The following is a 68332-nucleotide window of genomic DNA, read 5'->3' on the forward strand; positions in this document are numbered from 1 at the left end:
ATTTCTGCTCAGTTTTGTTCAAAATCTGCAGGTCAGCCACGGGCATTTCTAAGTCCCCGGGACCTTCGGAGAGGAGCCGCTGTCTTGCGCCATCAACCTCCAACACGAGATGAGAGGATGGAGATATTTGCACCTCCCTTGCCTTTGGTTTCTGTCCCCCATCCCCATGCGGGGCAGACCCTTTTATATTCATTTCTTTATGACCACTTCTTCAGAGGTTTGTCCGTGCTACCTAAAAACGCCGTCAGAAAAGGCCCAAGCAGCAAAATTAAAGATTTTCTTCAATAAAAGAATCCAGGCTGGCATCCTGAGAGATTCCTAGAGCCATTTGTGTTGCCTGAGAGTATGTGAGACACACGAAGGGTGCTGGCAGGACGGCCACGGGACTTACTGGAGACCAACACCCTTCTGGAGCAGCAGCTGGAGGCCGGGCAGATTACACCACCGCACCTGTAAGGGAACTGCACGCCAATATTTGGGCAACCACACCGATCCACGGCTGAGCGAGTGGCGATCGCATCCCCGCACCAAGCCGAACAGCGCCAGGATGGATAAAAAATTCTGAACAAACGTGGTACTACCAAGCCTTGCAGGCTCCCTGCCTTCCCTGCCAAACCCAACGCGGCTCCTGCAGCAGCGCAGAGTCGAGCTGCTTGTCAGTGCTGCGACAAAAGCGTTTCCTCCCCGCTCGGGCTGGCCATCTGTTCGCTCCTCGCCTTGAAACGATTTTTCCTCCGCCGCTCTGTAACCCGATGATCAATAGCTGTGCCGTTTCTGGCAGCTGCTGCGCTGCGTTAAAACCCTTCCCAAGCGCTTCTCTTACAGGGGTGGGGTGGAAGGGGCCTGGAAATCTTCACGGTGGTGTTGGCCGCTGGTTTGCTCCTTCTGGGCCTCGGTTACGTGATGCTGCTCGAGGTTGCGGTGAGCTCTGTCACCGTCACAGGGCCAAGGCCACCATGCACTGCTTGTATCTGATGGGAATGACTCGAGGCCGTGGTCCTGTGGGGCTCCCCAAATCGAGGAGGGTGCTGTGGGTGCCTGGGTGAGGGCTGATGTACATAGGTGTGATGTGGAGGGCGTGCTGGGGGGTGACGGGAGTGCAGTGGGGCCAGGACCCCCATCGCATCCCCTCACGACAGGGGAGGAGAGGCTCCCCGGGGAACAAGGGAGCATTGAGCCCGCCGTATCTCTCCGGGGCTCGGGAAGCGGAAAGGCGATAAGAGCCCTCTCGGAGGAGGAATTCCTTCTCACTTTCCCCTTTCTGTTTGCTTTATGTCGGAGATAAGGCCAGGCTCAGGCAGGTGGCTTACCTGGAGGCCGGCGCGAGAAGGGGCAGCCCCAGTCACCCCATGCCCACCCCTAGCAGCCCCCCCGTCTGCTGTGGGCTCTGTGAGGGGAGCACCCTGGCCACAGCTCCCTCTCCTTGTCCCCAAGGCTGTCCCTTGTCCCCGTGTCCTCCTGTCCCCGCTCGTGGTGCCCTGCCGGTCACCACCAGGAGCCGTAACCCAAGGAGCAGCTCGGAAAAGGAATGAGATTAGGGGTGGTACGGCCAAGGCCGATAACGATGGAAGAATATTTGGGTAGCATTTCACCGTGGGCCTGTTGGGGAGGGAGCTGTCTCTGGCCTGGGCTGGAGATGTGGTAATGAAGTCGATCCCCCTCCCAGCCCGCTGTCAGGGCACTGTGAGGCTGTCAGACCCCATCCCATAACGGTGACGGGCCCTAGTCAAGGTGAGGGACACAGGAGAGCAGCAGGACCGACACTGGTGGTGGCCATGGCTCACTGGAGGACCCCAGCACAGCTCGGAGCCCATCTTTCCGTGGCTGTGATGTCCCCAGGGACTGACCGAGCGACGTGAGGCAGTGAGGGACAAGCACACCGCCTGGGCCAGCTCCTCGACCACGGGAAGGAGATGGAGGAGGTGCAAGCAGCCGGACCCAGCGGGGCTCATCCTGGTGCCAATTTTCCCCGGAGAGGCTGAGCTCGGGAATCCCGGAGTGTGACGGGGCTTGCGGGTTGCCTCCCCAGCAGACGTGGCTGATGAACAGGAGCATTATTTTGGCTGGAGACGGGGGCTGCGGTGGTGCCCCAGCCACACAGCTCCCCAATTCTGCTGGCGTCCACTTGCCAGCATCAGAAATGATGTGCAGGCTCTTCAAGGTGGGCACAAAAATCCAGATTTTCCCATGATTTCTTGGTGTGACGGAGCCAAGGAGAGGGAAAAACAGAAGATGGAACAAGGAGAGCACAGCATGGAGCTGGTGTTTTATCCGTGGCTGGAGCAGGGTGTGAGCACAAAACTCAATGAGATTGACTTTTTGGAATGGGATTTTTGCTTTGGGAATGGCCTTTTAGAGCTGGGAAAGACCAAATTCAGTCCTTTTAGGAAGGGATTTGTGGTCACAGCTTCCAGTGGGGTGACCCAGACATCTCCTCGTCCCCTGAAACTTGCGCCGCGTGGCGATAAGCGGTGCCCAGCCCCCCAGTCCCCTGCGGGGCTGAGGCTGGGACGCACGTGCCAGGACATCTGGAGGTGGTCCCGGTGCCTTGGCCATCCCCTGCTCTGATTCATTCCTGCTGTTTGTCATCCCTCCTTGCCAAAGGCAGAGCTGGGGGAAGAGAAGGTGACTCAGGCTCGAAGCCCAGGTGGCCGTCCTAGCCCAGGGACACCTGAGGGCATCTGGCGTGGCAGGAAGGCGGTGGGGAAGGCGAAGGTTCCCAGCGGGGCCGTGAGGAATAGCTGCCGAATAACAAGGGTTTCCCTGCCTCATTGTGTGCCTCGGCATCTGGGAAGCTCATCAAGCCCACGCGGCGGCGGGGTGAGCTCATAGCCAGGCGGGAAGGCAAACCCGTGGGCTTTGTCTGCTCTGAAGCTGCCTCCAGCCCTTGGCTCCCCCGTGGTGCTGCCATGGCCCCTAGCACCTCAATATCACCCCAATATCACCCCAATATGACCAATATCATCATGGTGGGATGAGGAGGTAGGGTGGTCCTCGGCAAGCGTACCCGCCATGGCATTGCACCCACTGCCAGGGCCACCACGGCCTGGTACCAACACCTCCAGAGCCCAAATGCTCCGGGGAAAAGGGGACAGAGAGCACTCAGAGGGCAGAAAGCAGGGAGAGGAAGGTGAGGAAGAGGAGGACGACCGCAGAGGAGGTGGCGCTCCAGGCATGGGGAGCTAGGGCAAGCAGCTGGGTTTTGGAGAAGGAGGTGGAGGTGGAGGTGGAACCGCTGTTAATGAATACTGTATGCAACCTAGCCATTGAAATAGATGGTGCAGCGAGATTAGAGGTCATGGAAAGTGTATTACGAGCCTCGCATTGCTTTTATTCACTGGAGACCGCTGGAAAAACAAGCAGGAAGACGGCACAATGGGTCCCCCCCAGCCACATCTCGGCATACATTTGGAAGACAATGGAGAAAACGATTAACTCCAAGAGTCCTCTATCCTGTCTCCAGCAAGATGCATGCCTTGTTTTGCCTGGCGAGGAACTAGGGATCAAACAGACAATGCCAATTACAAAAAAAAAAAAAAAAAAAATCTCTTCGAAATTTCTTCAAGGGGAAAAAGGGGGAGGGGAGAGGGGAAGGGTGACGCAGCCAGCGGGGCTGAGCACGGCCTGAGCGAGCTGGGCCTTCTTCTGCCACGGCACCTGGCCTCCAGCCTGTCACCTATCTTAATTAGATAGATTATCTAATTAAATTGCTCTTCCATTGGTGTTCCTCTCCCTCCTGGCAGATGCTGGCTTTCTTTCCCAGGAACCAGGGAAGCTGTGCAGCTCTCCTCTGGTTCTGCTGTGCCCCCTCACCTTCCCTTTTCGGGTAACCATCACTGAGAAGCTCACATGGTTTCATTGAGTATTTTACAGTTCTTCCCTCTCTACCTTGCTCTGCTCCCCGCTGGTTCCTGCACCATGTGTATCCTCTTTGCGTGGGCCTGGAAGCTCTCCACCACTGGTTCTCCTTTCAAAATGAAGCAGGGAGGTGGTGGGAAACAAGCAGTACGGGCGCAGGAAGGCTCGGAGGAGAGGAGGAGGTGGGCAGAGGCGTGGGGCAGCCCCTCCTGGGAGCACCTGCTGCTGCGAGCCGCCCCCTCGCCACTGCTCCCTGTGGAGCCCCAGGGAGGTACCGTCACGTCTTGGCTCTGGAGGAGAGGGGATATCCTTAACATCACTCCTCCAGGTATTTTGGCTGAGCATCCGGTCCCCTCTTCCTCTGCCCGAGTTCCTGTCCTCCGGGTTGAGCGGTGACCTCAGCCCGTTGTTGATTTCAGAGATGCAAGACCTCCCCGCGGATCCTCCCGGGCCAGTGGGCTACTTGCTTCATTTCCTAAGCCTGGAAATGACCCGTTCTTTCGGAAGAGCCTTCCCAACCCTGAAATCAGCCTCCTCAAGCGAGGGTGCTGTGTTTGCTGCTTTGCCTTGTTCGCCTCATTCCTCCTCCTCCCCCAGCCTGGAGGGGTCCCGGCCCCTAATTTAACCAGGGGCTGGTGGGGTGCCAGGAGGTTGTAGGGAATGGGTTCAGCCCCCAGTTGGACGGGTCCTTCCCAGAGCAGGCAGGTTGTGCCCCAGGAGCTGCAGTTCTGTGAGAGCATCCAGCTTCCCGCACGTTCATCTCACGCTGGGCCCCGTCCCGCAGCATCCAGCTCACATCCTCAAACCCTTTGTGTTCTGTATAAACATCTCTGCTCAGCCCTCCTGAAGGGCGTCAGAGGAAGCCGTGGCCTACAAAGAGCACCGAATCTTTGTGTCATGGTCTGGCCCGTTTGTCCTTCATGGACACGTTCAGCCGTGTCCGAGGCAGGGAGCAGGCCGAGATGTGTAGGGGCTGAACGTCTTGCTGAAGCTAACGTGTGGTAGTCGTAGGGGCAGACCCCCAAATTCCTTCTTCAAATTTCCAAGCTGGGTTTATGACAAGCCCCCGGAGCATCCCACAACCACCCCACAGCTTCAGCACCCTCCCCACAACTGGAAGCCCGCGGTGTGTTGACCACCGCATCGCCACGGGTGGCCTGGGCCATCAGACGCTCCTGCATCCACACATGGGGACTGAATGTGGTTCTTCCAGGAAGGAGGGCAGGTGCAGGTCAATTTGGAGTTTAAGGAGCCAGAGGAGGACTTGCAGCTGGGTGGAAAGCAGCTGCAGGTGGCGGGGCAGCTCACAAGAGGGGCAGCCACGGCGCAGGGGTGCTGGAGCTGGGGGTGAGGGGGGATGGAGAGCATCCGGAGTTGTAAGTGAGGTCAGGTAATGCCTCATATAGCAGTTCCTGTGGCGCTCTGGGAACAGACAAACAAGGCCTTCCTTCCTCCCGGCTTCCTCCTCCTCGCCAGGGCTCCTTTTCGGGAGAAGCAGCGGGACGGATCGCTCCTCCTGCATCACCACCAGCATCCCCCCGGGGAGGCTCACCTGGCCCCAGCAGTGTGGGACCCACGCGTGGGGTGATCAGTGAGGGTGTCCTGGGGTGTCCTGGGGCTTCCCGAGCTGCTGTGGGCACAGGCAGGGCAGCACCTGCTCGCCTCCGAGGTGCTGGTGCTATTTTGGGGTGGGGGAACCCAGGGAAACAGCTCTGCCACCCCCTCGCAGAGCCAAGATGGGCACTCGACCAGGTGTGGGGTTGAATGGCAGCGCTATTTTAGGGATGTTTCCTTTCCCTCTGCCGGGGCTATTTCTGGAGGCTGAGTGGGTACCGAAAGGGCCAGGATACGGTGTAGATAAGGGGACGATGACATTTCGGCACTCGTGCTGCAACCACAAAAGCCACGCAGGAAGGAAGGCCGGCCCTGGGAACAGCAGCGCTCCCTGCAGAAGCCTCCAGGCTCCTGGCCCTTGCTGGAGGCAGTGGGGTAGAGGTGCTGTGAGCTTCCCCCAGCAGTGCCACCCTATAGGGTACCCTCACAGCTCTGCAATCCATGGTGCTCTCTCTGCTGGGACACCCCACAGCAGAGCCACGGGGACAGACATCCCATCGAGGATGGTTTTCCTCAGGGATCCCTCGGGATGCAGCACTGCTGGGCAGCACCTGCAGGAGAGGCAGCGTGCGAGGGCGCTGGGACCCGCCGGGGACGGGCCGGGGTTGGCTCGTGACGCTCCAAGGCAGCGCCTCGCACGCTCCCGCTGGCCTTTTCGCTCAAAGTTTCCTTTTGTGCACGGGGGACAGAGGGCCCGTTGTGCAGGCAGGGGCATTTCGGGGTGGAGGGGCCAAGCTCCGAGGCAGCGGCGAGACCCGCGCCCACGCCAATGTGGCGCGCTGCCCGAGATCCCGGTGAGGGCCTCCGGAGAAATCCCGGTTTATTTAACCACAGGGCGGCCGTGCCATCCACGAGGGCAGCGTTTCACCCTGCTGGGTGTCCTTGAGCCCGTCCCGGTGCAAAGGGCGACAGAGGGGAGCTGTGGGCTCCACGAGCCCCTCTGAATCCCCTTCTTTGTTCCCTCGGCGGCGTCAGGCGCTCCTTGCTCTCTCCAGGAGATGATTCTGCTTCCGCCGCGGCCGTTTCCTGTGTTTCTCTCTCCTGGAGAGCCGGGCAGCATCAGCACAAAAACAGGATCCGAGCTGCTTGAGAATTGCCCCGATAACAATGGCCGAGGAGACAGCACTGGATGGGGCGAACGCCAGCTGCTGGCTCACCCATCCCGGACAGCCTTGGAGCCGCTCGCGTGGTGGGGATTTAGGGCAGGGAACGAGCAGCCAGAAAGGGGAAATGTGGGGTGGCCCCATGCCCAGCAGTGGGTCTGTCCATCCCCACACCCTGCTCACGGTGACGAGGCAAAGGGACCTTGCAGGTGGAGATCTAAAATTTGGGGGAAGCTTCACCCTGTGGCTCAAAATCCCCACCTGGGTCTAGCTGTGGGTCTGGAGGAGCTCCCAGCCCCACTGTCCCCACCACAGGGCACCCAACACAACCCTGGAGATGGAGGACCTCAACGCCACCCTGCCCTGCTCCAGCGGGTGCTGGTCCCCACCCCGGGGTGCCCAGCAGGTGCTCAGCACCTTGGAGCAACCTTGGGATGGGGCCCGCTGGCTGGTGGTGCCGCCGAGCCATGAATTCATGGCAAGGGAGGAAAAAAAAAAGCTGACTTTTGGCCAACGGAGGAGGTCCCTGACCAACAGAGGCAGGAAATAGCAACGGTGAGCTAACAAATAAAAGGCGCAACCGTGCCTCTGCCTTACATGGTCTTCGTGGGGAGTTTCCTTTGTTTTTCAGGTTGGCTATTTATACCTTGGAGTGTGAAGATGATGTCAGCCATCAGAAAACAAGCCCCAGGGCTTTTGGGAGGGCTGAGCTGTCCTCCAGCAGCAAGGCACAGAGGCTGCCTACAGGGGCGAGTGGAGACAGCGGGGTGTGCAGTCCCCAAAAAGTCCCCTTGCACCTTTTTTCCCCCTTTTTTTTTTCTCTGCCTCACTGGGGAGCAGCCTGCGAGGGGCCGGCCCCATCACCCTGGCGGTGCCGGCGGGGGGACGCGGGGATGGGGTCCCCCATCTCACGGGGTTTGGTGCTGGGATGCTGGCAGCGGGGGCGGGCAGGGAGAAGCCGTCGGGAGTTCAAGGCTTGGCAGTGAACTTGAGACAAGCCAAGCTCTTGCTGGTGACACATGCATCAGGTGTTCGGAGACGATAACAAAACCCGCCTGAGGTCATCGATATTTAATTAGCAATAGGCTCGGTTAAACATTAGCCCCGGGGCCAGGAGGGAGGGGGAAAGGGCTGCTGTGAGCAGGGAGGTTTAACCCTTCGTGGAAGGGCAGGGGAAGAAGAGGGACGGCTGCCCACACGGAGAGAGGCTCCTTGGCCAAAGCTCTTTGTTATTTTTGTTATTCCCATCACCATCAAAGCTGGCATGGGGCAAAACGCCCTACTCCCCACGGCGTGTCACCAAGGCACCCTCCCCTCCAAAATCCCCTCCTGGCTGCCCCGAACCTGACACCCATCGCTCGCCCCAGAGCTCGCAGGCTCTGCTGACAGCCGAGGCTGGGCGGGGGACATGAAAAGGAGCCGCGGCCCCCGGCACCGGGGACACCTGGGGAAGGCTCCTGCTGGGAGAGGGGAGAGGGAATTGCTTGGGAGACGGCAGCACCGGGGCAGGGACCCTCCCCAGGGACCCTCCGTCCCCTTACCCTGCTCTGCAGCAGGCCCATGGAGAGGAGGGAGGCGTGGGGCAGGGCTGGAAGACTTCCAGCCTCCCCAAAACAAGGGCAGGGCGATGCCTGCTCATGTTCTCCCTTCTGCCCCAGGGGCCGGTGGTGACACTCGATTTCTTCCCCATGAGCAATCCCACTTCCCCTCACCCACAGGTCCCGAAAAACAGAGGTGTGGGCGGGTGGGAAATGAGGAAACCCCGCGTTTTGGGGCAGCGAGAGCAGTGACAAGAAATCCCCTGCAGCCTTTGAAAGCAGGTCCTGGCTGATGGAGCTGGGAAGCTGGGAAATGACGTGGAAATCGGAGGAGCCCTGGGCTGTGGGACTGCTGCCCCTGCACCCGGCAAAGCCAGCGGGGAGCAGGGGGTGCAGCAGAGCAGCAGATGCAGGGATTTCATCCACAGGGAGTGAGGAAACATCCCGGAGCCGTTTGATCCCATTGTGTGTAGGGAAGCGGAGTGGGCGTCCAGGCTCTCTGTAACTAAACAAAGATTATAAACACCTCCCGCCACCAGCATCCCAGGGCCCCGGCTGCTGGCCGAGTCCCAAGGGGACAAAACGGGCTTTGGGTCCAGTCCAGACCCTGGCTATGGTGGTAAGATAAGAGCAATGAGCACGGCGGACATGTCCTGCCATCACCAGCAGCAGCAGCAACATTTTGGGGGGGATTTCTCCCTGTAGAGCTTGGCAGGAGCCCTGCCTCCCAAATGGCACCGGGTGTCCCTGGGGACCCCAGCCCAGCCCCCGCACCCACCTTTTGGGGAAGTCGGGAGGTGGCAGGAGATAAATTTAGCCCTCCCCACTTTGCCCAGCGCCTGCCACAAAACCACACGATTCCCCAGCACCACGCTGGTTCGGAGGGGGAGAACAACAAAGGGCTTCCCAAAAGCCACGTGGCCTCCCGCAAGCCTCGCGCTGCCCCGGCGAGCGGTGCCGAAGCCAGGACCGCAGGGAACCGCTCAGAGGTCCCGCAAATCAAACGAAAGCTTGAAAAGGGCCGGCGAGCTGCTCCTGCAGCACCGGGACCGGGGAAGCAGCAGCCTCCAACCTGCCCGGAGTGCGCGGGGAGACCTCCTGGGTTCGGTGCGCGCTGCGTGCACCCGGCCGCGCGTCCCCCCGGGGCGCCTTCATAAGCTCCTCTTCCATGTCAGGCGGGCTTGAAGCTCGCCGCCCGTCACTCAGATCAAAGGCGAGGGGCCGGGGCGCGAGGCGGCGGTGTCAGCTGGGCCGCTTGTGAAGCTAATTGCAAGAGCCAAGCCCCCCGACTTGAACTCTTCGCCTTTCCCTCCCGGGCAGCCTCGCGCGCTTTCTCTCTCATGTCTCCGCTCCAGCGTCGCAGCTGCGCCTCTGTTTCATCTCTGGTGAGGGAAGGAGCTGGGAAGAGCCAGCTCCGGAGCCAGATGTGCTGGGGGAAGGCTGTGAAAGCAGCCCCCGAGCCCCCCGGGGGGCCGCTCCCAGCCCCTGCAGCTGGGGAGTGCCGGGTTTGGGGCCGGGGTTCCCAGGTGCCGGGGGTGAAGGCCGGCCCCAGCTGGAACGGGGAGAGTTCCCACAACGCTGCTTGAGCCAAAAAGCGGGGTCAGGGCCATGTCTGGTGGGAAAAGGGGTCTGCTCCCAGCACCACCGGGCTGTGGGACCCTTCCCCAGCCGCCTGGGTGGATGGAGGCTCTGCAGAAGGAAGGCTCAGGTCAACAGGGCCGACGGCCAGACCCATGCGTCCCCTCAGCTCCAGCTTGGCCTCCCACGGCTTCTCCTGCCCCATGGATCTGGGTGGCTTCGCCCCAAAGCCCAACGCTCAGCTCCCCAGGTATTATCAGAATATTTCAAGGAGCCCTGGGTGCCCAAAGCTTCAGCCGAGCCGGGATTTTCTCCAGGCTGGCCCCACAGGCCTTGGGGACAAGTGTCCTGCACACCTTCTGCCGCCACCATCCACAGAGGGAGGAGCGCCACCTCCTGACACTGGTGTCCTCTTACCCCTAGGTTTTGAGGAGGAGAAAAGATTAAAAAAAAAAAAAAGTATTTTTAGGGTTCCTCCCACCCCCCATCAGCAAACAATTATCCCTTCAGGAGCAAACCCATAAAAACCTGGCACTACGTCCCCAGCTGATGGGCACCGAGCACCTCCAACACCAAGAGCACTTCTTCAGGATCGCTTCCTTTTTAATTAGGCGCTAATTCGACTAAAACCCCCCACCGCTGCCATTACTGCTTGGAAATAAATTCACCAGCTCTCCAGCCACCGCTGGAGATTGCGCCACAAGGTGCCGTTTGGTAAAACAAGGAGGTTTGAAAGATTTTCTGGCAGGGTGGGATCACTTGTCATGGGTTTTCATCCCCGACACCTCACCGCTCCGTCCGATAATCCCAGTTCCCACTGACACCCAACTGGTGGGATCAAAGCAGCAGGAAAACCTCCAGCCCCCAAAGCCAGTGCCTCAAGATGGCTAAAGGTTGGGAATTCTGCTTTTCCTGTATTGGGGAATGTTAATTTAGGGCTCTGCTCTACCTACCTGCCAATCTGAGGGAGATTTGAGGGAAAAAAAGTAAAGATAAATGGTGGTCGAGACCTCTCTTGTTACAGTTGGCTGCGACCAGCCAACAGGTTCATGTGTTAAATGAGGCTGACAGGGAGCCAGCCAGATCCTGCAGTCATGGAGTCTGGTTTCTAGGGCAACAAGGTAAATGTTTTCCCTCCTTCTGGCCACCTTTTAACTCTTAGAAGGTTCTTACACATCACCCCCAAAAAAGCATTTTCCCGCATCTGCTCGCTCGATCCGATCAGAGCAAATAGCGTCACGCCGGGCTCGTCTGGGAGCAGCCCCGCGTGTCAACTCATTTGGCACGTAAATCGGCGGGGTTCTCGCCTTAATCGCTGCCTCCTCTCCAATTATGGGCAGCAAAGGCAACACCAGCGCAGTTATCTAAATTTACATGAGCCTCCAGTCAGGCTATGGCCCGCGGCACGGGTGATCTCACTATTGTGGCTGGAGGCACCCGAGCGCTTGGGACTGCGCTGCCTTTCTTGGTATAACACCACGGCTCCCATAAATGCAGGACTCACGCTGCTCAGCTCCGGTCCTGTCCTGCACCGGGACACTCGGCTGGGAGCAGCAGCCAGACGGCCTCCTCAGCACAGGGGGAGGATTTTCAGCCAGGCAGTAATGCGACACCAGCAGCCGCCGCAGCTCTCCCTCCTCACATTGCATTGAAATGCTCGGTGTCGGGATGAAAATGTCACCCTGCTCACCAGCAAGCCCATTCCCTATCACCAGGCAATGACCCCACACCTGCAAGGACAGGGAAGATTCAGGGGGATTTGGGGCAGATGAAATGCCTCAGTAAATGCAAATGCTATTTCACACAGCCGCGTATAAACGCCTTGCTCTGCCCCAACACCTTTGCTCTCTGAGAAGTGTAGGGAACGAAGCTGTCATTGTAGGAACCCTGTTAGTATTTGGGTGTTGACAAATGAGATTTGCTCCTTTGGTTTGGCTGATCCCATGCATAAGGCCTGCAGGCAGAGTACCAGACTTGACGCGGCTATATATAAACCCAGTGACAAAGTGAAATTCTTTAAAATCTTTATTTTTTGGTCTGAGAGCACGCAGGCTGCAGAGCACGAGACGGTTCCACACATTAAGCTGCCTCCTCTTTTGCAATGCGATCTTTCTTGAGTGGTCCCTGGAGGAGAGAGAATAAATTATGTTAACAGCAGTCTATTGCACACTGATGACCACATCACATCCCAATTACAATGCTGCAATTTTTACTTAATTTCTCTCCTCTTGCTACAAGTAAGTCTTCAATGACACCATCTGTTCCAAATCCCAAATCCCAACCCCACAGCTTCAGTGGAAAGCTGAACTTGGCACAGCCGGGGCTGCGCCGAATTAAGACTTCAATTTTAGTGGAGAATTGTTGGTGCCACCTAGCGGGGAAGCTCCTCTGCATCCACAGAGTACGGGATGACACAGAAAGGACACAAGTGACACAGGAAGGACACAAGGACTGCAGATTTGCCTTCCCAAGTGACAAATAGAGCACAGCACAGCTCGGCCTTGGGGCAGCCCAAAGGCTGAGCTATAAACTGCCATTAACCAAAAAAAATAGTGTAAAGTGCAACACCGAAATGTGCCAGATTTCCGAAGTGTCCTTACCATGAAAGACTTCTTTTCCTCGGCTGTCTGGAAGCGGCCGTGACCGAATTTGGAGGTTGTGTCAATGAACTTCAGGTCGATCTTCTCCAGGGCCCGACGCTTGGTCTGCACAAGCAGGGACTACGAGAGAGATGGCAGGTGAGCACAGCAGCAGCACCCTTTCTGCTCATCACCCTCATGGGTAACACCTCAAGTCACTCCAAACTCACACTTCAGCTGCTAGGCACAAGGCCCATTTGCTAATAATAAACACATGTTCACAAACAGTCTTTCAGGCCAGCTACACGAATCCCCACAGCCCAGACACCTGGCTCAGGGGCAGCGCAGCTGCTCCAAGCTGTTCCAGCCCACCTGACAGGTGTCTGCACGACTCACCTTGCGCAGGGTTAGGACCCTCTTCTTGGTCCCAACAACACAGCCCTTCAGCATGATGAAGTCGTTGGTCACCTCGCCGTAGTGGACGAAGCCTCCCTGAGCAGGGAAAGGACAGTCAGTGCTCGCTAAGAGGTGAGATCATGATCCCCAGCTTGCTTACTGCCCGATTTTCTGTGCTGCTTCTGCGTCTTGGCCATTCCTACATTCACTCAAGCCCCCACTTCTTCTGTTACCTTTCAGTGAGCCAAGTTTCTCGCTGCTGTGTGACTTCTGCTGAGAGCAGCAGCAACACCAAGAGGCTGACGAAACAGCAGAGACTGCTTCCCTGGCTAAACGATTCCTTATTTACATGAGCATCGTTCCTAGGTTTGTAACATCCCTCTAGACTGCTGCCAAATACTAGATGCAGTAAGCACAAGTTGCACAAGTCAGTACCAAGAATGACTCAGCAGCAGCAGCACCACCTCCCACAGCAGCTTTTTTCCTCAAGAACTCTTCATTGAATCATTTCATATCTCATACCACGCCCATTTGCCTCCCAAAACTGCCACTCTCTCCACACAGCTGCAAGGACTCACCAGAGGGTTGATGCTCTTGTCAGACAAGTCATAATCAGTCGATGCATTGTTTTTGATCAGCTTTCCATCCTTGATTTGGTAACCCTGACCAATCTTGTAGATCTAAAACGACAAGGACAGTAGGAACAAGGGTCAGGAATCAGTCAGAACACAAACAATTCTAGTTTGGGATGGAGAAGAGTATCTGTTGTACTTGATAACGTGGCCATACAAGGATTTTATGGCTATCTATTGTATACGGCTACGGTTACAGCCCCCAAAATGGCATTCAAGCCAACAGAGCTAAGCCACCAAAGCACAACTCTCCATTTATTCCCACTCCTGCAGTAAGTGAGCCTGGCCAGCTCCTGTTCCTTCCCAGCAGCTCGGAGGCACACACCTTACCTTCTTATTGATTTCAGTTCGATGGTGATAGCCCTTCTGACCAGCACGGGCCACGGAGAAGGCCACGCGAGCAGGATGCCATGCACCGATACAGGCCACCTTGCGCAGCCCCCTATGAGTCTTGCGGGGCAGCTTCTTGGTGTGCCAGCGGCTGGTGACACCTGGAAGAGGAAACCAGAACACCGTTGCTAACCCTTCTCAAGCTGTAATGCTGTTAAAACGTTCAACTGGAGCTTGAGACACCTTTTGAGCTGCTGTCCCTGGGCAACAGAAGGGACACCCAGACCCAGCACCCAAGGAACTACCTGCTTTGCTTGACAAACCCACCCACAGCTCCCCACAGCCCTCCCCGGCTGTCCCCGGATTGTGTTCTCAGAAGGAAGGCAGCATGGAATGACTCCTCACGGATGTCAGGCGCTGTGCCCAGCGCTTATTCCATGGTCTCATCACCGAACTGTGACAGCAGCACCTCCTCAGCTCTGGGCCCACGCATTTGTGGCAACTAAAGGCCAGCATTTCATTAACAATTGAGCCCTGATGACAAAAAACCTCCATGTGGTTACCTTTGTACCCCTTGCCCTTGGTGACTCCGATGACATCAATCATCTCATCCTGGCCAAAGACAGTTGACACAGGCACCTGCTGCTCCAGCTTCTCCCGGGCCCAGTCCACTTTCTCAGCAACGGTGCCACCGTTCACCTGGATCTCCATCAGGTGAGACTTCTTCTGTCTCAGGGGAAGCAGGCGCATCTAGGACAGAAAGGATGAAATTTAGTTCCTCTTCAAGACAAACCTTGTATCAATTATCCAGGATCATTCTAATCCTGGCCTTATCTTTTTTTTTTTTTTTTGGAACCGAACGTACCCTTTTTGTCTAGGCACTGGAAGTTAGTTGTATTTAATAGTCAAGTCTTAACTAGCCACCTTACATCACTTATAGCCAACTCAAAGATGGAATTACACCCCCAAAAAGGCCTGGCAGAGCACTGACGGCTAGGGACACGCTATTGCTGCCTCCTGCAGTGGCCCACAGCTGCCCTCAAGGCTACTCACCCACACTGTGAGCACACACTGTGTGCAGAATGAGGACTACTGGCACTTTTCACGTGCTCAAGTCATCACCAGACTGCCAGGTGGGCAGAAGTCTCCCTACTGAAGTGAAGCAAGCCTTGTGCTTGCAACCTTCCTTGTTTCTATAGTGTACCTGAGTGCTGCAGACACTTACCTGAGTGTGAGCCATGACTCTAATAACCTGGCAGTATTTCTTCATGCTATTGAAATCTTTCTCCAACTGCTTTTTGCCCTCCTCATCTTGCCATTTCTTGCAGTATTTGGTGAAGGCCTTCTTCTTGGACTTGTGCCTTCAGGAGCAGAGCAGAGACAAGGTTTGGCTAAGCCCTTCATCGATCCCCCCCGGAGGGGGGATGAGCGGAAGGAGCTGCCACCTTCGCCGCTTTGGGCTCATTGCCAGCTTCTAAGGAATCTTTTCCACTGGCAAGCGGAGCCTGGAGCTCATCAGGCAGAGGCAAGATTGCCAACGCTGAGCGGAGCTGCCATGAATCCCAAAGCACATTAATATTCACAGTACAGAAGACAAAAGACTGTAGAGAGATGTTGAACAATTAACAGAGTAACAGATCTGTAAAGGCATTGTGTCAGATGCTATCAGCTATCAGCTGCACAACACCCTTGGAAGCCTGAGCTACGCCTGACAGGTCGTCACTGCAACACCCGCGAGAATTATTGCGCTGCTCTGACGTCTTCTCGGCCTGCCAAGCTCATAAACAGGCTGCAGGCTCGAGACACGCTGGAGCCGTGCTCAGGCAAACGTGCATGTTTGGACCACAACAACAGTGCCTGGAACGGCAATCAGAACTAACACTCGTCTTCCCCTTTCCTGAGCAAACAAGGCCACAGTCAGGACTCGACACTCATCAACGAGCGCCAGAGGCGATTTCCTTATGTCCGCCCGTCGAAGTTATCATCACGTGTAGCCTGCTGGGGAGAGCTCAGGCAGAAGCCAACGCTGTCACCCCAAGAATGACACGAACACTAAGCTGTCATCTTCCCAGAAACACTGCTCTAGCGTGGCATGCTTTTAGGCCAGGTCATGGAGGCCAAACTTTAACTGCAGAAAAGCTGCACTAAAGTAACTTCCAACCCAGATTAAAAAAAAAAAAAAAAAAAAAAGTTAAGTCGTGAGGCAAAAGTCCTGCTCTCTTACCAGTTCTTGTAGAAGCGCCGCTTACACTCATCGCTGATGTGCTCCGCAAAGATGGTCTTGAAGCTGCGGAGACCACGGGGGGTCTCCACGTAGCCCACGACGCCTACGATGACCATGGGAGGAGTCTCTACTATAGTGACTGCCTCAACCACCTCCTTCTTGTTCACCTCTGGAAGAAGACAAATACAACACGTCAAAACCAGCATCAGCTGTTAAGCACCTTCTGCTCCTCCTCACTCTCAAATCCTTCAGGTGAAAGGTTACATGCCTCAAATTCTTTTCACAAAGGCAAAGATGATGCATGGCAAAACGACCTGCTGGAAGTGGTAATTTAGAGCCTCGAAAAAACTAGAGGCAGGCTCAGCGGGCTGCAGACAAAGCCTGAGAAGCAAAATGGACAGCAGCCAGTAACAGAACTGAATCAGGACTTGACAATCAGCAAGGGAACACCAAAGGAGATTTACTCATGTCTACCCATAGAGAAGAGGTCATCACACGTATTCTGAGTACAGATAAAGCAAGACATCATGCTCCTGTGCAAGTCACTGCACATGTCAAGAGGACCATTAATAAGACTTCCACTCCCAAAGTCTTGCTGCTGGGACATCATTCATGCTGTATATGGTAACAGGAGGATTTTGGGGTGCTTTATAGCCTGACTGCCCACTCAAGAAACACTTTGAATTGACTGAAGTCTATCTAGAACTAAAATCCACAGCTACCTATGACCTAAAAGGCCATCTTTCATCATTCTTAAGAAAACATCTTGCTCCACGAGAGGAACATCAATACGTACTGGATCCAGGTCTGTCAACTTCGCGGACAATGTGGGTCATCCCAGCTTTGTACCCCAGGAAGGCAGTGAGGTGGACAGGCTTGCTGGGGTCATCTTTGGGGAAGCTCTTCACCTTGCCCCTGTGCCTGCTACTGCGCTTGCGGGGCAGGAAGCCCAGAGACCCATGCCTGGGAGCTGAGAACTTGCGGTGAGACTGGAAAAAAAAGAAAGTAAATATTTAATGCCTGCTTCAAGGATTCACTTAACCCCATCTGAGGGCCAGCTGCCAGCTCTTATCTTTAGTAAAAACTATATATAGTGAAAGACTTTTTACATTCTTAAAATTCTTCTCAGTATCAACTACTTGGCTTCTGAAATCCATTATAATATTAGAATATAGTTCTTATTCCTTAACTACGCTTTTCCTAGTTTCCTCAATGTCCTGTTTCAGGCTCGTTTTAAGAAACCACCGACTCGTTACGGAGACACACGTGCTGCAACGTGGTCACAGGGCACCACAAGGATTTCAGTACACCCTATAAATCTAGGGATAAAGAAGCACAAATAACCTTACAATATTTCAATAGAAACCCCACAAAGACTAAAGAATTCCCCGTGGGTAACACGCAGCCCCCCTCCCACCTCAGTTTAAGCAGAAGCCCCCCGTTAAAAGCAGCGCGACAAGCAGCAATGGAGGAGGCCCTTTCAGAAGGAATCCCCACAGAAGCCGCGCTAAGCAGAGCGGGTCTGGAGCCATCCCAAACCATTTCCCCCCTCAGCGCCCCTCGCCGCCCCCCGGCCCCAAAATGAGCCCGGCGCCGCCTCGCCGAGGAGCAGAGGCGCAGCGGGATGGCGGCCGGGAGGCTGCCGGGGCCGGGATGGCGCCGATGGGCGGCGGATGGTGCAGCCAGGCCGCTGCGGGCCGCCATCGGCACCCACCATCTTGTCTCCGCGCCGCGCCGGAAGGGCCGGGCCGCCCCGCGCCAGCCCTACTTGTAGGCGGCCCGCCCCCCGCCATGGGGCCGGGCTCTCGCGAGTGCGGGAGCAAAATGGCGGCGGGGGAGGGGCCGGCGGCCATTTTGGGCATGGTAGCCCGGGGGGATGGGGATGGGGGCTTCGTTATGTCGCCCCTCTGAGGGGGTATCTGAGCTCGGTCACCTGTCCCTGTAGGGTTTGGAGTGGGGACAGCGCTGTCGTGAGTCCTCTGCTCCTCTCCTGGCATTGAGGGTGGCAGCTACAGGTGGTACAAAAATCTGAGGCAGTGGGGGCAGCGCTGTTTGCAGTCTCCTCAAGCACAATCAGCATCTTCCCCTTGTCATACAATAAAGATTTTTTCAAAAAAGCCAAACAAAATTAAAAAAACATCACTATAGCCAACACCAAAACGTGCTTATAGCTGAAGGAAAAGACAAGGGAGGTATCAGTGGGTGCCTCACTACATTCCTGTTCTTTAAGTTGTCCGCCAACCTAAACTAGAGTGGAAGGACCAAGGCAGAGGCGGGCTCGGCTCTGCTTACAGAAAGCTGCCCACAGTTGTCACAACGTCGTCAAGTTTGGCTAGCCAGATCAGAAATCTGAATTGGCTGAATTTTGTGAATTAGTTTAGGATGCATTCGGTTGTCTTCTGAAGTGCCATGCGCTGAATATGCTGGGCAGCCAATACTGAAGGCCTTAGATATGAAAAAGTGCATTGAAGCAATTAAATCTTTCCTAGAACGAAGCTTCTGAGATGGAACCAGGAAAATATTACCTATTTAATACCTTTCTTGAAAGTGTAAGCGAAACTTGTAAGTACACTTACAAGTAATAACAGGCAATGTTATCCTTTAGTCTTAAGAAAACAAAATTAATGGGGGGTACATAATAAAACACATGCAACTTCTTAAATAATTCTTTGGCTGTGTCATTTATTATGTTGTCCAATACAATATCCCAGTGTCATCTTTCAGATGTACATAGTGCTAGAGAGTGTGTAGCACTGCAGTCAACCTTCTCTTTTTTTTTTCTTTCTACAAAAAAAAACACAATATTGTTACTCAAAGCTGTGAGCGAATGCATGCCTCAGCAGAAAATCCTGACATAATATGTAGCTGTTTTTATTAAAAAGCTCCATAGTCATAGGGAACTGTAATGACTCAAAACACGCTTGACAAATCTTCACTTTAAAAAAGATATTAGACAACGTGAAAAAACACAGTAACAACAAAGAAATGAAAACACACTCTTTAAAAATTAATAAGCTAAAATAGGTTTTACTGCTAACATTGGCATCTGTTTTGCTTATATGCATATCTCAAAACATCAAAAGACATCAAATGAATTATTTCTTGCAGGGACATGTTCTCAAGTGGATTGTGTGTTCTTCAGGGACTGTGTCCCACTGTCTCTTTCCACGGTGCTTGGTACAACACAGCTCCAAATTCAATTAGGGCCCCTCTGGGTTACTGCTGAATTAATAATAAACAATAACAACAATGTAAGTGATAAAGTTATGCTGTGACAAGGGAACCAAAAATAAGACTTATTGTGGAACCTGTCGGAGATCTTGTCAGTTATGCTATTCACGTGTTATTTCTCTTGCTCCACGTACAACTGCTCTCGGCATAGCAATAAGCACCACGAAGACAAGCTCTGTCACGGGGTGATGCTGGATCTGCTCATGTCCGTGGCTTGCTTATGCAGGAGCTTGCACAGAAGCATCTCTTTAGCATAGGGGCGAAGCAGAGATGAAACCTGAACAGGGGGGGAGCTGAAGGACGGCAGATAAATTATTCACTCTCCTTCCTTTGGCACAAGGAAATTGGATAGGACCAGACCACAGAAACTCTCTCAGACTTCTCTAGACCTGAAATTGCGTGAGTGCCATTGCAGGATAACTGATTTGACACTCGACTCCAGCTGAGACATGCCCTGAAGCGTCTCTGAGCCCTGCTGTGGGGCTGTAGCGCTTTCCCTCGGTGTCAGCAAGCAGAGCCCTGGCATCCAATGGAGTTTCCTTTTTTAATCCTGAGGGATACACAGACAGCAGGAACCAGTCACTAATTAAAGTAATAAAAGCCAGTTTGTTTGTGGTTTTCACACTTTTTACATATTTAAGAGATGCAGGACACCTAGCCAGGTGGACGATAAACCAGCACAGCTGGGAGCATCCAGGAGGCCCCTGGCACTGTGGGGACATCAGGGCAAAACCCTGTGCTGGCGGTGTCCCCAGGGCCGGACACCTCCTCCCTACAGCACACGAAGCCATCTGAATTCCCACCGCTGGGATCGGTTGATCAGTGTGGTGGAAGGGCTGCATGTTATGATTGTATCAAGTTACTGCAAACATTAATGAAATAGTTGAAGCAAACACCTTCCAACAGAGCCAAATCCCGCTGCCAGCTGTGCAGGTGTAGCTGAGAGCTAAGGTGTTCAGTGCGGGAAGGCAACTTACCCATCTAGTGTGAAAGAAAAAAATGATGCTCTGTTTGGAGGCCCCTTACGGATGCTTTGTGAGGAGGATATTTCATTGCCTGCCTGAATGTGGGGCAGGAGGGCTGAGGGTCTGGCCATGCAGCTCGTCTTCCCAAATATGTGAAGTGGGATGTGAAGTGGGACTGTCCATCCCCTGTCTGTCCCCAACCTGCCCCACGAGAAGGAGCAATAGCTGCTCACAGCTATTGCTATTGGGCAACCAAAGGCCGGGCTTTAATTGCTCATTTATCTCCCCTAGGCTTGCCTCTAGCTCCTACAGCTGGCTCTGGCGTTGCAGGGCTGCGTCACAGGCTGCCAATAAAACAAATTCAAGCTTGGGCAGGACGAAGAGGTGCCGGAGCGAGCTGAGCACGTTCCCCACGGAACCGGTCTGCAACCTGCTGGTTGTGTTGCTTCGTCAGCCTTTGAGCTGAGTTTTTTAGCAATAAGGAGCCGGAGACATCCCGTGGTTTGCCTGGTGGTGTGGAGCAAAGCTGGGCTTCGGCCGTGCCCAGGCTGGCCTCAACACCAGGCAGCCACAAGACAGGATGCTGCGCAGCCTCACCCACGCGCCTTGCACCACCTCCCACGGCTAGACCTGAAAAAAACATAATAATAAAGAAAAATACAAAAAAAAAATAAAAAAAAAAATAGATGGAGGGGGAGGAGGGGAGGGAAGGGGGAGCGCTCCCGCGCGGCGCGCCCCCGCGGCGGCGGCGTGAGCGCGCCCGGCTCGTGCCCGCGGGCGCGGGGCTGGCAGGCGCGGCGCTGCCCGGCTCGGCGCGGCTCGGCGCGGCTCGGCACGGCCCCGCCATGGACGGGGGCGCCTTCGGAGCGGGGAAAGCCGGCGGCGCCTTCGACCCGCAGGCCTTCCTCCGGCAGCCGCACACCCTGCTGCGGCTCCTCTCCTGGGTGAGCCCGGGATGGGGACCGGGGATGGGAACGGGGCTGGGAACGGGTTGGGAACGGGACGGGCTCGGGGGAGACCCCCCCCCCCCCCCCCCGGCTGCAGGGCTGGCAGGCGGCACGGTCCTCGCCCCCCCCTGCACATGCACACCTATATATATACATATATATAGGTTATATATATACATACACCCTTATTCTCTCGCTATACAATACCCTTCCCATATGCTAGACCTCCTAAATCGCTGCCTGTGCTGTACATTGCGTAATATACCCCATTATTCCCACTAGGACGGTTCTATATGGAGTGCTGTAATATACCCATTAGCTATCCACTGCGTGCACCTATGGGGGTACGCACCGCTGCGCCTCCCCGCACACCTCCCCGTGCGCACACATCCAGGGCTATGCGTGTTTGGCTATCTCCTGTGGCCGTATTTCCCTATGTAACACATCCACGCGCATATATCGCATAGGTGCGTGCATGCAGCCCTCCATACACCCCAGATATAGCGGGGAGAGCTTTGGGGTTTCACCCCTGGGGTGATGCCGCAGGGTGTGCGGGGCTTGGCGGTGCCTGGGCGAGCTGCTGGGGGGGCTCTGCGCTTCCCTGGCTTGCTTTCAACCCACCCCAGACTCTTTTGCCTGCAATGTTTGCCCCCCATCCTGCCCTACACCAGCGCGTCCCCGCAAGAAGGTCATTGGGATTAAGGGAGCGAGCTGCGGCGGGCAGCCGGCGCGGGAGAGATTGAGGTCTGGGCCGGGAGCAGAGGAGGGAGAGGGCAGGGAGAGGGAGCCGGGGGACACATGCGCACCGGAGGGGGAGGCGCGAGCCGCCTGAAATGGGAAAATAAAATAAAATAAAATAAAATGCAGCGAGCGGCGCGGGGGGAACAGGGGATTGAAGGGAAGGTGGCCGCGGGGGGTGCCGTCCGTCTGTCCGTCCGCCCGTCCGTCCGTCCGCGGGGGTCGTGACTCGAGGGTGGCTGGAGAGCTGCTAGATGGCTGGGGATGGGATTAACATTTCGGGGGTGGCCTGTCCATCTGTCCATCCGTCCGTCTGTCTGTCCGGGCTTGTTTACAGGGGGACGCGTGACCCCCTTCCCCGAGCGGGCAGAGCGAGGGTGATGGACGCGGGGTGACCTACAAAGGCTCGCCTGCCTCTGATCTCTGGGACAGAATTTCCTCTTTCTCCCTCTCTGCCTTCTTCTTTTTCCTTTCTTCTTTTTTTTTTTTTTTTTTTATTCCCCTCCTCTGTGACTTCATTCGAGCACTGCAGGGTTCTGGCTTCCCAAAGGTGAGGCAGAGAGAGAGCAGGAAATAAGGATTTTTTATTTTTTTTTTGGGGGGGGGGCACCTGCTCTGCTCCAGAGTGTCTCAGGTGCTGTCGGGTCACCCTCTGAGCTCAGCCCCGTGCTCCCCAGGTCCCCCCAGCAAGGAGCACGTCCCGGGGACCAGCCTGTCCCTGCCACCCCACGGTGTTTCCCCATCTCTGAGGGTCTGACCTTGACAGAGGACAGGCTGGGCTTTACCCCAGGTGCTGTGGGATGGACCTGTGGGAACTCGTGTCCTGATGTAGGAGCTGGAACTGCTGCAGGTCAGCAAGGGACCCGGCATTCACCTTTTTTCTCCCCAACAACAGGTTCCTCCCTGTGCTTTTTCACTGGTTTTGTCTGGTCTCTCCTGCTGAGCACCTCTCCCTCCCCATAGCCAGGGGAGGCAGTCCCCAAATGTTTAGTTATGATTATTTTTTTTCCCCAAAACTTGAGTCCCAGAAAGGTCCTGATGGGTGTTGAAGTCCCGTCTCAGGCTGTCACAAGGGGCCCTTTTGGCCCCTTCCATAAATCAGCTGAACTTTGCTCAAAAAAAATAATGGTTCGTGGTTGTTTCGCCCTTCTCACTCCCTCTGGGAGAGATTTCAGATGCTGAGATGCTCGGGGCCATCAGGGCAAATCTATTCACGGCTGTTTGTTTTTTTTACCCATTTCTTTCCATGCTCTTATGCCCTTCGGTTTAAATGGTGCTGCTCCCTCCCTGCTCCTCTCCCCCGGGTGCATTTACAGGCGGCGAGCGCATCCGCACTTAGCCCGCGTATTGCCGGGCCCCGTGAGCTGAACCCTTCTGTCGACGAAGGGCTCGTCCTCGCCGTGCTGTCCCAGGAGCCTTCCCTTCCCACCCCAGGACCTGATGGAAATGCTTCGATGCCTCCTCACATCTCACGTGCCTTTCGCCTCGCCGTGGCTAGCCGGAGACTCCTTTTGGCCGGCTGCACGTGACGAGCTTTCATTAAGAGCAGAATATCTTTACGGTGGCTTCCCGAGGCAATGACCTTGTGCTGGGGCCACGCCGTGTTTTAGAAGACAGTCCCGACACCCAAGTGTGTATGGCATTTTACCAGCGGGCAGCAAAGCTGGCTCGTGCCCACGGGGCTTGCAGCCCGATGCAGGCAGTGCTTTGGTGCTTCGGAGGGCCTGGGGCTGTCCCTGCCGCTGAAATTCCCGGCTTTGAGGGTCCGCAGCAGCTCGTGCCCTCTGCCTCCTCTCCTTCACGTGCTTTTTGGTCAGTGGCTGCGTGGTGTTGGCAAGCGATAAAAGGAAAGCGGCCTCTGCTCTGAGCCAAGCTCCAGGCATGGCTCCTCACGAGGTCCCCTTCGCGTGGGACCCCTTTTTAAGCTCCACTGGGGCTTTTTGGGGTCGGTGCTGGTGGGAGAGGACAGGCAGTGGATGCGCACAGCCCCGGTGTGCTTCGGGGCTGGGCACAGCAGGTTGTGCTGTGCCCAGCCTGACATTTCCAGGAAAGACCTTGGAGCAGGGACAAATCACCCGCTAATGGCATCTGCAGATAAAAATCTGAGAAGCAGCACAGAGGGACAGAAGGCAATGCTGAAATACGAGCAAAAAAAAAATATATGCTCTGAATAGAAGGGAACTCTTCCTGGTGGACAAAGGTGCGATTTGGGGGCACTTCGCTCAGCAGCCACTTGGCGATGTGGGGGCAGTCTGGAAATCACAGGAGGACCTGGGTGGCAGCGTGGAGAAGGCAGGGTATGGCCCAAGGGAGCTGTCGCTAGGAGCAGTGGGGCAGAAGCTGCTGTTTGACCATGGGAAGAGCATAAAACGGGACGGAGCTTCCCACAGTGCCCCCAGGAAACCTCTTCCTCCCTCACTGTCTGCTGCCCCATCTTTCCCAGCAGCCATGGGCTCCCAAACGTGGGCAGCAGAAGGGTTAATTGCTGCCAAGCCGGGCGTGAAAAAGAGCTGGCTGGGGAGGAGAGCCTGCTGGGGATCCCAGGGCAGGAATTAAGGATGCAGGAATTAGGGATGTGGAGCCTCTCCCCCTCCCCGCATCACCTGCTCCAGCTCAGCCCCGGGGAAGCCGGTGCCATGTGGCTGGCGGCCAGGGAAAGGGGCTGGGGGTTAACGCCACCCGTTTTGGGGGAATTTAGGGCTGTGTCCCCCCTGCCAACACAGGGGGGAAGCCCCAGGGTCAGGGCTCGTCAGGACACCACTGTGCGTGCAGTGCCAGCAGTGGGGGACAAACAGAGGCCTTCTGCTTCCGAGCTGCTGGTCCCACGCTACCAAAAGCTGTGTGTTTTCTTCAAAATGAGCTAAAAACACGAAGATTTAACGATGATGATGATGATAATAACAATCCGTGGCTGTGCAGGGCTCTCCAAAGCTTTCCAGAAACCGCGGCTGAACGCAAATGAAAACCCCCTCATCTCTGCCAGGCCGGCATTTGATATCTCCCTCGTCCTCGCATTTTTAAATAGATTTATTCCTGGTTGCTGCCAGATCAGGCACAGGAGAGGTTATTGCCTCCTTCTGCCCGAGATGGATTTGATTTGAAGTCCTGCAAGCCATATTATGTCCCCAAACTGTTTCCTTTCCCTAATGGAATAAACCGGGGGGCTGGGGAGGGGGAGAGGAAGCAGGCAGGGCAGCAGAGCCCGTGGCTGGAGGGCACTGCCGCAAGCCAAAGCAGCCTCATCCCTGATAAAAGGCCCTGGTGGGGATTTTAGGGAAGGAGTTATGGCAAATTCCTGGGAGGAGGTGCAGGAAAATCCTAGCACGGCACCCGGAGGCCCATCACATGATGCCTGGGGCTGGGGATGGGCAGCGCGCTGGGGACCTCACATGATGCTCAGGAGTTTGTGCCTGGCCGGAGCAGATTTCTGGGGCCAGAAAAAAGAGGTCTTTCATGGGGGGGATGTGGCTTTCTGTCCACTCGGCACGTTGTAAGCCTTCACACCCCTGTAACAGCCCCTGGGAAAGCGGGGCAGGAAAACTCTCAGCCTCCCCCCGCCTCGTCCCGCAGTGCCCTAGCATTAAATTCATTATTTTTTTTCGGTGTCTTTCAGCGAGTTCCTCTGGCTGTGTCAGCTCTGCAAAGGGCCCTGCTCTGGGCTTCTCCAGGTGCCTCAGAGCCCTTTGGTTAAAACAAGCCTAGGGAAATGCCTGCAGCAGCCTGTGATGATGTGCTGTCAAAGGAGCAGTGAAAACAGGGTCCCAACAGCAGGCGGCTTGCCCAGATCCCCTCTAAGTGCTCTTTTCTGTCCCTTTTTCTAGTCAGCAGCTGAATACATTACTGCTTGTGTGCCACGAACGGGCACCTCCAAAGAGATGTTACACCTGCTCGGCTGGTGTTGCTCCCGGAGGCCTAAGGAAACCTGCCCAACCTAAAAATCCGGTTACTTTAAGCCCCGTCGAGTTTCTTCAACAGCCTCGCCGAAGAAATGAGGCCACTCCAAAAGCAAAACGCCTGCCTGGTTGTCACGACCACGCGCAGGGAAGGAGCAGGGGAGAGGTCCCCAACAAGAGCGCTGTGCTGCTGTGGGGGATATCGGGGTGCAGGGCTTTGCACCGGCCTCCTGCACGTCACTTCCCAGCTGTAGGTGTATTTTGGGGCGTTTTCTTACTCTCTGTACACAAAGCTTTGTGCACTGGGGACTCGTTGTGCGAAATGGGGCCACAGCGTTCCCAGGTGCCGCGCTAGGTCAGCGGGCTTCTGCCCACCACCTATGCCAAGACGTTGCTGCTGTGGGTTAAATATTCAGCAGTTCAGCCTCCTACTGGGAAATTTCGGGGGGTGGGGATGTCCCTCTGGTCTTGGGCACTCAACTGTTCCTTTAGGAAGTGCTGATGCAGGCAGGTCTGAAGGGACAGAGGCGAAAAGGAATTATTCTGCTGCTTGTGCTCGGTGAGAGCCCTTCCAGGTCAGCGGCAAACCAGGAGATAAGAGCCCAGAGAGGACGTGTATCATGGTAGGAACAGAGTAACCAGAGGCGTCTCTGGGGAGAGGCTGTTGCAGAAGTTCACTCATCCCAAAATGAGCAAGCAGAGACTCAATACAGAGTGTTGCAAGGCTTGACCTGACTCAGGGAGTCGACACTTTACCATTATTGAGCCCTGAAACAAAAATGAACAGCAGGCTAAGCCTCTTTTGAGGCTATTTCTCGTCTTCCAAGTGAAGCTCTGCACTCGCTTTGTAACCTCAGTATCAGGAGGGTGTTTCAGGTGGCAGTGTCAGCCCTGGCAGCACCTGGACTTCACTTCGAGCAGTCTCTTGGCCCTCCGGTAGGTCAGAGGAATACAGCACGTACAGCCCAGCCTGCCATTAACTGCGGGAGACCTCCTGCTGAAAGACCCCGCGTGTAACTGTCTGCGACTTGCTGCCTTTCTAAACCACTCGGACTGAAATCTCGAGGACCAGACCTTTGCTTTGGGCGTAAGAGGTTTTTATTGGCTTGTGTTTTTCATGGGCAATTTGAGCAAAGTGTGATCAATTTTGATTTTCAAGGAGGAGGAAGAGGAGGAGAAATCAGCTGTTTAATCTCCTGTCTTGGAAATCTCTTTCTGACTTTCAGAGAACCCATACAGCCCCGATGCTTAGAGGCACCACCTCCCAGCTCTGTTGGGTTGCAGCGGTGTGTCAAAAACACGCTCGACATCAGCAACACACGCGGGACCAAATTATGAGCTTTTGAGTGAAAAAATTATACTGGTGTTAGTAGATACGTGTTAGAGCTTGGCAGCTGAAACGTGGGCACCGTTGAGGGCTGTCAGGGTTGTTCTTGATGCTCTTGGTCAAACAGCAGAGCTCTGGGCTGTGGGACTGGGGCATCCTCCAAGGGTCTTGAGATGCCCTGCAAAGAAAAACCTGCAAGTGCCACCTTCATCTTCCTCTCCTCCTCCTGCGGCTGCTGTTTGGTTGAGATGAAGGAGTGGGGCTGCCGTAAATACCTCTCTGCCACGGTGAGCCTGCCGTGTCAGAGAGGGCTGGCCCTGCGGCAGGTGACAAAGGCTAAGTCGGTGAGCGAAGATTAAACTGGCAGCTGCGGATTAGGGCCTTCCTACCTGGCCTCATCCTTAATTCTGCCTGGTTTAAAATAACACACGGCAGGTAGGGAGTGCTGATGGGGGCCCTTCTCCTGCAGCTGTGATCAGATTTTGGCGTTAGCCACGGTGACGGCGAGTGCAAGAGGCAGAAATCTTGCAAAAGCTGATCCCGGCAGTAAATGGGCAGGGGAGCAAGAGATGTGGTGAGCTGGGAAGAGGGGAGAAGGAGGGAAGCTACCCATCCTGTTAGATCTTCTAAATGGCTGTAAGAGGTGATAAAATGCTTTTAAAAAGAAGTAAAAAAAGCCCAAGCAGAGGGGCAGAAGATGTGCAAGGGGGTGGGGAGAGTGAGAGCCCAGCGGGTCAGCAGGAGGAGCTGGGGCTGTGGGAGGGCGAACGGGGAAAAGAGCTCGGTAGCTTCATGGATAAAATTGGAGAACAAATGTGTGGTGGAAACAATGACTTCCTAGAAGGGAAAGGAGTGGGTAGGAGGAAAAGTGCAAAGTAAGCAGATTGCTGCTGCTGGTAGCTCTTGCATGCAGGCGCCTGCGCCAAAGCCTTATCCGAATTCACACTCCACGTCACCTCCCCATGTGTCCACGGGAAGCCGCCCTTCCTCCGGGCTGAGGCTGCTTTACATCTGTTTGGATCAAATGGATAAAAAAAAAAAAAGCATCCAGAAGTGCCCTATTTTAAGCTAATCCTCTGAAATAAAATACAACTCCCCGGGGCCACAGTCCAGGCGAGGCTGTGGGACAGGAGTGATGCTGGTGGAGAGCGGCCACGCTTGCAGGAGCAGGTCCAGAGGGGGCTTGCCCTGATGTGCCTCCCACCTCTTTCCCCCTCTAGGTGTTCTCCATCGTGGTGTTTGGCTCCATCGTCAATGAAGGCTACGTGAACCGCGTGGACGACTCGCAGGAGCACTGCATTTTCAACCGCAACCGCAACGCCTGCAACTATGGCATCACCGTGGGCGTCCTCGCCTTCCTCAGCTGCCTTCTCTACCTGGCTCTGGATGCCTACTTCCCGCAGATCAGCAGCGTCAAGGACCGCAAGAAGGCAGTGCTCTCCGACATCGGTGTCTCGGGTGAGCTTCCTGGCACAGCGCTGCTCTTCAGTGCTGGCCGCTGCCTCTGCTCTTCTCCCCACCGGGTGCCAACCTGGACGCCCAGCTCCCTGCTACCGAGCCCCTTTCCCATCCCCCGTCCCCAGGGGATGTAGGATATTGAGGATATCTCAGCAGCTTTCGTCAGGATAAGGGCTTTCATCGCTGCTGAGCTAAGCAGAGGCCAGTTGTGCGCCTGCGGGCTGGCTGCTCCTGCTGCGGCTCCCTTGGAAGGAGCTGCTCTTCGCTCGTCCTTGCAGGACAGGGGCGTGAAGCTGTGGTGATTGCTCTTGTACTGAGAGCCAAATGCAAGTCCTGTGATCAATCCAAGCACAAGCAAACAAAACCTCCTCCCGCTGACTCTCCTGAGGTACCTTCTGCAGGCACCTATCATTCTGCAGTCACCTTGATGGTTTAGCTGTCCGTGAACCTACTCACTGAGCTTAGAAAGCCTGCACAGGCAGAATTTGGCCCAGCCTGCAGTGCACTGGCGGGTCTCATCGGGTTGCAGTTTCCAGAGAAACGCGATGTGTTTGTGATTTGCCCTTACGTGCCTTCTTGATCTCTCTCCCCTTCCCCTTTGGCGTGCTGCTGGTGGCCCATCCCAGCCTTTTGGGCATTCCTGTGGTTCGTTGGCTTCTGCTTTCTGACCAACCAGTGGCAAGCTTCCAAAGAAGAGGACAACCCGATGAACGAGGGAGGGGATGCAGCCCGAGCAGCCATCACGTTCTCCTTCTTCTCCATCTTCACCTGGGTGAGTAGAGAAGCCGTGACATCGGATCAAGCGTCCTCTGCAGCGTGTTAGCCTGTGGGGAATGGGAGGTGGGTGGCTCTGGGATCCCAGTTCACATGGCTTTGGAGAAGGAAGAGCAGGAGGAGAGGTTGCTGAAAGGGAAACCTGGTGTGGTGGTTTCACACTGATGGCTCTGCCATGCTGCTCTATCACTCCCCGTCCCAAAAAGAACAGGGGCAGAAAATATGACAGTAAACGCCTCGTGGGTTGAGATAAGGACAGGGAGATCACTCACCAAGAGCTGTCGTGGGCAAGACAGACTCAGCATGGGAAAATTAATATAATTTATTACCTATTGCTAGTAGGTTAGAGCAGAGAACTAGTACCACGGGGTCCATCCATCCATCCCCCAGGAGCAAACTGCTCCAGCACGGGTCCCCCATGGGCAGCAGCTCCCCCCAGACCCCTGCTCCTGCGTGGGCTCCTCTCCACAGGCTGCAGCTCCGGCCCAGGGCCTGCTCCTGCAGGGGCTCTCCATGGGCCTCAGCCTCCTCTAGGCCACATCCACCTGCTCCACCGGGGGCTCCTCCACCCACGGGGGGGCTGCAGCATGGAGATCTGCTCCGTGTGGGACCCATGGGCTGCAGGGGGACAGCCTGCTCCACCAGGGGCCTCTCCACAGGCCACAGGGGAACTGCTGCTGCGTGTCTGGAGCACCTCCTGCCCTCCTGCTGCACTCACCTGGGGGGCTGCAGGGATGGGTCTCTCACATTTCTCACTCCTCTCTCCCAGCTGCTGTCTCACAGCAGATTTGTTTCCCCCTTCCTTAAATCTGCTCTCTCAGAGGCCCAACCAGCGTCTCTCTCTGGCTTGGCTCTGGCCAGCAGTGGGTGCTTTGTGGAGCCACCTAAAGCTGGCTCTGCCCTGACATGGGGCAGCTGCTGGGCTCTGCTCACAGAGGCCACCCCTGCAGCCCCCCACTACCAAACCCTTGCCACGTAAACCCAATACACCTGGGAAGCAAGGACACCAGAACGTATGTGGAAGGAGACCTCACAGAGACTCCAGTCAAGAGTGTCCTTGACAAACCTCCGGGATGACCTTGTGCAAGCCAGCCTCCCCGGGCATCATTTCCCTGCACGTGAAAGGATTTTAACAGCCCTTTCAGCTCATCGATGCTAAGCAGAGAAGGGAGCTCCAGAACAGGGGTTCAGCGCTGTCACTTCTTCATCCCATTGCATGAAAATGCTTGGTGGCCACAGGAGGCTGCAGCCACATCCCTCCCAGGCTGTACCCATGACTGCAGCTCCACTCAGGAATGGCTTTTTCAGAAGATGACTGCAGGCTTTTTAGACTTCCCTTTCCCGGCAATCCCTTGTTCCCCATTCAATACAAATCCCCCCTGCAATTCTCATCCCATCTCTGAAAGCACCGAGTCCTCGTAGCTTTATCTCCTGTGTTGGGCAAGGGCTGGTAGGAAGGGTGCCGAAAGGCAATGAAGCTGTCAGAGAGGGAGGGGGGCTGCCAAATGCTGAGCACCAGCCAAAGTGGCAGCGGGGACCAGGGGCAGCACCGTGACCCCCCCACAAGCCAAGCCCCTTGCTCGAGTGCTGCCAAGGGCAAGCAGCGGTGTCCCTTGAGCTCCAGCACAATGTGTTTTTTGTTTTTGTTTTTTTTTTTCTTAATTTCAGTCAAATGCTCTGGTTTGTTCTTTCTTACTGATTCTCCTCCCCACACCTCTCTCTCTCTCCTCACAGGGCTTCCTCACCTTTCTGGGTTTCCGGCGACTCAGGGACATTACTTTTCAGGAGGAATACAACACGCTGTTCCCCAACTCCCCGTCCTTGCTGCCATAGTGCCCCTCGCTGGTGGCGAGCCTGGGGGCAGGGACAAGGGGTGCAGATGAAGGAGGCTGTCGAGCAGTCGGCTCCAACGCTCTGACCACGGGCGTTTGTTCGTGTGTTCCTCCTCTGCCCCTTCTCTCCCTCACCCGAACTAATGCTGTGTAACACTTGTGCCTTTCTTTTGATGACTGCTCAGACCTAATATTTCAGCCAGGAGATGCCTTCTGCCCCCACCACTGTATCTTCTCCATTCCTCCCAGCCCTCATTCCCCAAACTCTTCCCCGTGGGGCAGTTCGTGACCTGCCAAACCGCTCAACGCTGTCGGGGATGCTCTGGGAAGACGAGACGTGCCTTTTGGGGTCTGCGATGCTGAACCCCATGCCCAGGCTCCCTGCTGGCCACCCCATTGCAGCTTGTCCCTCTTCTCCTTGCCACGGAGCTGGTGCCTTACGCAGGGCAGCCTGAACCTGGACAGGCGTCGCGCACTAACCCGTAACCACTACTAACCCTCCTTTTGTTTGTTTCTCTCTCTCGGTACGTTCCCCTCTCTCTTTCTCCCGTCCCCTCTCTGCTTCCCGTCTCTCCCCGTCCCCCCTTGAAGGTGGGCCAGGCGTTCCTGGCGTATCAGCGCTTCCGGCTGGGCGCCGACTCGGCCCTCTTCTCCCAGGACTACATGGACCCCAGCCAGGACTCCGGCATGCCTTACGCTCCCTACACGAACGAGGAGGATGCTACGGACGCGGTGGGGACGTACCAGCAGCCTCCTCCGGCAGATGCTTTCGACACCGAGACACAGGGGTACCAAACGCAGAACTACTGAGCCGCCGATGCCCCTTCCCCGGCCCCTTTCCCTTCTGCCCCCTTTCCCACTGCCGGCAGCAAGCCGAGGCACAAACCAGACACGTGCGTAGCGGCACAAGAGGTGGCTCTCAGCTATGCTCCAGCCTTCTGGGTCATCTGTTTTTATTTATTGTATTTTTTTTTTAACAAAGAAAAAGGGTTCCCCATCGCCTCTTCCCTCTCCTCCCACCAGAACTACCGGCCAGCACCAACATGTCCCAAAATCTGTCACCGAGGGAGGTCCCCCCCCTTCGCTCCTCTCCCTCCTTCAGTGGGGCAGGGGGGAAGGATGCTGGGGGTGGAAGGGAAGAGGTGTTCCTAGGCGAGGCGATGCTGCTCCATGCTGCAGGAGATGCGGGAGCGTCCGAATTGGGCCCGAGGGCCTGTTGGCTCAGGGAGGGGAGGGTGGAAGGGGGGCAGGCTGAGAGCTGGCATGCAGGCGTGCGAGGGTGGAGGGGGGGCTGCATGGAGGGGCGAGGGTGCCCTTCCACTTGAGTGGGGAAATGCTTTATTTTCAGAGGGTTTTGGGGGGGAGCGGGAGAGGGGAGGGAGCACGAAGAGAGAAAACGGGAAGGGCAAGAGGAATATTTGCAGGTACAATCAAAAACAAATGCAGCTTTTTGTAGATTTTGCTGTAGATGAAAGCAAGGCTTGAGAGAGCAGAGCAGAGGGGCAGTGCCGTGAGAGCTGCTCCTTCCCTTTGGGTTAAGGCGGAGGTGTGTTTCCCCTCATCTGTTTGCCGTTTCACCTGGGCAGGAGGAGGAGAAGGAAGCCAGTTTCACTCCTCGGGTGCTGCTGCAGCCTCCTCCCTTCCTCTGGTAGCATGGCACCACCTCGAGCACAGGGGAATGGAGCAGGACCCCTAGAAAGAAACGTGGCTGCCGTCACACTGGGGGGCCGCCGAGCAGTGAGGGTCCGTAGGTGGGCTTCGTCTCCCATTCGGATGGGGCGGTCAGCACAGCAAGGGGAGAACTTCCTCCGTCCTTGCGAAGTTGGTTTGTGCCAGACCGGGCTCTCTGAAGGCTGGTCCTGCTGTATTTTGCATTTATTATACCTTCGTGCTCCTTCTGCAGCATCTGGTAAGTCTTTAAAGCCTCACCTAGGTGGCAGTAGTGCCTCTCGGATAGAGCTCGGAAGGACAGTACTCCACACTCCTCGTGATTTTGCTTCAAGTCAAGACACAGCTCCGGAAGCAGGCTGCTAATTCCAGGATAAAATTAATGTCTGTGCCTAAAGGGAAATAACCGAGCAATAGCCAGACGTGCGATTTTCTGCACAGCCCTCTTAGAGCACAAGCAGTGGGGTATGTCCTGAGGAGCTCTATCCCCTGAGCAGCCACCGTGGTCCATGCAACGTTGACCCACGTAGCAGAGATCAGGAGCAGCTCTAGCATCCGCAGGTGCTTCACCTGAGCGTTTGGCCCATTCCCTGTAGCATCCCTTGGAGACAAGAGGATGGGACGCGGGCACGGCCTGTGGTTGTGCAAACATCTCATCTGGAGGACGCTGAGCCTTCCTTCACCCACATCACCAGTCTTCCTAGCACTACTCCAGCTGCCCCACAGCGGTAGAGAAGGGGGAGACAATGTTGAGTTGCAGACCCCAAGAGGGAAGGGGGCACGGTTTCTACCTGCTCCTAGCAGCTTTCAGGAGCTGCTAGACCTCCGCAGGGGTGAGAGGCAAGCCTGTCACTTGCAGACCTGTGCTGCTGGCTGCTATCCCCATGGCTTGCCCTCCCTTGCTGGTGGTTGCTGATGAAAGGGGAACCAACGAACCCTGTAGACATGCAAGGAGGGCCTGGGCAAACGTCCTGTGCTCCGTGGCTGCGAGCGAAAGCAATACTGTACATAGGAGGGGTATTTTTCAGAGGGAAGCCCCTCGGGCTTCTTTTATTTTCTGTGGGATCAGCCTAATATTTAGGCTTGGGAGGGGGTTACTTTATTGAGAGAGATTCATTATGACTGTGGCTGTGGGGGGGAGCTCCCTCCAGTCCATCTCTCCTAAGGGGGGAGTGGAATGAGAGAATAACGAGGTGGAGGAGGAGAAAAACTCGTTGTACTCACCCAGACTCATCCGTGTCACCCTTCACGCTTTCATTTTGGGTGTTTGGGGGAAGCCAAAGGGGAGAGGAGGCAGCGGCTATAAATAATCAACCCTTGGCATAAAATACGTTGTCCGTTCTGGGAGGAATCGCTCATTACCTGCCCCATCTCGTCAGGGAGGGGGCGAGGGACCAGCTGCATGAGGTACAGGCCATGCATCGGGGCGGTCTACCTGGGGACCTGTTTTAGGGTGTAGCATGGCCCTACCCCCATCAGAGCTACATAGATGGCTAAACATCATGCGGGGGTGACTCACGAGAAAGCCTTCCTTTATCGTCTTTGGCTCGCCTCCCTCGTAACCATCTGATGGCCTCCAGTGGGTTTGAGGTGGGACAAGCCTCCCCCTCAAAATGCAACTTCCAGTGGCATATGGCCATCTCTGGAGATGGCCCTACCCAAGGGGTTGTTTATCTTATCTCAGGCGCTCCTGATAAGGTGCTTCCTGTTTCTGGTGATCATAGGCAAGGCCCGGGCAGCTGGCTGGAACATGTCCCTTTTAGCTCCTCAACTTTGGTGAGATCAGTCCCACTCTGGGGATTAGGAGATCAGAGGGAAGGCTACATAAGCAAAATGATAAGAAGGCTTTCTTCCCGCCATGCCATTTGTCTGGATTACAGAGGATTACGGATCCCCTGCTGGGCGCAACGGCCCATTGATGTCTTCTTATCTTACAAAGCCTCCAAGTAAGGGACTTCCATGAAAGCAGGGGCTGTGAAGGGCAAAGGAATGATGAACCTTTGCCCCACCTCTACCTGTGGCTTCAACCTCTGGACACGTCCCCATGCCCCGTTTTCCCCTGTCCCCAGCACCCAGTTCATCACCTCATTGCACCCCCTTCCCCTCCGCGTTCTTCCTGGCAGTTCCCTCAGGGGAGGAGGGCATTTGTGTCCCCACAGCCTCGCGAGCACTTGGGAGGCCCCAGGAAGGCAGCATAGTGGGATGGCCTCCACAGGAGGCTCGGCTCTGGTCCCCAGAGCGGGTGCAAGGCAAGGAGCCCAGCGAGGCCACCTCGCGCAGTGAGTCCAAACCATCCATCCAAACAACTCCCCGTGGCACCCGTAACACCACCTGGGCTGCCCTGCCCCTTCCCCTGACACATTACTGCCTGTGTATAGTATATATATTATATATATATATTTCAAAGGATGTATAATATAAAGCTATACATATATACGTATATACGATGACTCGCGGATGGCCTGCTGCATACAGGATCCCCTGAGTGGTCTTGTCTAAGCCCGAGTGTCCCTTCACCCTTCCTCCCCGCTCCCCCGTCCGTCCTCAAACCCCACTACAGCGACCCCCGCCACCTCGGCACCTGTGTTTACAATGTCCTATATATTTGTGGTTAACAAAGTGAAGGTGGTAACTACTGGTGTCTCAATAAAGTTACGACATTCAAAATAACCAAACTATGTGAAAAATTGGTCTGGGTTTTCTTTGTGGAGGGAGGGCTTTTCCAACAGTTGCTTGTTTTGCTTGGCCTGTTTCAAATCACACCCATCAAGTGTCTCTTACCTACTCAGCAGGAAAAGACGAGCAGGAGCTTGAAGTACCGCATTAGAACGGGAGACTTATTCTGAAAGGGGTAGAAGGTGTGTATGGAGGACATGCAAAAATATAATATGAACACCAATGTTTTCACACCGAGGGAAGCAGATCTTTTTATTATTTTGATGTGTCTTTACTTGTATTCATCTGTGTGTGACCATTGCTTGGGTGCCCAGCATAGTACACATTTTCAAAACATAAATACTGGGAAACAAGAGCTCTCAAGACTGGGTTTCAGTAAGAGATAGCCCAGCCTTAAAAAAAAGGATCTCATTTCAACTCGCTCTGTGATAAAAATAAAATTCAAAATGCTACCCTGTGATAATATTTAGATAAAGCTTCCTTCTCATCACTCGAGTACCACAGTATGTAACGTGCCTGCTATTGTGCAGCTTGAGGACAGCACGCAGAGACACACGATGGTAAACTGGCTGTACCTAGTCCTCCAAACTGGCTCCCTTCTTGGGTACAGCTGAGCACACACACACACTGTAGCTTCACATAAGAGTACACCCAAAAGTGTTGATGTACCCACCTGTCCCTTGATTAACCTTTCTTTGGAAAAAGATCTTCCTACAGCCCTAGCTTTTGGGGTGGAAGTGTTTTAGAGATGTCTTAGCAACGGGAGGAGTTAAGAACTGCTGAGACCAAATTGTCAAAAACAAGCATTTACAATGAGTAAGACTTCAGCATTATGAGTTTGTTTGTTTCTTCTAATCATCTGAAATCTGTTTAATTGCTTTCTGGTATTTCAAGCTCTTATGAGTCACGTTTTGAAGCTTCTCCCTGCAGGCATGACATCTACAAACACAATTCTACTATAAAGTTTTTTTTTAAAAGTTCACATAATCCCAGAACTCCAGGAGATGAGGCTTTATTTAGCACATCATAGAAGTCAGAAAAATCATATGCCTCAGCACAAATGAAACAACCTCATTTCCCTCCCTCAAAACTCCAGCTGGTCTACAGCTCTGTACAAAATCTCTCTTGCAGTGATATTTGTCTCATTCTCTTGGGGGGGATAAACATTCCCTCTCCATCTCCCTTTCTCCTCGCAGTAGCTTTCCAACTCTCTGGCAGGTGCTAGGGGAAAGAATTGCTACCTCCTCTCTGTCTCCAGCTCTCCTTCCTTTCATCATGCTCGTTCTCTCTGTTGCTCTATCTCTATTTCTTGGCCTTTTCAACCTGCCTGGAAATAGCAGCCTACAAATGAGGCAGGAGCATTAGGGCATCTGTGCCCGTGGGAAGCATCGGGCTGCAGTTGGTAGAGGTAGGTGGGGTGAGCTCAGGGTGGAGCTTGCAATGCCACCCCCCTCCACCATCCTTTTCTGTCCATGGTAGGTGCTGAGCAAGTGTAGCAATCTGGCTCTGTCACAGACCCTTCTTTTCTTCCACATCACCTGCTGCAAGCCTTGCCAAAAATCATGACTTTCCTCTCCAGCCCCAGCCTCCATTATTAGCAAAACAAGGCAGAAAAAAAAAAAAAATCTCCCTAAATGTATCTCGCTTGCGATCAGTAGAGAAAAAATAACTGATGTGAGGGTTTCTGCTGGCGATCCTGTAATTGCCTCCCATTGTGTAGGATGTCTGAATGTCTACTGCAGCACCATGCTGGGGCTGCCCTGTGCTCCCTGCTCCTCGGGGCAGGGTGTTCAATAACATTCTTCATCTTTTATCCTCCAGCCCAGCAGTGTGACCGTGCTTCTCCTTTTTCTGCAGAGAAAACATTTGCAAAAACAGGAAGGCTGTAGTACCGCTTGGCACCAGAAATACCGTGTATATAAAACCTGGCACTGGGACCGGAGAATAACGAGAAGCAATAAATACAAAAAGAGAGAGGGAGAGAGGAATGAGGAATACAGGAGTTTAACATGGAGAGGGAGCTGAAGATTTGGTAGTCATTGAATTAGACAATTCATTTACTGGTGCATGGATGAGTTCAGTGACTGATATCCTGCATTGCTGTGGAGATTTTTGCTGTATGAGAATACAGCATGGTATATAGCTGAAATTCTGGGAGGATTTACTGAAGGTAGGGAGCATAAATAAAACAAAGAACAAATAAGCTCTATCAATACAGCAACAGAAGCTCTGTTGGTGCAGTATTCCATCTAGCACGTACTGCTTAAAGATGCTGGTCTCTGCAAGCAGGTATTCATAAAGCAGGAAATGAGCTTCAGTAGCACTTTCCTTTTGGAAGATTGCAAAAGGATGGACAAACATGCATTTAGCATTGTAAGCAGCCTTGCTTGGCAAATCAAACTATTCACTTTTTGCAGACTAAGTAGTTAAGTGCCTTGCTCAATCTTAGGGCAGAAGCTCAGTGACAGAGCCACAAGAATATCCTGAAGCTGGCACAAGTATTTTCACCAACAGAAAATGTTTTGCACCAGGTCAGTTTTCCAGCCCAAATGAGGAAAAAAAAAAAAAAAAAAAAGAAGAATAAAAAAATGGAATGACAGTGATCAGTGACTATGAGAGCTGAAGTCATACATTTAAACTAGGAACAAGGCATACAACTACAAAGAGGTGACTAGTCATTGTACAAACACGGAAAACGGCAGCTTTTCTATCTCACACCTTTAGGAGAGTTGTTTTACTCATTGAAATCATATTCTGCCCTATCACAGACACACGCAGACTCCACTCTTGCTAGTCTCAGAAAGACTCGCAGACATAAGATACAAATGACTCCTAAAACCCCCAGTCCTGCAATGCAATACACGCTGGCAGTCTCCGAGCACGTCCAAGGCCTTGCTGATTTCAGTGGTGTTCTGTGCAAGGACAGGGTCTGCCTGTACTCATCAAGGTGCAGGACTGCAACCTTGAATGTCATTAAATAAGCATAAGCTTTTGCTGCAATGCTGAAAAAGTGACATCGTGTTTTAAAGCAGATAAACTTGCCCGTTGCTTTTCAGCAGCACACACAATGCTGTTCTAGGCAGATTTCTGCAGCACCGGGAACTCTTGGTCCTGGTAAGAAAACAGATCTTCATTAGTACTAAATCCATCCATCCTACTTTTAATTTTAATGCAGACTCGAGCTCCATTACTAAAATTATTTGTACCCACTCACAGCTTTACTCACAGGAATACTTCAAATGACATTGGTGAAACCAAGCTTATGCATAAAGCTAAACATGTGAAAATTTGTGTGTAGACTGAGACTCTAAATTTAGCATTTTCTTCTATCTTTCACGAATATAGCCTTTAAAAAGTAATTCTGCCTCCGTACCTAAGTCTGCTTGAATGGCTGAATATCTGTGAGTCTTTTCAGCCTGAAGGGAAGAGAAAGGATCTGAAATCTTTGTATATTTGGAAGAAAGAGATGTAACAAAACAATAGACAAAGGATTTACAGGAAAGGGAGCTGGAATCCTCTGGCAGGATCCCCTGCAGCAAAACCCATCATTCCATAGAATGAGGTTAATTAACTGGCAATTATTTCTGAAGTGCATCTGAATCTAATATATTTGCCACAAAGATGTCATTAAAAGAGTATCAAGTGACTGCTGGAAGTCAAGACTACTTAACACTCATGCCCTCACAACTGTGCTGCTACATGACTGCAACTGCAAGTCTCTCGTGCTGGAGCCCCTTCAGCCTGGGTTCACCCAGAGAAATGTGCTCTGTGCCCAGCACCCTGGCGCTGCAGCCTGTCTACCTGTCATCACACACTTCAGGTCACACCAGTCACACACCTGGAGGGCTCTTCCACTGACTTGTAATCATAGAATCATAAGGTTGGAAAGGACCTACAAGGTCATCTAGTCCAACCGTCCTATTACTAACACTACCCACTACCCTACTAAATCGTATCTCATAGCACCTTGTCCAGGCCCTTCTTGGACACCACAAGGCACTGTGACTCCACCACTTCCCTGGGCAAAAATAATATACACATCTCTTCCTTATAAAATCGTATAAATCATACAAATGCCTCTGCCAGTATGGTAGCTCTTTACAGGCTGTGGAGTTCTAGCAATGGGAATTTCACTCATCAACCACTTGGAAGACACACACCCCATACGCATCGTCCTTTGATTCCTGTGACCTCCTCCCACTCCAGCAGAGCTGGTTAAGTGGGAACTGCCCCTCCTGGCAGAGTTCACCTCAACCTAAAAAAGACAAAGATAGGTTCTAAAGGGTGAATAAAAGAAGTTGTTTTTGCACATCGTGTGGGCAGGCAGGCTGGCAGGGCTGAGCAGGAGAGCTGAGGGCAGCCGGTCCCATGGCAGTTGCCCCTACCAAGGACTCCCCAGGCGTTTTTCTGAAGATCAGACCCCAGCAGTCACTCCACGCCAACAGAGCGATGTGTTGCCTGCTCCTGGCACTTTGGGGCCAGCTTTTTGATGACCAGAAGGCGCAGAGATGACGGAGCGGGCTCTGTTCAGCACTGCCAACTACCAGAACAAGAAGCAGCGGGCACAACCCGGAGCACAGCAGGCTCCCTTCCACCACCAGGAACCATTATTTACCGCCTGGGGTGACAAAACTCCACCACAGCTTGCCCAACCACCTCCCCCTGCCCGGAGACCCGCGCATGGCGGCCTCCCCTCAGCGCCCTCCCCCCGCCACTAGGCGGAGGCCCGGCGAAGGGAAGGGCGGGGGAGAAGGAGGAGGCCGCTGCTGCAAGATGGCGGCGCAGAGGAGGAGCCTGCTGCAGAGTGTGAGTGGCGCCTTCCCCCCTCCCTGCTCCCGCACTCCCCCAGGTGTGTGCGAGGGCAGACCCGCTCCTCCTGCCCTCCCGGCCCCTCAGCTCCTCAGGGGGGAAGCCCGGGGGGCCGGGAGGGTGGCGGTGGCGGCGGGGAGGTGCGAGCCCCCCGCCCGCCGCGCTGCCCCCGGTGCCGGCTGGGGGAGGCCCTGCTGGGCTGGCAGCTCGGCTTCCTGACCAGCCCGGGGGGCTCGGGGGGCGGCTGGAGGTGGTAGCCCTGCCTGAGGGGTCCCCCTGTCCCGGGGGAGCGCTGCCAGCCGCGGGGGTCCCCGTGCAGGGCAGGACCCGGCTGCGGCTCTCGGTTCGGGTTTCTGGCTAGCAAGGGGGTGGGGGTGGTCTCGTAACCCACCTTCAGCCTGCTTGGGGTTTACGGGGTCTCTTTTTTCGTCTTCCTGCCCCCCCAGGAGCAGCAGCCCAGCTGGACAGACGACTTGCCGTCCTGCCATCTCTCCGGGGTGGGCTCAGCCCCAAACCGCTCCTACAGCGCAGACGGCAAAGGGACGGAGGGTCACCCCTTGGAGGATAACTGGTTAAAATTCAGGTGAGCGGGTTGTGCCTCGGTCACGGAGCCCTGCAGGCGCAAGGGCAGGTAAACGTGGTGTTCAGCTCCTCACAGAGAACGTGGAGAACGCAGGAGGTTCCTGCAGTTAGTCCTCACGTGTGTCTTTGTACCACAGCCATCTCTAACCTTTTTGCTCTTGTCTCTGATAGGAGTGAGAACAACTGCTACCTCTACGGTGTCTTCAATGGCTACGATGGCAACCGAGTCACCAACTTTGTGGGTCAGAGGCTCTCTGCCGAGCTGCTGCTGGGCCAGCTTCACGCAGATCACAGCGATGCTGACGTGCGTCGAGTTCTGCTGCAGGTAAAGCAGCTTTGGCTGGGAACAGCTCCTGCTCCTCACACTACCCACCTCCTCTTTTTGCCACCAGGGGAGCAGCATCTGGTTTCTGAGGGGCTTGGAAACATCTGCCAATGGTTGTGATTGTACTCATCCTGTGAGCAGCTGTAGTGCTTTGTTTCACTCCCACCTCATACCCATCTGTCCCCCAGTGCTGTCAGCACACTGCTGACAGCTCTCCAGGAAGCTGCAGCCAGTCTTCACTGGACATGTAGGAACAAGTCAGCCTGTGAAAGAGATGACAACGAGTGAAAAGGAGAAGTTAATGCGTGGGGAGATGGATTGTGAGCGCACTTTCTTGAGTGATAGATAAGTTTTTACAATCAACATACAAAATCAGATAGGTCTCTGACATTGCTGCGATTGTAATTTGTGTGTTTTTGTCTCCTGTTTTGAGTAGTAACAGATTGTTTTTACAAGCTGTTAAGTAGCTGCACTAAAATAATTGCATTTTAATATGATGCTGTGATCTTGAATGTCTGTATGTACAGTGATCAACCACTTCTATGAACTGGTCTTAGAGAGGTGAGGATGGGTAGGCTCAGAGATCTGTAGGTGCTGGACAAGTGCTCAGTTTCTCTTATGGCCTTTTTCAGGCTTTTGATGTGGTAGAAAGAAGCTTCCTGGAGTCCATCGATGATGCTTTGGCAGAGAAGGCCAGCCTGCAGTCCCAGCTACCAGAGGTAACGTGGCCTTAAGAAGGAAAATTTCTGGAGGTTTTACTTTCCAGACTGTTGGATGGGACATTAGTCAGTCTGGTCCGAGGGCAGCTGTAATTGAAAATTGCATCCCTGTAGTTCTCTTCTGGGAGCTTGTGGGAAGTGCAACAAGTGTCTTGGTCCGCATCCCACAGTTCCCAATGTTCTTACTAGTACTACGTAAACTCATCATTGGGTTTCTTAGTAAAGAACTAAACATATTGTGGGAAGGTGTTCAGCCCACAAGGTGTGGCTCTTCCAGGGACACAGACATGATGTGGGTGAGAGGCAAGGCCTCCAATTTGCATGGCACCTGGGCAGACATGAATTCTGGTCTTCAGGTGAACTGGATTGTCGTTTCCAGAACCTTATCAGACCCACAGGATGTTAGGATTGAGCAAATAATTGTATGTCTTACATAGTTCCAGTGCTGTGGACTGTGTGTTTAAGCCTCCCCCATAATCTTGGGTTCCAGGGTGTTCCTCACCACCAGCTGCCTCCTCAGTACCAGAAGATTGTGGAGAGATTGAAGGTTGTAGAGCAGGAGATCTCTGGAGGAGCCATGGCGATCGTGGCTGTTGTTCTCAACAACAAGCTCTATATTGCCAACGTTGGTGAGTTGTTCTTTGTGTTTCAGCATTTGTGCTTAGCATCTCAGTCGAGGCGTTTCTGAGGATGGCTGCAGCTCTAGGAAGTGAAAGAAATGAGAACGTGGGGGGCAGTTCCTTTGGTCTGTGGCCAACGAGCAATATGCTTGCTATTTGTAGGCCCGATTGAAATCAGTCTGGGTGATCATCTCTGCAGATAATGACAGATGCAATGCATGTATCCAAAGAAAAATGGGGAAAAATGGGTTGAGAGGCGGTAGTGCAGGTTCACTGAGGAGTGGAGAGCTTGATCGTGAGGTGCTGGCTCGGGCCTAAAAGAAGAGCTGCCCAACAGGCCTAGCATGCTGCGGGCAAGGCTACTTTTAGAAGATCATGAAGAGAGAGTACATGAGCTTTTCTCTTCTTTTCTGTCCTTATTCCCCTCTCCTTTTCCTTTCCCGTTTGGATATGTTCTCCCTCTTAACGCAGAGCTATCTGGTGCCTCATCTCGCTACTCCCGCTGCAGGTACCAACCGGGCACTGTTGTGTAAGTCCACGGTGGATGGGCTGCAGGTGACTCAGCTCAACGTGGACCATACGACAGAGAACGAGGATGAGCTCTTTCGCTTCTCCCAGCTGGGTGAGTGCTTGATTTTCATCTCCTTATCTGAGAACATCTCGTGCCTCAGTTTATCTGGGGCACCGGGAATGACTCAAGCCACTGGAAACAATAACAGACCACAAAAAGAAGCTCCCTGTGGGCTGTGGTTTCAAATTACCAGTTCAGTGCCTTTTTCTGCATGTCTAGCCACAGTGAGGCTACAGTGTGAGTAAGTTCAGCTTGCTGAACCTACAGAAAACTATCTTTTTTCTTTTTTTTTCCCCCTCTTTGTTCATTTTGAGACTTAGTTTCATGTCTGGCTGCCAAACTGACATTGATTTGCCCTCCAGCTGTGCCATTACTAGAGTCGATAAGGAAGGCAGGAGCAGAAGCACACAGCCAGAGGGCAGAAGCAGGATGGACATGAGGTGACTGCCCCTCTGGAGGCAAACCACAGTTCTGCTGGTTAGGTTCTGCGCGATGCCACACCCTCAGGATGGTGTGTTCCAATCCGCCTTTGTACAAGCTGCTACTGCAAAAAAAAGCAGATAGACTTCAGACAGAGTCAGACCAAACACTGACATTTACTGCTCTCACATCAGTTAACTATTGAACTCTGTCTAATACTGACATCTTGCTTCGGGCAATTTCCCTTTTCCTTTACAATCTTTGGCGTGTTTTCTTTCTTTGTCTAGAACTAGCCCAGACCACTTGTGTGACTGTTAGCACCAGACTCTTCTTGTTGAGCTACTTTTGCTCTGTGCCTTTGCTTAGGTAGATCTAACTTGGCATTCTTCATTAGGCTCACCTGGTAGCTATATTCTTATCTGGTGAGGCTGTCAGTGCGGTAGGTTTTTGCTGATAGCTCTTGTTTCACTCCATTTCTCTTTATTTTTTTTTTTTTGCCTTACTCATACTCCTGCAGTAGTGGCATGTGCTGTGAAACGAAGGACTGAATACAGGAATCTAGGGAAAGAGAGCCTTCAACTGCCTTTCTGCTGCCAGAAACGCTCTAGGGAGTTTAGCTGCAGTCCACAGTGGAACAGGAATCTGCTGGGTACACTGACCTTAATCTGGCGCAGCAGTGGCTCTCCAACTGGCAATCCCAACAGAAGGGAGAGCTTGTAGAAAAAGTCAATGTACACAGGCTTTTGGGGGCCCAGTGGTGACCGTTGTGGGGCTGAGCTGAAGCACAGGGATAAATTCTATCCCCCAAACTTTTTATCGTGATGGTGCCTGTGTTGCACCTGTCCTGGGGAAAGAGAGAGAGAGGCCTTTTGCCTGTGTGGCTCTTCACCCAGCACACTGCAGCTCGCTCAGTGCTCCGGGAGAGTCGCTGTGATTTGGACACAACCCCTCCGGCGTGCTTGGAGCTTCCCCGTGTTTGTGTCTGTCGATAGCTCGTATCCCCCTGCCAGGAGCTGGCAAATGAGCCAGGCCATGCTGATGAGTCAGCTTGGGTCTGCAGCAGATGGCAGAGTTGTGTCTTACTGCTGGGGTAGGTGTGGAGCCATCTGCGCGGTGAGGCTCGGTTTGACTCAGAGGGAGGGTTTCAGTTGGACCCTTGCCTTCACCTTGTACTGAGGACAGTCATCCCTAGATATAAATCTCAAAATAACATTTTCTGCCTGTTAGCTCCAGGTATAACCAGGAAGGGGGAATTGCCAGGACAGACCAGGTAAGTGGCTCGTCTGCTCTGAGTCCTGCCTCACGTAGCAGCTGTCCCCAGACGGTGCCTGTTAGGACTTTCTTTGAGGTGTGATTCCTTCATAGTCCCCAACAGACATGAGTTACACAACAAAGCAGAGGTAGATCCCCTTAAACTTAATTTAAATTAAGTATATGTTTACAGATTATCCTTGTTTTAAGAGTAGCTACCGCCAATCTGAGCACTTGACCAAACTGAGTCCTTTTGGCAGACAGTTCTCCGTTTCTCCTTCTCCACGTTAGCATATTAGTGAGTTTGTCAGACGGAATTTAGGAATGGGGATCAATAACAGGGTGGAAGAAAAAAAAAGAATCCTTCGCATATGTTTTCCCCCTTCCTGCTTTCCTCCTCCCATCGTGCAGGCCAGAGCTGACAGGCGCAGATGTTCCACGGCCGTTTCAGCAAATGCCTGTGCGCTCAGGCCAGCTGCTGCTGGTGGCTTCGGACCAGGCCGTGGGCTTTGTCTCACTGCCAGCCACTGCTTTTAGTGTGAGGGCTGGGCTGTATGCATTTCTCTCCTCTCTCGTTCCCAGATTACAGCTAATGAGGTGTCCCGTGGAACAGAGCAACCTGCTCTTCCTCTCCTTCCTGTAGGGAAGAAGTATCATTTGGCACCTTGCTTCATCTTACCATTCTCTTTAGCTGTGGATCTTCCTTTTCTCCTTCCTGACAGTATGACCACGGGGAGTCCTGCAAGTTTCCCAAACTTTGTATTTTTTTTATTTTTTTTTTAATCTGGCAGGTTTGGATGCAGGGAAAATAAAACAAGTGGGAACGATTCGCGGGCAGGAAAGCACTCGGCGCATTGGAGATTACAAAGTCAAATATGGCTACACTGATATTGAACTGCTCAGGTCAGAAAAAACTCCCTTTGTGGTTTTAGTCCCTTCATGACCCTCTGTTGTTACCTACTGTGGCAAGAGCGATTGTTAAAGACACTGTCTCTTTGCAGTGCTGCTAAATCTAAGCCCATCATAGCAGAGCCTGAAATCCACGGAGGGCACTCGCTGGATGGGGTGACTGGCTTCTTGGTGCTTATGTCTGAGGGGCTCTACAAAGCTCTGGAGGCAGCTCACGGGCCTGGGCAGGCCAACCAGGTGAGTGTGCCCTCACAGGAAACGTTCCCTCAGCTGTTGATTTACTGCAGGGGGGTCAACTGCTCTCACACAGGCCATCCTCCGCATCTGTGTGGTGAGTGCTGCCCGGGCTGGGTGCCTGTGCATCCCCATTCCAGCCCCTAATGATGGGAGAGCTGCTTTGCCAAGCCAGTTCTTCCAGGCAGCTTCCTGCCCCTTTAGGAGGAGCCCTTTAGAGGGAGTGGGATGATTCTAGGCACATATCAGCAAGTGAGACTGGCAAGGACCATAGCTGGATAAGTTGCCATAAAAACTCTTCAATCACTTGGCTGGATAAGGTTTCCTCCAGCATCTCCTAAACATCCTTCTGCTTTTTTTTTCTTTCTTCTTTTCTTTTTCCCCTTTCTCTGCTCAGGAAATTGCAGCCATGATAGCCACAGAGTTTGCCAAGCAGACGTCGCTGGATGCTGTGGCCCAAGCAGTGGTGGACCGCGTCAAGAGGATCCACTGCGACACTTTTGCCAGCGGCGGGGAGCGGTCCAAGTTCTGTCCCCGGCACGAGGACATGACCCTGCTCGTCAGGAACTTCGGGTACCCCTTGGGTGAGATGAGCCAGCCCACGCTAACACCAACACAAGGTATGCTGCGGAGGGAAGGGAACAATAGAGGGTGGAAGATCAGTCCTCTTGATTGATCTGGCGTTGGGAGTGGAGGTGCTCAGTGTAGAAGGATTTGTCTGTTAAAGGGATTATTGGCTTCTGAGGCCTGGAGTCTGTAACAATTTGCATCTTAGCATCTCAGAAAGGCGGTTTGATATAAATTCTTCCCTTGGATTTTTGGCTCTTCCTTTGACTTTTTTTTTTTTTTTTCTGTGCACCTTCAGTCACTGATGTCTCACCTGCGTTTATAATTCTCTTTTCTCCCTTCTCAGGAGGCCGTGTCTACCCAGTCTCCGTGCCGTATTCCAGCTCCCAAAGCACAAGCAAGACAAGCGTCACGCTGTCCCTTGTCATGCCTTCCCAAGGCCAGATGGTCAACGGTGCCCACAGCAGCTCCACTCTGGATGAAGCCACCCCCACCCTCACCAAGTAAATATCCTGCGCCGTGCGTGGAGGGAGAATGGGTGCCCTTCGTTTTTAATAAGGAAGGGCAGGGGTGCAGGAGAGGTGGTGCTGCACAAGCTGGCTTCCTCGCAGGTGGAGGCCAGGGTAGAAAAAAGGATAAAGGTTAGACCTGGATTCTGTTTGGATCTGCTTTGCAGGATCGTACTCATGGCTCTGGTTTGAGTTCAGCCTTTTGGCACGGGGTGGAGTGTGTATAAACAGAAAAGTGAAGAAGCTCGATGCTTATTGTGTTCGGGTAGCTCCAAAAACAATGAGGCTGACACACCAGGGCTGCTTTGCTGTAACACAGGTCGTGCAAGAATAGCTTTGCTGCTGCCAGACTCTTCCTGTAAAGCTTGATTTGTATGGGTATGAGGAGGCCAGCAGAGTGCATGCTTCCCTTTTCCTTCTCCCTTTTCCTTCTCCCTTTTCCTTCTCCCTTTTCCTTCTCCCTTTTCCTTCTCCCTTTTCCTTCTCCCTTTTCCTTCTCCCTTTTCCTTCTCCCTTTTCCTTCTCCCTTTTCCTTCTCCCTTTTCCTTCTCCCTTTTCCTTCTCCCTTTTCCTTCTCCCTTTTCCTTCTCCCTTTTCCTTCTCCCTTTTCCTTCTCCCTTTTCCTTCTCCCTTTTCCAGTTGTGCTTAAGGTTGTCCAGCTAGAGGTAAGGCAGGTTTCTGTGGCATTCACCAGTCCCACACACTTCTCAGCATACCCAGTACTGTGACAGAGCAGGAGGGCTGCAACTTCTTTCACCTGTTTGCACAGGACAGCTTAATCTGTGGAGAACCAACACTTGTTCTGGTGCCTTTTGGGTGCAAAATTGCAGATGTGGGGCAAAATAAAGATGCCCGTGTTCTCTCTCCCCACAGCCAAAGCCCCACTGTGACTCTCCAGTCTACCAACACCCACACGCAGAGCAGCAGCTCCAGCTCGGATGGGGGGCTCTTCCGCTCCCGCCCCACGCACTCGCTCCAGCCCGATGAGGACGGGCGCGTGGAGCCCTACGTGGACTTTGCAGAGTTTTACCGCCTTTGGAACATGGACCATGGCGAGCAGGGAGCGCTGACGGTGTCCTAACGGGGAAACGTGCCTCCTCCCTCCCACCACCCGGCACTCGGCTGCGTGAGCAGAGGCTGAGGCAGGGATGAGAGCGCTGCAGCTGAGAGCTGGGTGCTGCCCAGAGTTAACTCCTGCCCGGGACGCGCCGGGCAGCCTGTGCTGCGCTCTCGACACACGACTTGCCTGCGCCCTGCACCTCGTCCCGGCCGACCTCTGTCCCTTGGAAGCCCTGTGAATAAGAGATAGGGTCTTGAATGCAACCCTCGCTGCAGGTTTTTTTTTTTTTACAAATAAAGTTGCAGAGAGGGCTCCCTTCTGGATAATGCAAGAGTAGGGGCCTGTACGAAGGCTGCGTGTGCGCGTGTGTAGGTGTACGGGCGTGTGCCTGCGTGTGTGCGTGCTGTCATAATGTTTCCACAACTCGATTCATAATGCTGTGATTCCAGTGTTCAACTCCATAGAAGATACCTCTATTTTGCAGAATAAATAACTTATAGCTACACTCCTTGGCACCCGTGTGGCTTGCTCTCTTCCTTACATCACCCGCGTGTGGGTGTGACAGCTCTTCCCGGTGAAACCCTCTATTCCTCCAGCCCACGGGGTTGCAGCTTGCAGCGAGCGAGCTTCTGCCGTGAAAGTGGCCTGAGCCCGTGTAGATGACTTTGAAGTGTAAGGACTTCGTCCCATGCATCCTTGCAGAGCGTTGGTGCTGGAGTTAAAATATAAATTAGTGGTTTGGGTAGACAAAATGCACATCTCTGCCCTTAATGGACTTCCACGAGGTTGGAGAGGGCAGGAGGAGAGGTTGACGCGCTTTTCTTCAGCAGCTTCTGCTCCTGTCCCAAAGCAAGCTTTGTGTTGAGTGACCCAAAAGCCGTAGCTATGTCATGATGTGGCTGCCTTGCAGATGAGTTCATCTTCGTGTTGCAGCAGAGGTGGGCAGTGAGGAGAGGAGGTCTTCTGCTGAGCTGCTTGCTCTGCATCAAGTCAGGGGAGGCCTGGAGGAGCTGGCAGAGGTTTCGGCATCGCAGCGCTCTTCCCCTTTCAGTTCAGGCTTCTGACAGCAGGCGGCAAGCGTGCCTCTTCCCTGCCTGCTGCAGCCTTCCCCAAACCCTGCAGCTCGCAAGCAGCACGGGGAGGCCTCCAGGGTGACCGTGGTGCCTGGTGGCTCCCCGGGGAGCTGCGATAAGGCTCTGGGCAAAGCGAGACGACGGCCAGGGGTTACGGGTGAAAGGACAAAACTTGGGTTCCTGCCCCGATTTATTGTCGTGTCAGGCTGGTCACCTAAGGAAGGAGGGGAGTGCAGAGGGAGCAGGGCATGCAGCAGCAGAGGCCAGCATTGAAAGGGGCGGAGGGAGATTTATCCCTTCCGATAAATCAAATAATACTGAGCGCCCCGAGGCAGGACCTGAGTTTGCTGAGAAATATGTGGGCAGGATCAGAGCGGGGAGCAGCGCTCGCTTCTCGGGAATCCCTCGTGTGCCTGTGGGTGGCTCTCCCCTCGCCCTCCCAGGCCCTGCTGACATTGCTTTGCCCCGCGGGGCTTCCCGTGAACAGGGCCGGGCTCTTGGCTGCCTGCAATGCCCTCGTTTCTCTGCCCTGCTCGATTCCCAGGAAGGCTGAGTGTGCGGGGCACGAGGCAGCAGAGCTGTGCGAGGTTTGGTGCCTTGTCCCTGCATCCTCCCTGCAGGGGAAGGCATCTCTTACCCAGCCAGGAACAGTGAAATCCTGCTCTTTTTTAAGGACCTCTCCAAAATGTTGTTTGACCTGGGCTCCTTGTCCTTTCCTCCAGACTGTTGCACGTCTGTTTAGGAGGATGGTGCAATCCTGCCGTGGACTAAAATGGAGTTGAAGAGGTTTCATCCTCCTCTGTGTGCTCTGACCTGGCACGGATTTCGATAGCTGTATAAACAAGTCTTTCTTACTTATTCCCCCATCCCATTTATCTATGCTATTTGCTAACTTATACCAAGAACACTTCAAGTGGGAAATATTCCAGCATGCGGATGCTGCAGACAAAGTTCAAGAATTGCCAAACACGCTTATATAAAGCAGATCACACAAAACAAACTTTTCCTTTGACATAATTGCTAGTTTACTAAGTTCGAAAAAATGAAGTGGGTAGGAGCGGGTGGATCACACTAAGCTGGGTCTGTACAGCCACTGGAAAAAAAATTAAAAAAAGAGGAGAAAAATCACTTTTCTGTGCATGCTACATGTGCTTAGGAGTCCAGGTCAAAGAATTAATGTGTATGGGGGAAAGAGGCTCATAAGCGCATGTCAGTGTTTAATATTGTCCCTAGGGAGCTTTGAGAAGACGCAGGCTGGAACAGCAGTGGAAAAACCCCCTCTCCCCTGTGCCTGTAAAGTGAAGCGGTGGGTGGAAGGGGACAGGACCAGAGCGATCTGGAGAAACAAGAGCAGGGGCCTTTCTGCAGGGTGGTGAAATTCAAAACCCCTAGAAATATCAAATCCTGGGCAGAAAGGGACAAAGCCAGAGCAGCTACGTGGCACAAGGAGCTTTCTGCAGACCTCCAGAAAGAGGAGGTCATGGTTTTGGTAGGGGGCTGGGGCTCGTGCTGCTCTGGAGCCAAAGCAATGCCTCCATCACGAAAGCCATCCCCAAAAGCCTCCTTTTAGCTTGCTCATCCCCAAAATTCTGTCACCACCTTTCCAGGTGGATGCACTGGTGTAGGTGATGGGGTAGCTCCCACCTGCACTTTTCCCATCTGCAATTTTCCATCCCTCCTTGCTTCCACGTGAGGATGCAGGGTCCTTGCCCAGAGCCCCTGCCCCTTGACTGCCATGCTCTGGGGAGGAAGGAAAGTGGTTTTCTGCCCCCTCCCCTTTTTCCTTTCACCCCATTCAATGTTTGAGAGTCAGGAAAGAGTAGAAAAGCTCGTGGCACAGCTGAAAAGAAACCATGTAGTCATTGGCTTTCTGTTGTTGTGGGATAGAGATAGTTGTAGCTGAAGGGAGAAACTGCCTGAAATATATAAATTTAATTCCCGAGCTAATAGATAGCTATCGATTGTACATAATAATCTGATTGCTCCTTCCATAGAAATTCTGAGGAAGGGCTTTGGAGTAATTCCGTGCAGTTCATTACTTGAGGAACTCACCTCGCTCCAGTTAAGAGCATCTCTGAAATGTCAGCGCTGTTAACGAGAGTTGTAAATAAACCACCGGGGATGGGTTAGGTATTTTAAATCCTCTAGTTCGCTCTGTAAGCGTAGGAATGCTATTCGGAGTATTCTGGCTAAAACTCAACGCGAGCACTTATATTCTGCCAACTCCAATCCCCTCCTGGAGTTTCAAATGGATGCGATATTTATCTTCACTTCCCGTCTTAACTATTGTGTGTTGTTGCTGTAGGTTGCTAAACAACTGCTGTCTCATCGCTGGCTGTATGTTGCTCGTGAATAAAGTGATCCCCATGTGCACCCGAACCGTAAAGCTATTTGGAGTCCTTGCATAAGAACCCCAAGGTACGTGTAAGCTGTTAATATTTATTATGTGGAGCTGAGAACAACGAGTGAAGATGGAGGGATTAGAGGAACCGAGTGCAGGCTGCCGAACGGGCAGGCAGGATGGAAGAGAAAACAGATGCCCGGGAGGAACGAGCGCAGGAAGCGCGAGGGCTCCTGCACGCAGGATTAGACGCCAGCGGAGCATGGAAAGCAAAAGGCTGGGAAGGCTTCGGAGAGCCAGGGTGGGGAGGGCAGATGCAGCACTGCGGCTTCTTGCTCGGAGGCGAATTTCTCCCTCTCTGCTTCCCCCAAATCGAGCATCGGTTTAACCGCAGGCTGGCTGGGCTGCCAGCAGCAGGAGCCCTGCGTGAGGGGACTTGGCCGCAGCAGGAGGCAGCTTGGGCAAGGTGCTTCTGAGAGGCGTAGGAGAGGGCTTGGACTTCTGGGCCGTGATGCTCGGGTCTGTCCTCCTCTCTGCGAGGTGTTTGGAGAGCCTCCTAACCTGCTTTCTGCCTCATCTCCGAAGAACAGCATGACCTAGAAACCCTATGTTTCTTCTGCTGGTTTTGCTTGAGCTGGGCAAAGAGGTTTTTTTGAGCCTTGCAAAAGCCAAGGGGTGGTGGGGAGTGACACCAGCTCCTTTCTGAGGAGCAAGAAGCAGCTGCTTTGATTGCCACGATTTGACACGGGTCACCAAACACCTTTGGGACGTGCTGGGTTTGACTGGTGTGAGTTGGGAGTGGGGCTGCCACCCCCACACATCTCCATTTGGGAGCCGGGAAAGCACTGCTGCAAGAAGCCCTGCTGGTTATTGTGGGGTTATTGTGGTGTTCGGGTGGCAAACAGGCACCCAAACATCTCGGATGGGCGCTGTGGTTGGCTCCCAAAAGCCACCACCAGCCCAGCCATCCAAAGCCAGGTTCCTAGAGGTGGCCGAGCACTTCCTAACATGCAGCACAGGAGAGAAATCAGGGAAAGGCGGCTGCCTCCGACCTCTGGTGGGAGCTGGTCGCTTTGGCAAGTTCAGGGCTTCTTTCAAAGCAGAGGGATCAAAGCTGAGCTGTTGGTGGTTTTGTGCAGCAGCGCTTTGGAAAGACCCTTGCTCCAGCCAACTGGCAGTGGAAGCAAAGCAGGTCGGTGCTGCTCTCACCTGTGGCCTTCTCCTGTCCTCCTCAGTGCCCGAGTTCTGTTCTGGCTTGGGGTGTGCTCAGAGAAATGGTAGAAAACTGGCACATTTGTCACCGCCAAGGCGAATATATTGGCACCCCCTCCCAGTCCCACCAGATTCTGTAGCCAGCTCTGCTTTTCCTCCTTGCTCCCGTCATTAGCTCTCAGCTGCTGCAGAGAGAAATCTCCAAAATAACTTCACAAGGGACTTCTTGCAGATCTGAAGACTTGAAAGAAAAAATAAAAAAATAGACTGTATGGGAAATGGAAAAGGTGAAGAGAAAAAAACAACAGGCAGTCAATAAAAGCTTTCAGGGAAGAGATAAGAGCAACAAAACAGAATGGCTTACTGCTAGCTAAAGGTGTGATGGGAATGAAAAGAGCTTCTGCAAATGTCTGGAGGGGAAAAGAAATTAGAAGAGAAGTGTATCCATTAGTAAATGAGTGTGCGAGTGTATTATTCATGGCTGCAAATATCCGAGCTGCAAAAGTGTGACGTTTTTTACTCCTATCTGACTTTAGTGGCAAATTTAAGAATTTCGGATCGCAGGGAGGTAATTAGGACCTAATAAGGCAGCTTTTGGCTGCCGCTGCACCCGCTTGGCACGCGAGGGAGGTGGCGGCGCCCCTGCTGCAGCTCGCCCCCGTGAGCCACAGCCTGAGGTGGGCATGGAGAAAGCCGGGCAGACACGGCACCCTGACCGGGCAAGATGCAATATCAGGGATTTAGCTGAATTTTTAGCATCCCCAGGCGCCCTTCACTGGGGGTCACTGCTTCGCTTGCCTCTAATTAGAGCAATTTCTCCGTCAGGAGGGGACGGTGCCTGGCTCCGCAAAGGCCTTCCAGAAGAGCAGCCGCAGATAGAGCAGATCCAGGGGATGAGAAGAGAAGATGTTGTGACAAATTTCGTTCGTGAGGTGGCCCGTGTTTATGAACCACAGAGCGTGGCAGCTTGGATAGGATATTTCAGCAGAGAGCATAACTATTTTGGTATTTCTGAAAAAAAAAAATAATTAAAATTGGCTTGGCTATAAATACTAGCACGCAAAAGCACGCTGCCTGGAGAACCCAGCCTGCAATGATAAATGACTGCTGAGTGCTATTTAGGGCATGGGGGCCTAAGTAAGTGTCAGGGAACTAAATATCTAGTTGAGCCTTGGCATCCTCACTGATGAGTTCAAAGGGGGATGGCAAAGGGAGCCGCCGTGGGCTGCCTCGCTGCTGGGGCTGGTGAAGTCCCTGTGCTGCTCTGAGCCACACCGTGGTCTCCACAGCCTCCTTAGAAGATTTGGTCATTAAACCCCATCAAAAAGGACATGGATGTGGGCAGGATTTAGCACAAAAGCCAGATACACCATGTGGATGTGGTGGGGACAACCCAAAAAACGTTAGGAAAATGTAATGGGCATGAAAAACAGAGGGTTTGCTATGACACCCCACATTTAACAGCCTCTGTTGAGAAATCCCTGCTGAGCTGGGCTGTCCAAACAGCCTGGCCCCTGATCTCGCCATGCCCAAGTCCATCTCTTCACTGAGGTGGCCGTGCTCTCTTCCCACCGCTGCTGCTGCCTGCAGGCAGGGCTGGCAGGAATACGGAGGAGCTGAAGGGCTGCAGCAAAGCTCACGCTGCATTTACCAAGCACATCTAAAGCACGAGGCCAAAGCGTTTATTTACGGTCTGGCTGACGTGCAAAACACTGACCACGGTGAAGCACCCTCGGGAGGGAGGCTGGCGCGGCGCCTCTGCTCGCCTCGTCCCTCCTGCACCCGCGCAAAGGCGGCTGCAGCCTTGCAGGAGCGGAGCTGCTGCACACAAAAGCGCAGTGCAAAACCACAACGGGCGCTAGCATGAGAAAAAGGGAACCGTGCTTGAAGAAATGCTCTCGGCTATTTTGCAGGTTGACTGCGACAAGCTTGCAGGAGCCTGAGCCCGTGCAAGTGTCCTGCCCCAAAGCATTGGGGCTTATTATCAAACACCTGCGAAACACCGCGCCGGGCCACCGCGTTAAGCAGGCACCTGGAGGGAAGCGAGGAAGGTCTGCGTAAGGGGTATGTGGGTGGAATGAGGGGCCATAAATCCACCACCACCACGGATCTGGCTAATTTAGTTAAGCCCCTATATTTATTCAGCGCTTGGTAAGGCCTTGATTAGAGATTGGCTGGGGCGACATTTGTTTTAGATTATGTGCAGCAAAGATCTCGTGCCTCTGAGAAGGCTCTGCTGTGTATCACTCCCAGGTGTTCAAATACCATGAATCAGATCCCTCAGTATTCTCATCTTTGGCTTTAAACAAAAAGAAAATAACACCAGCTCCGTTTCCATTTGTGTTTGAGTCTTGCGGCCTCTGAGGCACCTTGGTGGCCACTCCAGGGGTTTCTTTGCAGACCCCATGGCCTGAAGCACCCTGAGAAGCAGGAAGGGCAGGGCAGGGGGGCTGTATGTCCCCCACTCGCCCTCCTTCCCTGCTCTCGTTGGCGTTAAAGGCAACTCCATCAGGCCTGAGCTTGTTCTGTCCTTGAGGCATATCTGTGGTATTTCGGACCCGCATTTGTCTCCAGCAGCCACGGCTGTGGAAGCAGCAGCCAGCAAAGACGGTTTTTTCCTACAGTCTGCCGGTCCCTCTTAAACCTGGAGGGAAGCCCTGCCACTATCCCTGCCTCCTTTCACCCACAAAGCTCGTTCACCACAGGAAAAACAGGTTTAAATAAGCAAAAAAGGAAAATAAAGGAGCGCTCAGAAGGGAAATAGCTCTGCAAATTAAGACCCAAAGAATCCCGGAGGTATTTGATGCTTGAGCGGCTGAATGAGATGCCAGGCAAAGCATGCGGAGCCACTTATTTATTTAAATTGGCATGGGGACACTGCTCAAATTTGCAGCCTGCAGCTATCCACCAGATCCAGCGGGATGACGTGGGCACTGCAGGCTGCGGGCGCACAGCCCCTCCTCGGGGTGCCCGTGCTATGGGGCTGCCCGCAGCCACCTGCCCCAAATAAATCTGGGGCGGGGGAGAGGTAGCAGCAGCCAGGAGTGGTGGGTCAAAGCTGTCCCTCCTGAAAGCCCTACGGGGCTGTTTTTAGGGTTCTCCTCCAATTACCCCCTTGGAGGTCCCCCCCAGCCCCTCTCCTGCTCCACGACCAAACGCGAGCACTGCAGCACAAAGCTGTCGAGCACATGGGGCACGGAGCAGCAGGAAGCAGCGATCGATTGCACGAGGTTTGGTGGGTCTGCATACAACCAGACCACCTCGCTTTCAGCCGCCAGCCTCTTCCTGGCCTCCTGCGGCTCAGGATGTAGAGAGCAGCCCAGGGGTTACTGCAGCCTGTTGGGACCGACCTGCAGAAAATTCAGGCAGCTACGGAAGCAAGAATTTTGTTTCCCTTCCCAAGCTGGGCTTGAGCTTAGCTGCGTTCAGAGTAGAGGTTTGTTGGCTTGAGGTGGAAATGAAGGTGATCTAAACCCAAGCCCAGCTTTGTTTAACTGTGTTACGCTCCTCTCTCTGGGGCTCTGCTGACATTGTATGCTGTTTTCCAGACTAGCACCCGGCATTTTGCATGGACACATTCCCAATGACTTTCCAGGCGAAGAGCTGTGACAAAAACCTAACCTGTTATGTTGTAGGGCACTTCCTCTTTGCCCTCGCCTAAGCAGAGAGCAGCATTTATTTGGGATATTTATGGCTGCAAGGAACGGTACCCACGTTGTACGGCTCACCAAACAAAAAGGAAAACCCCACCATTAAAATGCAGCTAAAGAAAACACGCAAAAACCAAGATGTGGAACAAATCCCAGCTTGAATCATCTGGCTCCAAGACCTGCGTGGAGCCCATTGAGCCTGAGCTAATATCTATTCACAACATGCAAGGAGCAAAGACAAATAGGAATGGCTTGGAGCTAAAGTTTTGCTGTGCTGCATCCGGAGACAACACCGACCCCTCTTCTGCTCTGGCACCGATCGGGACAATGTTCCCTCCATGCCCTCCTCGTGCACCTCCAGGAAGGCCTCATCTCCTTTTTGCTCCTTTGCCTTGCATTTTGGGGCACACATACCCGCTGAAGCCTTTTTTGCAAGGCTAATTGACCCCACAGGATGCGATCTGCTGCCAGCACAACATCAGCGCATCCTCCCGCTCCCCTGACCTGCAGGACTCTTGCAGGCAGCACGAGCTGGGCAAAGGAAACAGCCAAAGTTAAGCCAGCTCCCATGAGCAGAACAGGTGATGCATGGAGAGGATGTGCACGGCGCTGAGCCAGGTATTTTGGAAGTGCTCAGGAGGAGGCTGAAGCTGCTGGCGGGGAGCGTGGTGGCGACAGGTAGCTGGGCCGGGTTACCTTTTAAATCTGCTCAGCTGCAGGCGGATAAGATGCGATCAGACCTTTAGGTGTCATTTCCTTTCCAGCTCTCTGTTTGCTTGCAGGGTGTTTTCCTAATTTCATGTTTCTGGGAATCCTTCCCAGCTCCAAAGATGGGTAAATCTTGGCGAGGGCTCTGTGTGCACCGCAGCTCCCCGGCAAGCTGCAGCCCCCCAGGAGCGTGCCTAGGCTCTGGGTAGGGCGAGCAGCTCACCACAGCGTAGCTGCATTGGCCCTGCAATAAGCTGTCACTCTGAGCAGGGTTTAATAGCTTCATTAGATTAATGAGCCTGGATGAACCGAGCCTGGGCAGTCCAGCCAGTGCAGCTGGAGCGAGCACCACGGTTAAGCTAACGTAGCCAAATTTTGCCAAAGAAGAGGCCGATGGCTCTCCTGCCTGTCCCAGCCACATCCCCAGGAAACCCGACCCGTGGCTGTGCTGCTGGCAGTGATCCCACAAGTGCCTGTCACTGTCTGAAGTGTTATCTCTGGGGTGCTCTGATAAGCCTCCGCATCTCACGGGCACTTCAGAAAAGAGCAATAAAATAAGATGGCAAGCAGCTCGCCAGCACACTGTCCCAGTCCCAGGCTGCCACGGCTGGTCGCTGTTTCAAGGGATGGTTTTTGGGCACTGGAAGCACTCTCTGGTATCGTAGCTATGAGAAAACCCTGCCCGACATCGATAACTCCCCTCTGCAGTGTTATCAGAGGCCTTATCAACGCACGCAGCTGGTGCCGGCTGCAATGAAATTCATTTCAAGCCTGTTTTCTTTGCAATTCCTCAGCTGGACATGCTTGTATCAGTCACAGGGGCCGAGGAAATCGATCCTATCCCAGTGGAAGTGCATCCGCTCGGCAGCATTTTAACTCATCGGGCTGAAAATCCCCCCTCCTGCCCCGCTGCCCACACAGGGCTGGCCTCGACAGCTGAGCTTTGGCGGTGCTGGTGAGCATTTGAAGCCCACCAAAGAGTTAAACCTCCTGGTGCCTCGCCGAGGCCACCGCGAGCTTCCTGACGTTTCTGCCTTCAGCGGTTTCTCACCCGCTTGCTGCAACCCTCTGAGAGCCGCCCGAGCACGCTGCTGGCGTTGGGTTTGCAGCTGAACGGCCCTGTGGTGGGCCCACGTCTGAGATCTGCCCCAGGAACCTGTGCCTCACACCTTCGCAGGGAGGCCGTGCTGCAGCTCCAAGTTGGGCACCAGACCCTGGGGCTTCTCCTCCTCTGTGGGTGGTGGACTTGGCCGGCATCAGCAGCTCTTGGATGGCCCCAGAAGAGCCCAGTTGTCCTTCTCCTTCCCTCACACGCCAGCACGGGGGCTCTGAGCCACATCTCGGTGTCCCCAAGCATGCAGCTGCCACCAGGCTGGACGGGGAAGGAGGTGCTTCTCGCCCAGCTCAGACAGAAGGAGATAGGGCAAATCCCAGCGAGAAGACAACGTGGAAGCAGAGGAGCTGGCCCAAGCACATGCACTTGGGTTTTCCCCCTCTATATTGTGATAAGGGGCTCTCGCCACAGATGGGGTTATTTGTGCTGCCCGGCGTGACCCGGTGGTGCGAGCCCATGCTGAAAATCACCTTGCCTTTAAGATTGTCAGCTGAAAAAGAAAAACGAAACAAACAAACAAAAAAAGCCAAATGCATTTCAGGAAGTAATCCAGGGAGCAGGGCTGCCAGAAACCCCTAAGAGAGAGCAAACAGTCCTTATCTGGCAAAGTTTTATGTTACTTAACAGCAGCGCAAGTTTAATGGCATTTTTGTTGTTGTTGTTTCTGCTGCACACAAGGCATCATTTCTGGGCGGATCCTGTTATTAGCATTGGTCCCCAACTATTTCTATCAGCGTGTTTGCTCATCTTCCCCTCGCCTCTGCTGTAGCCTGATTGCTAGGAATGGTGATTGCCAGCAACTGTAATTTCTTTAGATCTGAGGCCTCCGAGCACTCAAGGAAGAGATAAATATCCTTGTCTTACCCTGCTGGCTTGGTGACCAACGCCAGAAATGTCACTTTCTTGCTTTCCTCCCTGCCACCAGCAGCGCAAAACGAACAAGGGCATCAGATTTCAGGAGTGCTTGGCTCAAAGGGGGACTTTGTTTGTGGAGGCGGGCTCGAAAGGGCGTTAAAAGGGCTGGCATCCCGAAAGGGAGAAACCGAGATGACCTTCGGGTGATTTTCTGCGGAAAGGGCATCAGCGAAAGTTGGGCTCTGTGGCCATTACCCGGGCTCTGTAGCTCAGTGTGAGGGAGTTAACCAAATGTCAAAGTCCGTGCACGCAGGGAGCCCACGAACCACTTATCAGCAATGGCCACATGGTGGAAAAAGATCGCATAACGGCGGCGGAGACGGAAACATTTATGGTTAGTTCCCCTTCGCAAAGGGACACGCGGAGTCACCCACGCCTGTACCAGCAAGGAGCAGCCCCTCAGATGGGCACCAGGCGTCCTGAGAAGTGATGGAGAAGCGCCTGTCCTCCTGCCTCTAGCTGGTACGTCCTAGGGGTAGACCCTGCGGGGTTTTAGCAGCGGGGTTGTGGGATTAAAGCCCAGTGCCCACCCGACACCCTGCCCGGAGGGGCTCGCCCACGCCTCCCACCTTTAGCATTGAAAGAAAACAGGCCCACGGAAATCTGAAAACACAGATGAAAAGGCTTTGCCTTCAAAGCCTTGCACCTGGCCAGGCTGGAGCACGGGGCTGGGGGAGGCACAAATATTCGCGGGGCTGACTGCATCGCCGAGGAGCGCGCGCTGCCTTCAGTCGCGAGCACACGAGTTTCTCGGGTAGCGAACGAGCTGGGCTGGGGCTCAGCTGTGGCTGGGCGGTGTTTTATCTCGCTTAACCCATCAGAATTCATTTGCATGCAGAGGTTTGGATTTTAGACCATTTAAGGTTAACTCATTGCAATATGGTAATCGGCTTCTTCCCCCAGGAGCAGCCGCTGGGGCTTAGGGAGCGCGAAGAGCAGAAGTTGCTCTGCGAGTGTGGGGCGAGAGGTTTCTGCCACCTTCGTGGTTGGGCTCGCTGCACCCCCGGGATGTCCCTGCAGAGAGCTCAGCTCCCTTCCCGGCCCCAAACATCGTGCCCAGAGCTCGATCCCTCTCTCCCCAGCAGGGGAGGGGCAGGAGGCGAGCGCTCAGGGCACGCTCTGCATCCTCGCCCTCTTCCCGCTTGCTGGAGAGCTCATCCGAGTCGCTCTGCTGAGAGATCCTCCTCGCTGCCAGGTTTGGTTGGACTTGGCCGGTGGATTCAAACCGTATTGTGGGCGGCTGATAGACAGGCAGATAGACAACGTGATCGTGAGAGCTTCGTTTCTGTATGAAATCGGGCTAAAAATGACTCCTCATCCCGAGGGAGCTTGTCCAGCATGTCTCAGTCTGAAGTATGCAAAGCAGAGAGAAAACACTACAGAGGCAGCAATGGTTAGGTTGCTAATTCAAGACCCACAGTCAAATTTCTCCCCTACCACAGACTCTCCGATTGGCCTCCAGCAAATCATATAATTTTTCTAATCCTCAGTTCCTTTTATGTAAAACAGAGCCAAAGGTTTGGGGTTTTTACCTTTTGGAGATGGTACGATGGCTACGTAAATTAAAAATGTTGAGGCGCTTGGATGCTACATCTAAGCCTACAGCCTCAGTCTGCTGCTGCCATCAAAGCACCTAAGATCATTAAAATAAAAAATAAATAAATAATAAAAAATACGACTTCTGCAGTCTGGGTCCACAACCCCAGACCCACGTGGGTTTGGAAAGAAGATGCCGCTGGTGGTGGTGTTTCAGCCCACGCTGCACCACTTCTGCCTCGCTCTGGTCCAGGGTAAGAGTAGCAAACCCTTGTCCTTCCCCACACCAAGGTTGAAAGGCGTGGATAAAATCCCCACTGCCACAAATCCATGTAAGGGAGGTGCAGATGCCCCGGGGAGGCGGAGGGACCTGGCTGTGCAGTGAGGAGTGCTCGGTGTGGCAAACACTGTTTGTCACAGGACAGGGGAGCTGTGGTATTGCAGCTGCCTCTCTGCGCAGGGATGCTATTCTGGCTCCCATTTGTGGTCTGATGTTCCTGAATATTTGCAGTGGCTGGGTTAACCCTTTAGCTTTCTTTCTGTTTAACATGGAAAAGTAGTGGCTGTCTTCAAACTGCTCAGGGAATAATACCTGAAGCAAGGGATAACTAAGGAGGTCTGAAATTGCAATGCTTTCTTCCCATCACTGTCAACCTCCCCCTCTGTGATGGGCGTTTGCTGGCTGGGGGAGAGGAATCGGAGATTGCTGCCCATCCCTAATGGGATTTGTGCTCCCCGAGCTGAAATCACCCACACAAGCAAGGCTAACGCCATCGCTTGCCAGCCCTCCCCCAAAAAAAGCTGTCATGGACCCGATGCAAATGGAATCGTGGCTGCCAAATTCCCCTGGGGCTGCGGGAGCTGAGGGCTCCCTCCAAGCCCAGCTTTCTGCTGTCCTGGAGAGCATCCTCCCACGGATGAGAGACCTCATCCCAGTCCCGGAGATGGGGATGTTGTCGTCTTAGAGGTGTCTTCCCATCAACATCATGGAGGTGGAGCCTTTCAGGGTCCTCAAGGACTGGCATTGGTGTTCTGCCCCCAAATTCTCTCTCTCATATGGCGAGAACTTCACTTGTTGTACCATTGCCTTCCCCCTCTGTCCTCATTCCTGTCCCCCAGTACTTCTGCAATGCTCCTGAGGCACTTTTGAAGCCAGGGCACCTCCGGGTGCCTGCAGCCCTCCTTCCAGCTGGGTTTGGGGAGGGGAAAATCCCCTATTGCTTCTGCAATCTCTTTGTGCCAGCTCCGAGACCATCTCAACCTTGGCCTTAAAATTAGGATGGCCACTTCTCGGTGCTGGCTGGGGAAGATGGCGAGGACGGGCAGAAGATGGGGCCGTGGGGCCTCTTCTTCCTCAGCAATCTCTTGCAGATCCCCGTCGGGATCCCCCGGGAGCCGCTTCCAGCCGCCAGGCAGCCCACCTCGCCCATCTGATAACCGGCAGGTTGGAGAGGCGTTGGCACCGCCGCTTTGTTTTTGAGGCTCTGTTTTTCTAAATTTCCAGCAACTCGCGAGGAAGGGTGTTCTCTGGCGCTGCTTCCTTTTGCCCTTTCGTTAGCTCCCGGTCGCAGGGGGCGAGGTCCCACGCTCGCCTTTCGGCGGCTTCGCAGCCGTCTCGCCCGGCCGGGTTTGTTTTGGTTCTCCTTGCCTTTGTTTCCCTTTCCACCACGGATCGGCCCGACGAGGAAGAAGGCAGAGAAAAAAAAAAAAAAAAAGTTGAATTAAGACAAGGCAGCTTTTTTTTTCTTTTTTTTTTTTTTTTGCCTTTTTTTTTTTTGCGGTTCGGGTGCAGGCGCAGGCTCTATTTCTGGCACCGCTGCAAACTTCCTGCACGTCGCCGGGCAAAGCAGCAGCTCGCACATCCCCACTTCTCCTTGCCTCCTGCATTAAAAATGAAAAGAATAAATAAGAATGAGAAAAATAATAAAAACAACAACAACGAGGAGCGCTCCTGCCCTCCGCTCGCACCGGGAGGGATGCTGCCGCACCGCCGGCTTGGGCACGGGGGGGGGGGGGACCGGCCTGAGGGGCTGCTCCGCATCTCGGTGCGGGTCGGGGAAGCCCCCCCGGGGGTGAAAGCCCCCCCCGGGGGTCTCCTTTGTGCGGGGAAGGAGGCGGGGGGCGGCCTGGCCGCTGCCCCGGGGGAGGGGAGCGGGGGGCGGTGGCAGCCCGGGGGGGGCGGTCGGGCGCGCCGGGGGAGGAGACAGGCGGGGAGGGCGGCACAAAAGGGGCTGCTGCAGCCCGGCTCGGCTCGGCATCCCCGGCCCCAGCCGTTCCCCACGGTCGGAGGGGAGGAGGAGAAGAAGAAGGAGGAGGTGGTGCCGGGCCGCTCCGCTCCGTTCCCTCCGAGGAGGAGGAGGAGGAAGGCGGCGGGGGGCTCCGAGCCATGCCGGGGGGCGGCGGAGGGGCCGGGGGCGAGCGGCAGCCTCGCCCCGCCGGGGGCCCGGCGGGCACCGCCGCTGCGCCGGCCGGGGGTGAGTGAGCGAGGGGCTGGGGGATGAGGGAGGGAGGGAAGGGAAAAAAAGGAGAGAAGGGGGTCGGGGGGCGAGCACCCTCCCCGCTGAAGTTGCCCCCGGGGCTGCGGGACCCCCCCCCGCTTTCCCCGCAGCCGCCACCTGCGAGTTGGGGCTGCGGCGTCATCCCCTGCGGGCAGCGCCGAGCTCCCCCCCCCCCCCCCCCCCCCGCCGCTTTTCCTTCTCCTTATTTATTTATACGATCGCGTGTTTTTTATTTATTTATTTATTTTTGCTTATTTTTTTTTTTTTTTTATCCCCTCCCTCCCCATAATCCCAGCATCCCCCGCTAGGGAGCAGCGGCGGCGGTGGGGAGGAGGGAGGCGATGCCGCCGGGCCCCCCCCCCCCCCTGCCCGCAGCTGCCGGGGATGGAGGCAGCCTCCGGCCGGGGCACCCGCAGCCCAGGCCCGGCCTGCTTGGCTTGGGGGGGGTCACACACACAGGCTGGGGCTTTGTGCCAAGCCTGCAGCAAGCGAGGAGTAACAGGAGTGCGTGCGTGGGAGGGAAAACACCCAGACAAATGCAGCGTGCGGGCAGCATCCAGCGGCCCTGCTCCATCTCCACATCTCCCCCCCCTGCTCCGTCTCTGCCCCAGACCCACTGCGAGCCCCCCAGGATGAGAGCTGGCTGCGAAAGGATGCAGGCACCCAATTCCTTGGGTTGGATTATTTGTCGGCTGGGAAGAGCTGCGTGTCCCTGCTGGAGTGGCACGGGCTGGCATAGCTCTGTCCTTGCGAGAGTTTCGCTCCCTGGGCGAGCGTGACAAGGGTGATGGGAAACACGGCGGCTGCTGCGGCTCGGGACTTGCTCAGACAGCTCCGTGAGGGAGGGAGCGGGATGGAGAGAGGCACCTCTCCGTGCCTCATCCTGGGGTTTTCCTCCGGGGGTTTCCACAGGCTGTGTTTCCACGAGCTTCGCCGGGGAGCCCTGCTCCTTCCCAGCATCGAAGCTGGGGTCTTGCGCTTCTGCTCCACGCCAGGACAGTGCTCGGGCCACGAGAGAAGCCCGCACAGGCAGCTCGGTGTGGGTGCCGAGCACCTCCCCTCCCGGAGAATGGCCCTCCAGTTAACGCCAAATCCCTCCCCGTGAGTGGGAAGTTCAAGCCCGTGAAAACACTCGGTGGCACGGCTGCTAACAAGTACGACTTGAGTCACCAGGAACCCCCCCAGCCCTGTGCAAACTGAATTTCAAATTCCCACCTACTCTTGTTCCTGCTTGCCCCATCCCAGCAGGATGTGAGTCAGCGGGGACTTTTCGGGGCCCCCTGCTGAAAGAGCAGCTACCCTGACCTGTAGGTCCCACCCTCAGAAGTGGTGTTCAAGTCCAGCTGGAGCCCGTGACTCGTTAGCCACTTCCAAGTCCTGGTTGCTGCCAGCTCCTCCAAGAAGAGCTGAAATCACACAGGACCTACCATTGCTTGACCCTTGGACTGCAAAGAGCTGTCCTGGAGGGGATGGAAAACCAAGGGGCTTCCCATCCTCCAGCACACCTCTGGTTTCCAAACCAGAGCAGCCATAAACCTGAGCACAGCCATAGCACCTGCGCTGTATTTTCAGCCTCAGTAGTAGTGCCGGGAACATCATCCGAGTGAGAAGCAGTCCCGTGAGCTATTCCTGGGGAGCCTATAGCGATATAAAGCAGGCTTTGAACGAAAGCCATCGCGAGCTGCCCAACAGGAGCGAAGCTGGGAGTCCGCCACTGTGTTGTCATCAAAGTCCCTCCTAGATTTATGGCCCTTCTACGCCCTCAGGTGATTTTGCAGCAGTGGTAAGCAATCCACTGCGAGGTATAACATTCCCTCCCCGTGAGGACTCTCAGTTGTACCTGCATGGCTTGTTTATTAATGCTTTGGATACAGCAATTATATCCTTAGGAGAGGGGAGGGGTTTGGATTTGCTGCAGGTGCGCTTTCTTGCCTCGCTCCAAGTGCAGTTGCCCAGCTGCTGCCTCACCTGCCTGCACACCTTGGCTCTGAGGTGCCCAGAGCGTGAGGAGCTTGAACCAGATGGGGTTTGGGGGCTGAGCCACGGTGTCCCTCTGTCCTTCCCCACAAATGTCGGTAAGGTTGGGGAAAGAATGAGCTGGCTGTGCGGCACGCAAGGATCGTCTCAGTGAGGCGGTGAAGGAGAGGAGGTGGAAAATAGTGGGTGTATTTGCACTTCAGGAGATGGCCACGACTGCGATCATCTATCGAGAGCACTCGTGCCCAACAGGGGATGGGAATAGCTGGTCTGGGGGCTGCTGCGCTGTTGCAGCGGCTGCTGTCGCTGGCGAGCTCTCTTGGGGAACGTCCGTGTGAAGTTTGTGTGCGTGCGCGCTTCCCGTGCTCCTGGTGTTTATCCTTCCCCTCCCGTTCCCACGCACAAGTGGTTACATACAGCAGGGACTTCGTGGCCTGCCAGATGGCTGTCACATGCCTATTGCATGTCTTCGAGGGCCGCTTGCGTGACGGGCTTGGGTGGGTGTTCGCTAGGTGCATGCGGGAATGCACACGAGCCCTGCCGGGTGCGCTTACAGGAGAGCGCTCGCCCTTTTGTGGGGTTTATGGCTGCAATAAATTTGGCATGTATAAGCAGCCGCCGGGTGCAGGAGTTGGGAGTTGGTCGGGACAGCAGGTTTGGGTGTTATTGTGTGTGTTCATTGCATGAAGGACACCTTAGCTCAGACAAGTTCCCTCCCTTGCTTTGTCCTGTCAGCGAGCAGAGATAAGCTCTCTCTCCTGGCGGGGTTGATAGCTGAGTTTTCAGTGTGTTGTGTCTGAGCCTCCTCCTGTTTTTGAGAACAGCATCTTTAAGGTGCACCTGCTATCAAAAAATTGATTTTATTTATTATTTTTTTTCCCCCCCTCGTGCACTGGATTGTAAATGTGGAGGAAGGAAGCACGGGAATTTGGTGATGGATGGATGGGGCGAGCCGGGCCAGCCTTCATTTCTAAAGGCTGCTTAGGTTTTAGGTGGGGTTACTTGCTCTAAAATGAGCCCTTTGTACATTGTTGGAATCCGTGACCCAATCAGTGGGACGTAGCCGGAGGAGGTGGTGCTAACGAAGGCTGGTACAGCTGACAATAACTCCGGCAGAGGGGGCGGCGGGGGGGCACTGGCTGGCACAAGAGGCCTCTTCACATCGTTAGGTCAACGTGAGGTGCTCGGAAGGGCTGGTTTGAGTTCTCAGCCCTGACTGGAGAGGTAAGAGTGTGTGGCTGGTTGGCACCACCTGCTTTTCCCCACTGTCACCCATCAGTCATGCGACAAAGCCAGGCCACGCTGCATTTATCCTGATGACAGGATGGCATCTCGTGCTACTCCACCAAACCTTAACAGCGGGGAATGAAAGGGGAAGGTGTGCACAGTGCAGCGCAGGGGGACGCGGGGTGCATCCTAGGAATGCCGAGTGTTTCCACCCTGGATGCTCCTGGGGAGATGGTGGCACATCTGCAGCGCACGTGTGGGCCGTGCTGTCAGGTCGGTGCTGCAGGCTGGCCGTGAGGAGCCTGAGCCTGGGTTGTGGGCGGTTCTGGGTCAGGTTTTGGGGTGCTTGGACAGTTTGGGGAGCGTGCTGCAGGAGCAGTGCTAGTAGCAGCCTGCACCGCCGCTCTGACATGCAGCAAGAGCACCCCGTGCCTGTATCCCTCTGAAATGGACTCTGGCTGCAGCCCTCAGGAAGACAGAAGCGCGATTTCTTCACCTTCCTTTTCTGATCTTTGTCCTCCCTGCAGTGCAAGCCCTTTACTTTCCCCAAGCTGCTCCTGAGCACAACAGGTACCTCCAAATGCCTGGATCAGGGTGGATATATTTTTGTGCTCGGAAACTTGCCTGGTGTAGAGCTGACCGGTGAAAGGGAGTGCAGCTCTGAGCTCTCACCAGGCGGGCTGCAGGAAGAAAAAGCACGAAGGGATCTGGCTGCCTTACAAAAAAACAAGGCCTTGTTCTTGAGCCGTGATTTAGGAAGTGATTATTCTCGGCTTGAGGATAGCAACAGTCACCTGAGCTGCTTGCTGTGGGGGCCTCAGCCTTTCATACCAAGATAACACCCCCCTGCAGTTGAATAGGCAGCTTGATGAGCTCGGTTAACATTTCCTATTTCCCCAGCTAAGGGAGTGCCTGGGCCACTGTCTAAATAGGCTTTTTGCAAAAAATCCTCCCTGGCTGTGGTGTCTGAGCAAACTGAGCTCTGCCAGAAGTCTCTAAAGCAACATCTGCAAGCAGTGGGAGAGGTGGATGTGACCCTGCAGAGAGGGGGAGAGGCAGTGGGGGCAGCTCCTCTTGCTGATGAGCCGGTGCATTGCCTTTTATTTAGAAAGGTTTCCTTCCAAGAGCCTCGAAGCAACCTGTTAAGCTTCTCTTAATTAAGCAAGCCCGTTAGCTGGAGGTAGAAAAGTGTTGCTCCCGCTTCCCAACCAGGGAAACTGAGGCAAAGAGCAAGGCTGGGACGTGCTCAGAGCAGCACAAGCAGGGGCTGAGCATGACAGCAATGACCCAAGCGTGGCACTTGTCCTCACTTTGCTGCCGGCCATCTCAGAAATCCTGAGAGATACCCGTGGGCTGGGTGCGGGTCCCGAGGGGTTATTGCTAGCTTGTAGTCGCTGTTTGCACCCTGCTGTCCTCATCACAGCTATCGCCTCCTTGATCTGCTGCCTAATCTACAATCCCAGCACCCTGCCATTTTTCCTTGGTGTGCAAATCCTTGCAGATTGGGCCAGGGTCAGTGAGCGTAATCAGACTTCGTCATCCCTGTGAGGATTTGGGCTCGTATTTGTCCTGGGGTGTTGCCTTGTGTGTGTTTTGCATGCTAGCAAAGCCTCAGCAAGCGGGTTGGAAGCACATTGAGAGACCTGATGCAAATGAAACCCACCGCATAACGTCTTCGGCAACTGTGAAACCTGTGATCTAAGCGCAGGTATCTGCCGCGCTGACTTTATCTGCGTTAGGATCCCCTGTTTCGACATTCAGATACTGGAACCGCGCTGAGAGCAAGCGCGACAGCGTGGCAAAGAGGCAGGGAAGGGAGTCTCTGTCTCCTAGATGCTGAGCCCTTTAAGAGAGAAGGGGAAGGTAAGCCGGAGCCCTGAGATTTTAAGCGGGTTGTGCTGAGGCTGAAGAGAGGGCTATGGCAGCGCTTTCAGTTCCTCCTCTGCCAGAAGGAAGGCTTCTAGCTGGGCGCCAGGGAGAAGGAGGAGGACAGAGGCCCGTGCAGACCGAGCATGTTGGGCACGGATGCATCTCGGAGCCTGCGGGAGCTGGAAGAGGTAGGGGCTTTGGAAGGGCTCGCCCGCGGAGGGGCTGGAGGTGGATGGTGCTGCGTTCCTGGGGGTCCTGAGCTCAGGGAATTGGCT

The 68332-nt window shown here is 54.2% G+C and overlaps 4 protein-coding genes across 6 annotated transcripts in view; 3 read left to right on the top strand and 1 right to left on the bottom strand.

The window, feature by feature from the left end:
• Nucleotides 1–11698: 11698 nt before the first annotated feature.
• RPL3 (ribosomal protein L3) lies at nucleotides 11699–17647 on the bottom strand. Its single transcript, XM_084289732.1, has 10 exons — nucleotides 17567–17647; nucleotides 16649–16841; nucleotides 15853–16021; nucleotides 14854–14989; nucleotides 14192–14378; nucleotides 13629–13789; nucleotides 13245–13346; nucleotides 12667–12762; nucleotides 12292–12411; nucleotides 11699–11815 (listed from the first exon to the last, which is right to left on the bottom strand). Exons 1-10 carry the CDS (start codon nucleotides 17567–17569, stop codon nucleotides 11771–11773), a joined length of 1212 nt encoding a protein of 403 aa, XP_084145858.1. The 5' UTR covers nucleotides 17570–17647; the 3' UTR covers nucleotides 11699–11770.
• A 3169-nt stretch (nucleotides 17648–20816) lies between these two features.
• SYNGR1 (synaptogyrin 1) lies at nucleotides 20817–32238 on the top strand. 2 transcript variants are annotated; one of them, XM_084290144.1, is made up of 4 exons: nucleotides 20817–20992; nucleotides 28174–28411; nucleotides 29038–29183; nucleotides 31609–32238. In XM_084290144.1, the coding sequence occupies exons 1-4, from the start codon at nucleotides 20894–20896 to the stop codon at nucleotides 31825–31827; spliced, it is 702 nt and encodes a 233-aa protein (XP_084146270.1). In that variant the 5' UTR covers nucleotides 20817–20893; the 3' UTR covers nucleotides 31828–32238. The 2 variants fall into 2 exon arrangements, with proteins under 2 accessions (XP_084146270.1, XP_084146269.1); XM_084290143.1 differs by having other exon boundaries at nucleotides 30920–31650.
• Nucleotides 32239–40119: 7881 nt separating this feature from the next.
• On the top strand, nucleotides 40120–48442 carry TAB1 (TGF-beta activated kinase 1 (MAP3K7) binding protein 1). The gene is made up of 11 exons (XM_084294261.1): nucleotides 40120–40167; nucleotides 40617–40753; nucleotides 40924–41077; nucleotides 41710–41796; nucleotides 42287–42425; nucleotides 42925–43038; nucleotides 45450–45561; nucleotides 45660–45804; nucleotides 46199–46421; nucleotides 46715–46871; nucleotides 47751–48442. The coding sequence occupies exons 1-11, from the start codon at nucleotides 40135–40137 to the stop codon at nucleotides 47956–47958; spliced, it is 1509 nt and encodes a 502-aa protein (XP_084150387.1). The 5' UTR covers nucleotides 40120–40134; the 3' UTR covers nucleotides 47959–48442.
• Nucleotides 48443–59208: 10766 nt separating this feature from the next.
• Nucleotides 59209–68332, top strand: part of MGAT3 (beta-1,4-mannosyl-glycoprotein 4-beta-N-acetylglucosaminyltransferase) — a gene marked incomplete at its 3' end in the record, with an annotated part of 21497 nt that continues 12373 nt past the window's right edge. Inside the window, exon 1 of one of the 2 annotated variants that reach the window (XM_084286060.1) lies at nucleotides 59209–59412. Of the gene's footprint in view, nucleotides 59413–62838; nucleotides 62961–68332 lie in introns of those variants that run through there. The other variant, XM_084286061.1, reaches the window with a different exon arrangement.

Source organism: Netta rufina (genome assembly GCF_964035555.1).
Source record: "Netta rufina genome assembly, chromosome: 1".
Lineage (NCBI taxonomy): Eukaryota > Metazoa > Chordata > Aves > Anseriformes > Anatidae > Netta > Netta rufina.

Bases quoted from the DNA above. Each gene is read 5' to 3' on its own strand.
- RPL3 (XM_084289732.1), bottom strand. The intron at 12,763-13,244 runs GTGAGTCCTTGC...TTCCCTGCTCAG, and splicing joins ACAAGAGCATCAACCCTCTG to GGAGGCTTCGTCCACTACGG. The intron at 12,412-12,666 runs GTGAGTCGTGCA...TCTCTCTCGTAG, and splicing joins GGGTCCTAACCCTGCGCAAG to TCCCTGCTTGTGCAGACCAA.
- SYNGR1 (XM_084290144.1), top strand. From the start codon at position 20,894: ATGGACGGGGGCGCCTTCGGAGCGGGGAAAGCCGGCGGCGCCTTCGAC. The intron at 20,993-28,173 runs GTGAGCCCGGGA...TTCCCCCTCTAG, and splicing joins TGCTGCGGCTCCTCTCCTGG to GTGTTCTCCATCGTGGTGTT. The intron at 29,184-31,608 runs GTGAGTAGAGAA...CCCCCCTTGAAG, and splicing joins TCTTCTCCATCTTCACCTGG to GTGGGCCAGGCGTTCCTGGC.
- TAB1 (XM_084294261.1), top strand. From the start codon at position 40,135: ATGGCGGCGCAGAGGAGGAGCCTGCTGCAGAGT. The intron at 41,078-41,709 runs GTAAAGCAGCTT...GGCCTTTTTCAG, and splicing joins TGCGTCGAGTTCTGCTGCAG to GCTTTTGATGTGGTAGAAAG. The intron at 45,805-46,198 runs GTGAGTGTGCCC...TTCTCTGCTCAG, and splicing joins GGCCTGGGCAGGCCAACCAG to GAAATTGCAGCCATGATAGC.